General features: G+C 34.2%; 2 protein-coding genes and 2 long non-coding RNA genes across 5 annotated transcripts; 2 read left to right on the top strand and 2 right to left on the bottom strand.

Annotated features, from left to right (window-relative positions):
* The first annotated feature begins 1,471 nt into the window (after positions 1-1,471).
* LOC132753644 (uncharacterized) lies at positions 1,472-7,469 on the top strand. The gene is made up of 2 exons (XM_060744136.1): positions 1,472-1,617; positions 3,664-7,469. Exon 2 carries the CDS (start codon positions 3,672-3,674, stop codon positions 5,445-5,447), a length of 1,776 nt encoding a protein of 591 aa, XP_060600119.1. The 5' UTR covers positions 1,472-1,617; positions 3,664-3,671; the 3' UTR covers positions 5,448-7,469.
* Positions 6,996-12,505, bottom strand: LOC132753645 (uncharacterized). The gene is made up of 4 exons (XR_009628988.1): positions 12,436-12,505; positions 11,367-11,420; positions 10,586-10,628; positions 6,996-7,095 (listed from the first exon to the last, which is right to left on the bottom strand). It is a non-coding gene; the product is annotated as an uncharacterized LOC132753645 (long non-coding RNA).
* A 3,335-nt stretch (positions 12,506-15,840) lies between these two features.
* On the bottom strand, positions 15,841-43,871 carry LOC132753642 (uncharacterized). Of its 2 annotated transcripts, none has more exons than XR_009628987.1 (5): positions 36,293-43,871; positions 31,550-31,645; positions 21,967-22,055; positions 18,156-18,254; positions 15,841-17,248 (listed from the first exon to the last, which is right to left on the bottom strand). It is a non-coding gene; the product is annotated as an uncharacterized LOC132753642 (long non-coding RNA). The 2 variants fall into 2 exon arrangements; XR_009628986.1 differs by having other exon boundaries at positions 31,556-31,645; positions 36,293-43,866.
* Positions 43,872-50,875: 7,004 nt separating this feature from the next.
* On the top strand, positions 50,876-51,463 carry LOC132753641 (E3 ubiquitin-protein ligase TRIM33-like). The gene has a single exon (XM_060744135.1). The coding sequence runs from the start codon at positions 50,876-50,878 to the stop codon at positions 51,461-51,463; it is 588 nt and encodes a 195-aa protein (XP_060600118.1).
* Positions 51,464-71,806: the final 20,343 nt, after the last annotated feature.

Here is a 71,806-nt window from a genome sequence, read left to right as displayed (position 1 = left end):
AAAAAAAAAACACAAATACATTTCAGTATCTTTTTCGTATACAACTCAATATAAGTTCAGTAATTCCCCCGATAAAGATTAATTTACAGCAATAAAACATCATTATTTGAAGTCTCCACCACAAGAGTAAGCCACATAACGTGTGCATTGCAGGTTAATACAAGAAAAAAATTAACACGTTTTCTTTGTCTATATAAACTTAAAAGGTTACTCCCTTTGGAATGCTTTATCAAAATTACATTTCATATTTCTAAAAATAAAGTGAACACATAAAAGTCACAGACTGATATACTGATATATTCTTTTTCCGAAAAAAAGTTACAAAAAGAGGATCGTCTACTGTAAACAACAACAAAATTTAATTCATATCAAGGGAAATTACCCAAAGAACACTAAGGTTGATGGTATACGAGAACTATTCACTTATATGGTAAATGTTTACTGTGTTGAACAGTTTTATCACAGCTTTTAACATACATGCCTTAATGACGCATTTGACAAGGTCTATACAAAACAAGGATGTACAAAACACTTATAAGTCTTTAACCTACATTTTCCTCAAGAAAGAATAAACCAACTTGATAGCCAAACAAACAAAATCAAGATAAATGATCTTTTTAAATGTTATTTAAAATTGTCCCATTAATACTAAACAAAAACATTGTGCATGTTACATACTTCTTTGATTGAAATCTATGATAACTGACCTTAAATCATTTAAATGAAATAGTTTTGTAAAACAAAACAAACCAAAACCTACAAAACAATATTTGAAACTTGTTATATCATTGTGATTTTGTCTAAAAAGACTGTTTTATGTTTAATATTTTCAAATTTGTATTATCTACAAGCACTGTATTTTTTTATTCCTTTCTTAAAATATTCAATTTTTTAATATAACATGAATATAAAAAAGAAGAACTATCAATGGAAACAGACAAATGCCCCAAACGATTATCTTCAGTTTAAAGTGGATACCAACACTTGTCACAAATAAGAAAAGTGAAAATATAACACTTTTCAATTATATCATTTATAGTGTATGTAGGTGTTGATAATGAATGTATCTTTTAAACTGAAAGTAAATCGACAAAGAAATAAGAAAGTTAAAAATACTGCCATCTACCATATTTCAAGTTTCATAAAAATATTTCCAGTACACCAATATTGTTATATTTGCGATAATTATCTTAAACATGTGTATTTGTTTCCTTAGCAACAAAATTTTTCAACATAGGAAGAAAAGTAAAAGTTATGCACAATACACAGACAGCCACCTACACATTTATTAAGTTTCATGAAATATTTTCAGTACTTTTTACATCATCATGGGATTCAGTTTTGTGGACGGACAGAAGACAGACTGATTGACAGACAGAAGGTAAACCGAAAGTCACCTCTGGTTAAACCTCAAACTAACGCATTAAGTGTACTGTATATTGGTTTTCTGATCAGTTGTAATATCATCTGTTGTAATATAATACTACCTGGTAAACCAATCTCTACAAGTTTATACAGGTTAAATACATAGCAGTGGATAGACGGGAAGTGATTTGTCAGATAAGAAACTAAAGAAGTCAATATTTTTAATATTCTAGCCAGCTGTATAAATACCTGGTGAGTCAATTTACTCAATATCTATGTTTAAAAATTAAATGAAATTTATCAAGTATTTTCATTACTTTAAATTGATTTAAATTTGCCCTACATTTTAAATAACCTTGAGAGAAATTTTCTGTACCCCACCCACAACTCTTACTAACTAAAATTCAATGGTTTCAATTTTATTTTGATGGTTTTAATGTGATAATATGATCTGCCTAAAATTTCTTTAAAGGGGAATGACAATAAGGTTACCTATACTTTCAAATGGAATGACCTGAAACACCTCAGACACTAAACTATAACAAAAAACTCATCTTGTACCTAGATTGCTCACCTAAGATATATTGCTAGGAAAGGTCACAATTATTATTTTTAATGTCAAAGTCAGGAATGACTTCATATTTCATCTGTTTTTTGTTTGTTTTTTATTGTTTTTTTTTTTCTCGATTTTTTCCCCTCTCTTTTTTTCCTAAAGCAGCATAATTCTTCAGATATATGTCTGCTATGAAATGCTTAATGACAAATATCTCAGCTTTTGGTCTTGATGATTCACACAAAAAAGTATTTTCCAATATATGTCTGTATAAATTTACAAATTAAAGACCCCCAGCCTGATTTAGTGCTAATTTTGACCCCATGGATAGTGAGCCATGCTACATGCCAAATATCTATGCTGAGTATAAAGAAACACTAATGGTAACTAGACCTATCACTAAAGGTGATAAATACACCAATCAGCAACCTTGACTTTTTGAAAAATAAGTGGCCTGAAGACAAATTTGAACTCAACCTATAATTCACAAAGTATCAACTTTGTAATTCTTAACAAATGTTATCCTCGCGAAACCATTTTTATATGTAAAGTATCAGTTACCCGTGATACTAAGGGTTCAAAAGCAAAGTCAGTCTAGGTCTTTTATAATGGTGATCTTAACCTTGACCTCAGGTGTTCAATTGCAGTACAAACCTAGGTCTTCATATTAGCTTACTAAATACCATGGCTCTTTCCTAACTCTAGTAATGGTCAGGAAACCATTTTCTATTTTAGTAATGGCGTTCTTAACCTAAGGATATCTAAATGCAATACCAACCCAGGTCTTCATATGAGCTCTCTAAATAGGTAGTTTGATTACAATATCTCAATCCTAACTCTTGTTATTGTCCGAAAACGATTTTTTTCTATTTTTTAGTAATGGCAATATTGACCTTGACCACAGGAGGTCCAAAAGGTATAAAATTGCCCTGGTTCTTCATGTAAGCTAACTATATACCAAGTTTAATCACATCACAGTTTCTCATTCTAAACTAGTAATTGTCTGAAACATTTTCTCTTTTTAGTAACAGTGACCTTGAACCCATGGGGGTCTAAATTCAATCCAAAACTGGATCTAAATATAAGCTTCCTTTATACCAAGTTTGATCAAAATATGTCATTCCTAAGTTCCTAACTCTAGGTATTGTCCGGAAACCATTTTTCTTTTTTAAGTAGTGATGACCTTCACCTCAGGGATCTTAATGCAATACTGAGACAAGGGTCTTCATATAAGTTTCCTATATACAGCAAGTTTGATCACAATATCTCATTCCTAACTTAAGGTATTGTCTGGAAACCTTTTTTTAGTTTTTAGTAACAGTGACCTTGATCATAAGGGGTCTTAAAGCAATTTCATTGACGGGGGTTTCCACTTGAAGTTGCTATATGCCATGTTTGATTACAATATCTCTTTCCATACTCTAGTTAGTGTCAGAAAATCATGAAACAGACCCACCAACAAACAACTATACTTCGTTTGTGGTAGTATAGTTAAGTATTAGAATTAAAATCAATGTTTTCGAATTGTCACAAGATATAGGAAAGAGGCACTTATGGTACTTAAGTATTACAATTAAAATCTTTGTTTTTTATTTTCTTAATGAGTAAAATTTATAATATCCAGTATTGAACATTTATTTATGTGTTTGCCATATGTATATTTATGTTTGTATTGTCAAAGGCAGATATCTGCCGAATTGCAAATAAAATGCTGACTAGACTTGATTAATAACTATCTATTCTAGGTTACATTATGGCTGTGCCTGGTAAAAGGTCATCCAAGAAACTATCATCTACACTATCTCGTGGGGGTGCTGAAGATTTTGACATATTCTGTGAACAATGTGACAGAGATGACATCAGACTACCTGCCTTTGGTTACTGTGTGGATTGTGAGGAACATTTATGTCAAACTTGCTTTAACACCCACAGACGACCAAAATCACTACGCCATCACCAACTTCTAGACAAAGATCACATGCCACATAAACAAAACATCCATAAATCAACTAAATCTACTTCAGGCCCACAGCATGGTGATTTATCAAAGCCTTGTACCAAACATACCAAAGAAGTGATCAAGTTCTACTGTCATGACCATAATACACTTATATGTAGTGTTTGTGTGACCCTTGAACACACACGAACATCCTGCCATGTGGACTACATACCTGACATATCAGTACAGACTTTAGACAGCATGGAGTTCAAAGAAACTCTAAAAGATATTAAAAAATTAACAGACAAATGCTGCCAGATCACAAAAGATCTGAAACTAAAAATTGCCAACTCAACAACTTCTGTGAAAGACACTATAGTAGAAATAGACAACTTTAGAAAAGAGATAAACAAAAGATTAGATGAACTAGAAAAGGAAGTTAAAGAGACTGCAACAAAAATCGAACATGAAAATCAAAGAAAGTTGAAAACAACAGAAACAACATGTGATAACATCAACAGATCACTCCAAGCATCAGCTGTTACTTTAAAAAGTCTCAACACCAACAAGAAAGCTGACCGACTGTTTACAGAATTAAAAATAGCTCAGCAATTGATATTACAAAATGAAAATATAACAACACAGCTTCAAACATTCAAAGATGTTAATGAATACACTTTTGAATCAAATCATGCAATTAAAAAACTCCTTCAGAATGAGAAATCATTGGGGACATTGAGAAAAAAGGAGCTGAAGCAACCAGCTGAACCAATAAATAAGGCTGCTGTACCAATGAAAATGTCTACCCCTAGAAACATCAATGTTAAAACATCCTCAGATAAAGATGATTGCTGGATTACTGGTATAACTGTCTCTCCTCAGAACCAATTATTTGTAGCAGATTACAATAATAACTCAATTAAAATGATAGACATAAAAAGTGGAGCAATCAAGCAACTACAGCTTGAATCAGACCCCTGGGATATCACCATGGTGACCAAAGATACACTTGCTCTTACATTACCAGGCATTCACACGATACAGTTCATTTCCTTCTCCTCAAACTCTCTCTCATTGAAAAACAAACTGAAAGTAGATGGATATTGCCGTGGAATAAGCCATCATCAGGGGAAACTTGCAGTTACCTTTGTATCTCCTGCTAAACTCCAAATCATGGACTTGAAAGGTAATATTAAAATTACAGTTGAGAAAGACTCCAATGGCGACAGTATTTTAAATAGACCTTGGTATGTCACCACAAACAGTCATTCAATCTATGTGTCTGATAACGACAAAACAGAAATCATATGGTTTAATTGGCAGGGAGAGATGATAGGAAGAAATGTAGACATTGGAAGCCCAAGGGGTATTTCACTGTTAGATGACGGGTCCTTCTTTGTGAGTGATTACATGACTAATTGTATATATAGAGTAAGTGGTGACTGTAAAGACAGGACAACTATACTGGAGAATGTAGAGTATCATCCTCAAGCTGTATGTTGGTGTGCTGAGACCAGAACACTTTATTTAAGTACATACAGAAAGAACACAGAGAGTAACAATATTATCAAAATATATGAAATGATGTAGAACCAAGCAATGGTAATCAATGCAGACATAATAAAAAATATTTATCATTACTTAAAGTTTTAATAATACACCCATAAGCAGTTCTCATTTTGTACATGTATATGTGCTAAATAGAAAATTGTATTTGTGTAGTTTCATTACTAATTTATCAAACTCCTTCAATGATATAATATTATGCTTGTCAGAGGCTTGTATGATATAAAAATTTCATTCAACTTCATCATTTAACTTACATGTACACTATTTCAATCACCTCTATATATTCTCTATACACATGCCATCTATGCAATATCATAAATTAAATTTTATACTATACATTTCTAATGACTTTATATCCATCTATATATAGTACAATATAAATCAGTAAAATATTATGATAACAAACATATGTTTATTTAATGTAATTTAATTATACCTCTACGGTTTCACCATATCAACAGGATAATGAAAATATAGATATGGAAAAAACGTCAATATATAGTGTGAGCTTATATCAATGTTTGTTTGCCATATAAACATTGTCTTATAGATTGGGTTATATAAGCATTTGAATTTTACTAGGTCATATACTCGGTCACAATATTTAAAACTAATATTGTACACCAAGCTGGGATGAACAACCAAGAAAGATAAGAGAAAGCATGCCACTACTTACCAAATTTGACAAATTCCCATGGAGAAAAATAATTAACTAGAAATGTGTCTATAAGACACGATTGCCCCCACACTCCACCGATTTGTCAATCTTATGTCTCTAGGTCAAATTTTTTTTTTGGCTACATGTGCCCTGAAGTTAAAAACTAAAAGTCTTTTATAAAGTAAAGGGCAAATACTACAAACACTGAAAAAATCCACAAGAAAAACCCACGGTGCATACGTACACATGCTGACCAACATTCTTGTAAACTTTCAAGCCTACAGGTCAAATATTTTTTGAGTTACGTGCAACACAAGTTGAATATTGTAAATTTTAACTAAGTCAAAGGCAGTAACTCTAAAAATACTAATAATATCAACTTGAAAATACCCAGGTGCAAAACTACACATGCTGAGCAACATTCCTGTAAGGTTTCATGACTCTAGGTCATATACTTATTTAGTAACGTGCGACACAAGTTGAAAATGGTAAATTTTTATTAATTCAAGGGTAAAACTCTAAAAATATATCCACACAAAATACCCAGATGAACAACTACACATAATGATCAACATTCCTGTAAGGTTTCATGACTCTAGGTCAAATATTTTTTGAGTAGCATTCGACACAAGTTGAAAATTGCAAATTTTTACTAAGTCAAGGGCAATAACTCTAAAAATACTAGATATATCCACATAAAATACCCAACATTCCTGTACGGTTTCATGACTCTAGGTCAATTACTTTTTAAGCTACATGCGACACAAAAAGAGAACGGACGGATGGACAGACGGATGGATGAACGGACAAGGGTAAATCTAAATGCCCCCCCCCATAGTGGGGCCACAAAAATGAAAAATAATTCTATGATATTCAAAGTCAGAACAATAAACAAATGGTATGAAACTTACAATATGATTTATAGTAGCTCTAATTACGTTGATTTTGTTTCTTTTCTTTTCTAATGTTTGTAAATATCTTCGGAACATACATGGTATAACTTCTGAGGACCTGAAAATGAAAATAGTTTCAAAATGAGATACTATAGGTGTAAAATTGTTTTTAACTTTTGTTGGATATAATGCAAATATGAGATATGGGGGATATTTGTTTATGTTGAATATGCACTAACTCTCACTAAGAAATTCATTTTTTTTAGTTACTGAGAATGACTGAAAAATATATAAAGAAAGAGTAATGGCAAAACCAGGTTTTAAAAAAAGCAGGGTCCAAGTTCTACAACATGAAAAAACTTTCATGTTTGACCATGCCATTAAATGATATTTTTTCAAGTTTTCTCACAGTAATTAATTTATATAAAGGTTTGGTAATAAATGTTGTTTTGTCTATGTATGAATTAAATCAAACTGCAAATAAAAGCAAAGTGTATTTGAGTTTATTAATACTCACCACCGGTTGCCTATATTGGTGAGTCCTCCAGAAGAGTATTAGTCATTTTATATTTTTGAGGATAGTGCAAGATACAGATACAGAGAGATGCCCCAATTCCAGAAGTTTCTCCTGGTTGCTTAGTGTGCCAAGTGTTTAAGCACTCATACAGGGGACCTTGATTTAAAGTCTCATCCGAAAGACTGATTAGTAATTTTAGTTGGCCAGCCCGAGAATCGAATCCACAATATTGAGATTACAAATCTCACGCTCTAACCAATTGAGCTATGCTGGCTGGCTCAAAGTAAAACAAGCAAATTTGTTGAATTTATATCCCCTGCGAGTACTGGTTATTACTTTCACAACAACTGGAGACATAAGGCTTTATTTTTATATTTATCATGGCATGCAAATTTCCGTTTGGTATTGATGGTTCCCATAAAGTCTTGTTGAAATCAATCTAGCAGTTGCAAAGAAAATGCTAAATTGCTCTTTATGTATACTGCACAACTAATCAAGGGCCATAACTCTGTCTTGAAGTTTCTGACCAAAAGAAGGCAACAATATGCGCACTCCCCTCAGTATTGATTGTTTCAAATTGTTTCATTGAATTCCAGCCAGTAGTTGCAGAGAAATATGGCAGAAACAATTATTGCTCTTTCTGCAAACTGAGACCTAATCAAGGGCCATAACTCTGTCTTGAGTAGCCTGACAAGAACAAGGTAGCAATATGCACATCTCCTCTTGGTATTGATGGCTCCCATAAAGTTTCATTGAATTACAGCGAAAAAGCCCAGAAACATTTATTGCTCTATATACACCCTGAATAACTAATAAAGGACCATAACTTTAGAAGGGTCACACCAGATCAAGGCGACAATATGCGTATCTCTTGTTGGTATTAATGGTTCCAAAAAAGTTTTGGCAAGAATTTCAGCCAGTAATTGCAGAGAAATAGCGCTGATGGGCGGAAGGACGGACAACGCCAAAACAGTATCCCCACTGGCAAGGGATAATATCTGGACCTTGGCACTCAAGATATTTTAAGGTCAAGGCAACACTTGAACAGTTAAACATATCAATTATCAATATATCCAAAGTGAAATCAGTATGTACATCAGCTTGCTACACACCAAGTTTGATTACAGTTTCTCATTCTTTAGATAGTGGTTGGCTGTAAACCATTTTTCTATTTCCAGAAACAGTTATGGCCATTTTTCTTTTACCAGAAACAGAGACATTGACACACTGATGCATGCCAAGTGAGGTCTCAACATAAACTTGCTACACCAAGTCTGATTACAATATCTCATTCCAAACTCAAGTAATTGACAGAAAACTGTTTTTTCAATTTTAGTTACAATCACCTTGACCCTAGGAAGCCCAAAAGCAATCACATGCAAGATCTTCACATAAGCTTGCTGTACACCAAGTTTGATTGCAAATATATAATCTGAACCAACTGTTTGACAAACGCCCAAATGCCATGTCATACCCAAATCTAACATTCAAGATTTTAAAATGTACAACAGCAAAATAAAGAGAACATTGACACTACCAAGAGATCTTGACAAGTCTAAATAAATAGTAACTTCAACTACTGTATGAGGGGTGTTGGAAAAGGATATATACGCTTATCTTAATCAAAAATTGAAACTGATACTAGATGTATAATGTTTATAATTCAACAGAAAAAATATACTTGTTGCAATAATGCATTATGGCAACATAGGGTTATGCTTAGCAATGCAAATCTGTAAGTCATAAAATACATCACATGTTAACATGTTAGTTAAAAGTCTGAAAAAAATGTTCCTAATGTCATAAACTGCCCAAATGTATATAAACTTTCTGCACATATTTGTCTTGATGTATGTATCTAAAAGCAACAGCTGAAAAATTCCCCCCCAAAAAAACCCATCAATTCTGTAAACAATTGAAGCTAAGAAACCTTGTTTTGTTGAAACTGTATATATGAGACAAAAACAGTCCCATTAAAGATCCTGTAACTAATTGTCCTATGGTTTTATATCATAAATATAATGCTCAAATAAAGATTAATCAATATTGTAAGTTCCAAAAAGCATTATTTGTAAAGATGTTACCAAATTTACATTTCATGTTAATAAAGGGAGGTAATTAAGAATTTTCTATAAAGTCTAAGTCAAATTTTTCAATAAGAAATGAATGCATATATTTTAATGATGACAATGGTGACATATAATGTAGACAAATATTTGCAGTACATATTTTACATATTCTTAAGTGTTTGAAAATCGTTTTAGAATTATAATTATATAAAACTGCACTTAAGTGTGGTAATAAGTTTAATTACAACATACATGATCTTTAAATAATTAAGTAATGACTGTTTGCCTGGGCAGCGTTTTACTAACATTGCGTAAGTTTTTTGTGAGTATTTTCGTAACTTTACCCTTGCGTTTAAACTTATGCAAATCGTAAGTGTGTTTCACAAAACATTTGTAAGTTTTTTTTTAAACTTCAATAAAAATGTTAAGCCACATTAACCTTTTCTTACATAGACTTTACTTTTCTAGAGCCGCTTTCACCATCTTAATATATTACCAATCACATCAGTCTCTAAAATTTTCGCTTTCCTGCTCTGCCATTATTCATAAATGATGTCAGTCTTACTTACATAAGTTTTAAGTCAACAAATTTTAAGCGTAACTTCAAAAACTAAAGAATAGCTTTCTTTACTTATTCCTAGCTTCATAAACTTAACTTCTGCAATCTGCACTATACATAAGTGCCATAACGTAACTCCAACTTCCTCAACTTTGCTTCTGCTTTATAAACTATAACTACTAATATAGTTAGAAGACTGACAAAACCAACATAGTGTGCTTGCGACCAGCATGGATCCAGACCAGCCTGCGCCTCTGCGCAATCTGATCAGGATCCATGCTGTTCGCTATCACTTTCTCTACTTGTAATAGGGTTTGTAAGCGAACAGCATGGATCCTGATCAGACTGCATGGATGCGCTGGCTTGTCTGGATCCATGCTGGTAGCAAACATACTATGATGGTTTTGTCATGGCGTGGCTCATTTAATTTTAAATCCCGTTCATGCTCAAAAGGTTAGCTTACTTATTATCTTTGAATGTCAGTATATGTCCAACTCTCAGAAACACTGAAACAAAATAACGAGAATCAAAAACACAACATTGTCTGATTGATATTGAAATTGATATTGAAATTAAAAATATATATTTATAAAATACACAGGCATACCATTATAAAAGTCAAGTTTGGGTCCAAACTCTCAAACCATGATATAAACAGGAATCTGACATATAAGGTTCATCAGTAGAGTGCTTAACACATCAGACTAGTAATCTGAGTATAGCCTAGTGCTCTCAGGACTGCTGGCCTTGTGGGTTCACATCCCAACAAGGGCAAGTCGTTGTTTCGATACATAATTGTAGTAATACCAAAGCTTTTTTTATAAAAACATTATGCATTCTGCACAAGTATTCACTTTAAGCACAGACAGGATAAACAAGTTGAACCATTTTCAATATGTGGCTTAAATAAAATTAATACTTGGAATAAAGTTTTAGGAGTGCAGAAATTTTAGAACTGTTTTATGTCAGTAGAAGTAACAATTATTTACTGAATAAGTGGATATTTCCGCGAAAAAGTTAGCAAATTTAAAATTCAAGACATTTTGTGCAAGGATATATAAGGAAAATGTGCAAGTGTAGAGATTATTGTAAGGTCGGTCAACATTTATACTTGAGAAAATTTTAGCGATTTTCTACCATTCGCAAAATTACCCAATATTTCTGTGTTGCTAACTTAACCACTTATACAGTAACGGACAAAACTATAAAGTTAATACTCCGGAAGCTTTATCATTAATGCTTACCAACTCCGCACATATACGCGTCAAAACCTGCTTCATGTGGTAACTCATCAGATTCTGAAGGAAAGCAACAAAATACGATACAAACATAACTACAATAAATAATTTGACAACTGGCATGATGAATGAAAGTCACTGTACATACAATACTAACAATTGCCAAAAGGTGTTATCCGAAACTCGTCAAATGTGGATCCCACTCCCCCATCTGATCATGAAGTACAAACAAACTTTTACATTTATAGCTTCCAAGTGCAGTATCTTTCATACTCAAATGTTGCATTTATATTTTTTTTTATATTTTTTTTATATATTTACAAAGTTGTTACTGTAAAAGTAGGTAAGATGGGAAAAACACACATTGTGTTTCTATTGCCATTCCATATAACAACATGCTAATTTTCAAAAACAAAAATTTCTAAATTTTTCAAAAACTTTTAACATGAGTGTAATTTAAATCATTTATTCAAACTGTCATGATGCATCAGTTTATCGTAACTCCACTCCTATACTAAGGAGAATATTTAAACTACTTGTAAACAAACCTCTGGAAAAAGACCATGTTATGTGAAGAAAGATGGTAAAATGGCAGCTAATTGTCCTGCGCAACCATTTAGACATATCCCCATCTATTTTCCCACATGACCAAAAATCTCTGCATGGATCTGGCCTTGGGGTGACAAGCTATAGAAGTAAAAACTTGAAACACTGGAGATGATTTCAGGAAGTGTTATACATGCAATTGACAACTTTATTTGTTTTCTAGTGTTTTAAGCCGATTTCAACATGTTTTGGCAATATCTCGCCAGTAAAACCTCCTAACCAATTTTTATGTATAACTAATCAGTAATTACCAATTTCTATAAAACTGACTGCTACATAGCCACCAGATTTCTGAGTCAGCAGTGACAGATAAATGACCAATTTAGCCGCAATGTCTATGATCAACTGTCACAGAGAAATTACGCCTCAACTAATGATCGGAGCAGCAATCTATGGATTACTTTTATAATCGAAATTAGCAGACAGACAAATTGTTTGGTTCATAAATAAATATATTTTATATACTCACTATATCTGTCAAATCCCTCGGCATGGTTAACTACAGGTGAATGTAACACTATGGTTTGTCCTTTCTCACTATAAATAACACATTAAAATAAAATAATTATGGCCAAAATCAATACATAGATAACCCTGAATATAGCGCTGTCCATCACTTCAAGATAAATAATAAGATGGGCTTAAGTAATCAATTGTTTAAAAATTGTATAAATTTTGTACCTTAACAAGAATTTTTCAACTAATGCAGGCTAGATGAAACATTATAACATCAATTAAAAGAAAAGATTGTTAAAACATAACCTGCTTTGTTTTTGTACGATTAAATCTGTTATAATGTCATAATGATGTTTTAGTCACAAAGATACTGCTAAGGTTATAAAATTATATGGCCAATTTCCACATCAACTAGTAAAGCAAGCTTTCATTAATGCTCCTCCGTGCATTATTAAAGACACAACCTGGCATCCGGTTGAACCACCGGCCTTCCATTATCAAGCACGATAGATTCTTTACATGAAAACAAGAATTGTTCACTAAAAATGAAACCTATAAAGAAATCAAAGATGATCAATATATTTACCTTTCTTAATCTGTATAAAGTTCACCTTTAGAAGCTTGTTTGTTGCAGCATCCAAGTCTGTGCCACATCATGTAAAATATATTATTCCACAAATCCTTATCCTTACAAAATATAACCAATGATTTTGCAGGGTTTGCAACACATGTTGTTTAAAAAGAAATCATTATTGAATCCAAACTTATCATCTTGCTCATGTTTTCATTTCCAAGTCCATATCAAATGCAGCATTTTCATTTGCAAATTCCAAAATGTCTATATTAAATGAGCATGATACTCCATCTGTTTTGTCGATTTGTTGAAGTTTATTGTGGTAATCTTCATTGATCAGGGTTCATTAGTTGTAATGAGTGTTTTTGTTGTTGCATTACATTTGGTTGTTGAATTATATCTGTGTGGTAAGAAGTATTATAGAATATAGAAGTATCATAGAATGAAACATTTTCCGGATGAGCATGCCCCCGTTCCCCCTAGAACCCACCAAATTGGCTGCAGTAACCACAAAATCGTGAAGACGGCCTGCTTTAATTACAGGCGGATGTTGTATACTATGCCATTTTGATGAAATAAGAGAGAAGATTGAAAAGATTGAGACACTTGATGGACATGTTAACAATGCCGCTTTCTCGGATGAAGCTACGCTTTCCTCTCTTGAAGTTTCAAATAAATATTTTCAGAAAATATTTGCCGCGAATCTTTTCAAGAGTATTAATGCAACTCAAATCGTTGCAAAGAAAATGATAGCAGAATTCAATCGTTAACGTATCCAGCATATTTTCGAATTTGTTGTAAACAGCTCAAATTGCGACTTTTCCATTACAGACCAATATTTCCTTACACATGCTTTTATTTCTCAAATTTATATAAACAGAATCATTGAAATTCTTTAATAGTTATTCTGATGAAACTAAAAATGTCACTTCAAGCTATGAAAAACTTAGTGGAGCCCATGGTATGCTCATCCCAGTGATTCAAACAATTTTATAGATTCATTAAAAAGTAATATTGTAGGGTTGGTACCCCCATATAAATCTCAAAATTGAAAGCATCGGAAAATATAAATGTGAATTTCCGCTGATCCAGATGTGCGTTATAACGATATGTGAAGGCGACGATTTGTGAAGGAGAAAATAAGTCAATCGCAGAGAAAGTTTTCCACTTTAATGTTTGAACATTTATATGAAATTTAAAAGCTTTTTTTAAGTACATGTAAATCCAAATTATATTCTACCCTCCTAACTTTTGTTTAAATATTTACCCATATTTTTTCTGGATTTTTATGCAGTTTATCGTGCGTATGAGGATAATGTCCATAAACGAACTCAAAATACAGTTTTAACAAAAGTTTACCACCAAACAATGATTAACATTCAAACAAACTCTTTTTGAAACATATTTTTACCGACGCTCAATTTGGGATCCATATATGGGGTAATATATTTCCCAATATTATTCTATACATAAGTGACCCTTTGGGTGGGGTCAGTTTTGACCACAGCGCATAACTAGTATAACCACAGAGCTTTATTTAAACAAGAGGGCCATGATGGCCCTGAGGTCGCTCACCTGTATATAGGCCCCCCACCCCCGGGCCAATTTTTACCCAAGGGCTTTTATTTGTTTATTTGAACAGACTTGGTAGACACCCATAAGAAGATGTTTCATGCTAAACATCTAAGTTCTAGCTCATTGGCATTTTTAAAAAAAGATTTTTAAAGTTTTTACTATATACATATAGTTAAAAACAATGTCACCCCTGGGGCAGGGCCAGTTTTGACCCCCGGGCGTTTATTTTAACAAACTTTGTAGATATTAACTTAAAGATGTTTCATGCTTAATATCTAAACTCTAGCTATTTGGGTTTTTCCAAAGAAGATTTTTAAGTTTTTGCTATACACATAAAAGGAAAATCAATGACCCCCCCCCCCGGGCGGGGCCAGTTTTTACCCCAGGGCTTTTATTTGAACATACTTGGTAGACATCCATTAGAACATGTTTCATGCTAAATATCTTAGCTCTAGCTCTTTGAGTTCTTTAAAAGAAGATTTTTTAAGTTTTTACTATATGCATATAGGGAAAATCAATGACCCCCTGGGGCGGGGCCAATTTTGACCCCAGAGCTTTTATTTGAACAAACTTGGTAGACACTCATTAGAAGATGTTTCATGCTAAATATCTTAGCTCTAGCTCTTTGGGTTCTTTAAAAGAAGATTTTTTAAGTTTTTACTATATGCATATAGGGAAAATCTATGACCCCCTGGGGCAGGGTCAATTTTGACCCCAGGGCTTTTATTTGAACAAACTTGGTAGACATTCACTAGAAGATGTTTCATGCCAAATATCTAAGCTCTAGCTCTTATGGTTCTTTAAAAGAAGATTTTTTAAGTTTTTACTATATGCATATAGGGAAAATCAATGACCCCCAGGGCGGGGCCAATTTTGACCCCAGGGCTTTTATTTGAACAAACTTGGTAGACACTCACAAGAAGATGTTTCATGTCAAATATCTAAGCTCTAGCTCTTATGGTTTTTTAAAAGAAGATATTTAAAGTTTTTTTTCTTTTGGTTGCCATGGCAACCAGAGTTCTGCATGGAATTAAATTCCTTGAACAATTTTTAAAGGTGACCACCAAAGGAACATTCCTGTGAAGTTTGGATGAAATTGGCTCAGTGGTTTATGAGGAGATGTCATTTAAAGCAAAAGTTTACGGACGGACGGACGACGGACGCCGGACGAAAAGCGATCACAAAAGCTCACCCTGTCACTTTGTGACAGGTGAGCTAATAAAAAGCTTTGGTATAACATAGGTTATAGGCATTTTGCTGGGTGGAGCTTGCCTCTTTTTAAGGTATATAATGGAAACAGCGGGAGAAACAATTAAAGTATTAAGTTTTGGGAGTACTGTCTTTTTGGAAGATTTTAGTATCATTTTTTTATCTAATTTTACGGTTGTAATTTCAAATCGTTAAAATTTCAACAAATGATGTCAATAAAATAAGGCATTTTAAATCAAACAGGTGTTTACTTGAAATCTTTGATGACCATACAAGGTATCTAAGATGGCAACGCACTTTTTTTAAAGAAAATATCTGACAAAATGCATAAACTTTAATTTTGCACCCCCATTCCCCGAATCTCCTATCCCCTTCCTCTGTGCCCTTTTACTTAGTGGGCCTATTAATCAATTATTTATTTGTTTTTTTTTTATTTTGATTTCCTTTTAGGTTACTATTATTTCTTCTTATGTATCATTTTAGTGATAAGCCTGTCTGTGCTCTGCCTTACAACATGTCCTGTTTCTGTTTTTGTTTGGGTCCTTCTGGGCTACTTGCCGCTGGTTCGTATGGGGGTTGCGTTCATTGGACGCCGCCTTTCCTTGTTGATCTTGTTTATCATATTCTACGCCGTCGATGGCAATTCTCCTCTTAAGTACATTTACCCTGTAACACTTTAAACGATAAACACCATGGAGTGGTGTAAAGAAAGAACATAATGAAAGAGATATTGAATTTTATTCAAAAAAGAAGAAAATAAAATTTCTAAAAACCGGTAACAACAAAAAGTTAAAAACAAATTTCTTTACTTTATGTTCATAAACTATTTCAATGATTTGATCAACATATTTTATTAATCAAAGCCTGCTACCACGGCTTGACACTGCAAAAACATTTATTCATTCTTGTGTGTCATACTAGCTACAATATGTCACTTTCTTAAGCAATCAAACTATTTACTCATTAAAGTATTTCAGTCTTGAGTTTTTCTGAATAAATTTGTTGTACAAATAGGACACAGATGCCTCCACATTCCACTATTTTGTCAGTCTTCTGACGTCGACAAGACAGAAGGACATGGTGACAAAGAAAATTGTGCATGACTTTACTTCCCCTAATCCGAATTGGTTTGGACATTTGATTTACGCCTAATGTTTCCAAAGCTGACATTTTGCTTTTTTTCCAATTGTGAGCTTTAAGAATTTGAACTGTAACTGTATTTTTCATATCCTGTCACGCAAGTTTCCTCAAGTAAAATAAGTTTGTCAGAAAATCTCAAACTTTTCCCCCTCTTTTTTGTAAATTTAGTCTCTTTTATGTTAAATTTAATTCAATCTTTACTGTCAATTCCAAACTTTTATATGAATTCAAGTCTTTTCCTTTAATTAAGTCTCTTTTGGGTCATGTTTTTTTATCACCAGTCAATAAGGCAACAACACAAGCACTTCCTGATAGCAAAACTCCTGTCCTAAAATATAGCAAAAGAAGTATTAGATCTAGTATTTTCCTTTCATGTTTGCTATAGGCTAAAGCATTTGCATTTTCAATACATTTTTTGTCCTTAATATTTCATGAAAATTCAATTTCTTCAAAAAAACAGGAAATAGAAAAACATATATAGCCTGGATAATCGACATACTTATAACTTAAAGTTTCCACTATGTATTCATCGAGTCAAAAATATGAGTTTTGGCAAGTAAATATATTACTATTACCATTGTATTAAATTTTGTGGTGAACCCATTCAAAAATACATGTAAGGAAAGTGGCGGCATGGCCGAGTGGTTCACGCCTCGGACTAGTAATCTTATGATCGCTAGACGCATGGGTTCAAACCCCATCAGGGGGCAAGTCGTTGTTTCCATCAGCAAGAAATTTTACACTCATAGTTCAGTACTGATTGTTTCCAGGAACGGATTGGAAAGTGTGTCTATATGCTTATAGCTTCCTACACAATTGAACTGAAATAAATTCTGTATAAACCAAATACATGTAGTTGATTTACATTGTAATTCGAAACAAGTTGGTAATATGTCTCAATAATACATAGTTGGAGTATTTATATATCAAAGTTTTCATTTAAATGTCTTATTTATGTAAAACAAATAGTTTAAACACTGTTATATACTAAATCAGAAATAGCAATTACAAATGAAAGATTTCTTAATGATCCAAAGTAAAGTAATACGCTATCATTAGAAAATAGAAGTCGATGTAATAACAATAATTTCTATGAAACAATAATTTGTTGAAGTAATACATTTAAAATATGGCTGAAAATGGAGGACATTGGATGGATTTCCAATCCGAACCTCAACATATTGTATGACACAAATCCAGCATTCTAGTTAATACCTTGTGAAAACTAAACTTACCACAAAAGTCCCCTGGCAATTGGTGAGTGTTTCCATACACTATAATATGTCACATAGATTGTGTTGTGCTGTTTAAATGCTCGCAAAATATCTTTGGCACTGTAATAATAATAATAAAATACAAACATATTTAAACTGCATAAAATTTACTATGATATAACATTAATTAAAGAAAAAGAGCTACAGTTACTTTTCAAAAGAAAACCATTTCAGTCACTTTCATTAAGAATTTCACATAAATCCACTTAAGTTAACAACCCTTAGACATTACAGTTTAAATAAGTTATAACCTTAAACATGTGTACCCTGAAATATAATGTTTTACAAACAATAAATAAAACATATGCTTCATGAAACACAAATCAAGTTTTTTAAACAATTGTTATTAGGGGCTTTGAAGCGAATTAGATTTAAGGTCTCGCTTTCAATATTAAGGTAATATGGATAACTATTCAGCTTTTAAAATGCCTAAGAAAGCCCTGAGAAGTCCCTGGTAAGAAGCAAGGAAACCTAGTCAGTGTACTGTATTAAGTATTCAAGAAAGTGAACTCTTCTGCTCTTATATATTGAAACATGCGTACATAAGTTGTCATTCTTTGATACTCTTTAGTTTGGAGATTTGGTTCGTAGATGGTGTTATTTCAGAGTAATACAATAAAATAAATGAATTAAAGTGCTTTGTTATACATTACTTTTGAGATTTTCAGTAATTATCAAAAGTTAATTTTAAATGGGCTTTAAATAGTGTGTTATAGATTGATGTTTCATAATATCTGTTCTTCTGTTTCAATTTCTCAGTCAAACAGTCTACTGTTCTCATATCTAACCAACATTATGTTATGTGTAGACAAAATATAATTTTTTATTATAAATTTACCAATATTTTTATTTTTCGGTGGGTTTTCAATTCCCCACATATAGATTTTGTCACATAATGCACATTTTCATGCTTTAGGAAGCACCTGAAGTTTACTTCAAAATAATTATATTTATTTGAGTGTTATTTTGCATACAGACTTACAGTATATTATTTTTTAACACTAAATATTATAGTTATTCAGATATCAGGATTTTGTAAAGGGCACAAAAAATAAACAAGAGGGCCATGATGGCCCTGAATTCGCTCACCTGTATATAGACCCCTGGGCCAAGGCCAATTTTAAACCAGGGGCTTTTATTTGAACAAACTTGGTAAAAACCCATTAGAAGATGTTTACTACATATACATATAGGGAAAAATTTTGACCCCAGGGCTTTTATTTCAACAAACTTGGTAGACACTCACTAGAAGATATTTCATGCTTAGTATCTAAACTCTAGCTCTTTTTTATTAGAATTTTTTTAAAGTTTTTACTATATACATATAAGAGAAATCAATGACCCCCGAGGCAGGGCCAATTTTTACCCAAGGGCCCTTTTTGGAACAGACTTGGTAGACACTCATTAGAAGATGTTTCATGATAGAGAAAAACCATGACCCCCTGGGGCAGGGCTAATTTTTACCCCAGGGCTTTTATTTGAACAAAATTGGTAGATACCTACTAGAAGATGTTTCATGCTTAATATCTAACTAGCTATTTTGGTTTTTTAAAAAGAAGTTTTTTTTTACATTTTTAATATATACAAATAAGGAAAATGGGTCAAAGACAGAAAAAGCCGGGTTGCATTTGTATACCAAAAATCATGATTCTGTGATGTTAAGAATAAAATTTACCACTGACCATTAATGTCGAAAATTTAACTAAGCCAGTTAACAGAAAAAGGATGAGCAGCAGACCGAAATAAAATCCCAAGGTATGGAACTACATTTCAGTGCTGTATGCCAAATATCAAGAGGCTGTGATAAGTAGTTGCTCAGAAAAGTATTACGAAAATTTCCTACCATTGACCATTAATGTCGAAAATTTAACTAAGTCAGTAAACAGGAAGTGGATAAGCAACAAACATGAAATCCCATATTATGAGACCATGTGCAAATGCTGTATGCAAAATATGAAAAGGCTGTGATAAGTAGTTGCTGAGAAAACTGTTGCGAAAATTACCTACCATTGAATGACCATTCATGTCGAAAATTTAACTAAGTCAGTAGAAGGAAGTGGATTAGCAACAGACCTGACATCGGCTCCCACAGTATGGGGCCACATGTAAATGCTGTATGCCAAATATCAAGAGGCTGTGATAAGTAGTTGCTGAGAAAACTATTACGAAAATTTCCTACCACTGACCATTAATTTAACTAAGTTGATAAACAGGAAGTGGATGAGTGACAGACCTGAAATAAAATCCAACAGTATGGGATCACTTGTCAATGCTGTATGACAAATATCAAGAGGCTGTGATAAATAGTTCCTGAGAAAACTGTTACGAAAATTTCCTACCACTGACCATTATTGTCGAAAATTTAGTAAGTAGATAAATAGGAAGTGGATGAGCGACAGATCTGAAATCGAATCCCACAGCATGGGGCCACTTGTCAATGTTGTATGCCATATATCAAGAGGCTGTGATTAGTAGTTGCTGAGAAAACCGTTACGAAAATTTCCTACCACTGACCATAAATTATCGAAAATTTAAATTTCCTACCACTGACCATAAATGTCGAAAATTTAACTAAGTCGATAAACATGAAGTGGATGAGCGACAGACCTTTAATCGAATCTCACGGTATGAGACCACATGTGAATGCTGTATGCCAAATATCAAGAGGCCATTAATGTCGAAAATTTAACTAAGTCAGTAAACAGGAAGTGGATAAGCAACAAAACTGAAATCCCATATTATGGGACCATGTGCAAATGCTGTATGCCAAATATCAAGAGGCTGTGATAACTGATAAGTAGTTCCTGAGAAAACTGTTGCGAAAATTTCCTACCATTGACCATTAATGTCAAAAATTTAACTAAGTCGATTAACAGGAAGTGGATGAGCGACAGACCTTAAATCTAATCTCACGGTATGAGACCACATGTGAATGCTGTATGCCAAATATCAAGAGGCTGTGATAAGTAGTTCCTGAGAAAACTGTTACGAAAATTTCCTACCATTGACCATTAATGTCAAAAATTTAACTAAGTCGATTAACAGGAAGTGGATGAGCGACAGACCTGAAATCGAATCCCACTGTATGGGATCACCTGTCAATGCTGTATGCCAAATATCAAGAGGCTGTGATAAGTAGTTGCTTAGAAAACTTTTACGAAGTGTTTTTCCCCGCCCATACGCCGCCCACCGCCGGCCTGCCGCCCGACATTCACCATACCATAACCCCGGTTTGCACCAGTGCAACCCAGCCAAATATCAATGACCCCCTATGGCAGGACTAATTTTTACCCCAGGGCTTTTATATGAACAAACTTGGTAGACACCCACTAGAAGATGTTTCATGCTTAATATCTCAGCTCTAGCTATTTTATAAGAAGAATTTTAAAGTTCTTATTATGAACAAATAAGTTAAAGGGCGGGGCCAATTGTACCCCAGGGCATTTATTTGAACAAACTTGGTAGACACTGACTTGATGACGTTGCATGCTACATATTTAAGCTCTAGCTCTTTCGGTTTTCTAAAAGAAGATATTTTAAGTTTTTTCTTTCGGTTGCCATGGCAACCAGAGTTCTGCTTGGAATTAAATTCTTTGAATAGTTTTTAAAGTTGACTACTAAAGGAACATTCCTGTGAAGTTTGGATGAAATTGGCTTAGTGCTTTATGAGGAGGTGTCGTTTAAAGTAAAAGTTTACGTACGGACACCGGATCACAAAAGCTCACCATGTCACTTGTGACCGGTGAGCTAAAAACAGATTAAAATGTCTTACCAGTAGTGATTTGATGTAGCAACCAATGCTTTATTTTGGCCATATGCTTTCACATCCACATTACCATAGGGGGAGAACCACTTTGCTAACTGTAACAATACAATAAGTAACATAAAATTACTCTTTATACAGCTACAATTCTATATTATAAACACGGTCTTCATAATCTCTACATTTTCCCACTTCTGTCCACAAGCTTAGCTTAACATTGAGCACATAGGATTTGTAATCTAGGTGTTGCCTGGTTGATCCTCAGATTAGGCTTAATTTCTCTATGACAACTTAATTGACATTCAGTCTGAACTCTGACATTAAGTCTAATATTTGTGTGCAGCAACTTGATGACAAAGTTACACAAACCTAACCAAATAATATATGAAGAAATTTTATTAATCATGTAGGCCTACTTAACTGACATTCAGTCTGAACTCTGACATTAAGTCTAATAGTCAACTATGTCTTACAGCTGATTAAAGGGACTCCACTGAGGTTTTTTGACATGACGGGACTTGAAATAAATTTTCGAGATCATTTGTTGTGGGTCTAGACAAATAACTCATGTGCAGATCATTTGCTTACTCTGTTTTATCAGAATAAGTATTCTTATTGTATAAACACTTATAATTGAAAAGCGATGCAACGCTTTTCGCCTGAATCGGGCTAACAATAGTATAAGAATACAGTTTGCAATTTATTTCTCAGAATATTTCTGAATTATTTTTAGAATATCATTCTGTTAAAGTGCCCTAGCTGATCTATCAAGAAAACAAATCCTACAAAGAACACATTCTATTCCATAAGTCCCCTACCGGTTAGAACCCCAGCAACATTCTGATGGGCAATTGGCCATTCAATTTTACCAGTGAATGAATGACATGAATGAACTTAAATCTTTTGAGTTCTAAGTTTGTCTATATCACAGTAATGTGTTAAGTTTCCCTGCCTAGTAAGGAAATTATATTTATACAACCTTGTCATATTATTACGATGTGGGATTTTAAAGTAAATCCTTTAAGGAATGAAGAAGTTCCCGAAAAAAATCTAAGTTCAAGGGGGACATAATTCTGGAAATAGTCTTGCTAGAGTATTTAACCTTCTCAAAAATGTTGAGTGATAATAAGAAACATATATATGAAGTTTGAAGTAGATACATTAGGAAATAAAGAAGTTATTTTTAAAAAAGACAACATTTTTTTTTCGTAAAAATTCTAAGTCCAAGGAGGTAATACTGAAAAGTTTTTGGTGCTAGAGTTGTAAACCTTGTCACATATGATGTGGTTGATGACTGTAAACCTTGTCACATATGATGTGGTTGATGACCAGAAACTTATATTTAAAGTTTGAAGTAAACAAAGAACTTATAGTGAAAAAGCTGAAAAATTTAAATCAGAAATCTTGAAATTCAGGCTATTTGTTGCCATAGCAACCAGAATTTTCAACATAGGAAGAAAAGAAAAAGGAGTGCAAATTAATCTTCAGACTGCCATCTACCCATATTTCAAGTTTCATAAAAATATATTCAGTTCTTTTTGAGTTATCACTGGATCCAGTTTATGTGTTAAATTTGCCATATTTTCAGACTATTTGTTGCCATAGCAACCAGAATTTTCAACATAGGAAGAAAAAAAGACGTGCATAATCTCCATACTGCCATCTATCCATATATCAAGTTTCATAAAAATATTTTCAGTGCTTTTTGTGTTATCGAGGAATCCAGTTTTGTGGACGGACTGACAGACTTTTCTCACAGGACAGTTACTATGTGGCTACTCTATTGTTCTCTCTATTGTTCTTTTTAGCCACACAAAAGAAAATAGCCACATAAAAGCATTACGGAATGAATGACTTCAAAGAGAAAGAACAGTTACCAATTTCCCTCTAGCCACATAATTACTTTCCTGTGAGTGCGGACGGACAGACGGACGGAGGGTTAACCTAAAGTCCCCTCCGGTTAAACCGGTAGAGGACTAAAAAGTTCTACAACTTTTTTTACTCATATTGGGCTAAAAATTGAATAAAAATTGATGTTTAATTTCATTCTGAGAATTTTTTATTATTATCCTTGCAGTGTTTTTTTTTTTCATTTTTAGTGCTTTAAATTGCTCTGTATGAGCTCCTTTAAAAGTCACCATCGGCATGTGCATGTACAATAAAATCACATGAAACAGTTTATATTGTAAAATTTCAAGTGTGAATTTACTTGAGCAAATGAATGACTGAGATAACTTTACAGTATGTTACAGTAAAACATTACCTTTAATTGTGACCGGTAGCTATTCTAGCTATTCCCCGACACTTAACTTATTTGAATACATTAACAAGTTAATAAAACTATTTATCGAATTGAAATACTCCAAGTGACCATTGATTGGACACTGTAAGATTGCATGGCAACTATCCAAGAATAATGGTTGAGACAGACCTAATATAATTTCAAGCAAAAAACAGTCACCTAACTTAAGTCACTGACCATTGGAATCACGTTTTTGTTCCACAGGTCACTAATGAAAAAGGAAATCATGCAAAATGCACAATATTCGTTTAAAGGGATTCCACTGAGGTTTTTTTGACATGATGGGAATGAAAATATTTTTTCAGATAAACGTACCATTTGATGTAGGTTTAGACCATTAATCTTTGTGCAAAATTTCAGATCATTCACGCACTTCGTTTTTTCCAGAATGATTATTCAAATTGTAAAAAAATGACCCAAAATGAAAAGCGTTTAAATGCTTTTCACTCAAATTGGGCTAAGAAACGCATATAAATACGATTTTGCAATTTATTTCAAAGTATATTTATTAACTATCTTTGCATATATTTCCGTTTAAAATGCCCCGCTCATTGTCAAGTTTTGGTTTCACTTATGAGATTTTTATCGATATTCTGAGCAGTATTTGTGATTGTAAGTTAAGAATCGCTGTACTCCTGGACTTGCTGCAGTATTGGACTTGCTGCAGTATTGGACTTGCTGCACTATTGGACTTGCTGCAGTATTGGACTTGCTGCACTATTGGACTTGCTGCACTATTGGACTTGCTGCACTATTGGACTAGCTACGCTTCTTAGACTTGCTGCGCTTTTTGGACTTGCTGCACGTTAATACTTGCTGCGCTTCTTGGACTTGCTGCACTCTATTAGACTTGCTGCGCTTCTTAGACTTGCTGCACTTCTTGGACTTGCTTCACTATTAGTCTTGCTGCGCTTCTTGGACTTGCTGCGCTCCTTGGACTTGCTGCGCTTCTTGGACTTGCTGCACTATTTGACTTGCTGCGCTTTTTGGACTTGCTGCGCTTCTTAGACTTGTTGCGTTCCTTGGACTTGCTGCGCTCCTTGGACTTGCTGCGCTTCTTAGACTTGCTGCGCTTCTTAGACTTGCTGCGCTCTTTGGACTTGCTGCGCTTCTTGGACTTGCTGCGCTTCTTGGACTTGCTTCTTTTCTGGGAAGCGGACCGTTCTTAGACTTGCTTCTTTACTGGGAAGCGGACCGTTCTTAGACTTGCTTCTTTACTGGGAAGCGGACCGTTCTTAGAGTTGCTTCTTTACTGGGAAGCGGACCGTTGCTAAGGCTCAACTCTTCACTAGAAAGCCGACCGTTTTCTTGACTTGCTGCTTTATTCGGTTCCCTCACTGGACCTGCTCACCAACAAGGAGACTTGCTGAAAATTAAGCTTTCCGACAATATGTATAAAGCCTCTTTCGAAATCAAATTTTTTTTCTTCTTTTTTATTTCCAATTTCATTTCATATAAATACACAACGCGCGAACCGGATAGAACGCCACAATTGTGACGTCACGTCAAAACAATAAATAATACAAAATGGCGGACATTTGTGTTTCTTTTCATAAATAAAATGGCTATTTTGACAACAGCCCTCTTCAAAAGGAAATATTAAATATTTCCATCAAATGTCAAAATAACATTCTTTTTTATTCATCTGTTTCTTGATACTGTCTGCTTAGGTAGTCTGCAAAGATATTGTCGGATCCTTTGATGGCTTCAATACGGAACTGGTATGATTGAAGAAATAAGGCCCACCTCACTAATCGACCGTTGTCTGGTGTACTTTTCGGATGTACGACAATGAACTGTGGTCCGTTTGTATGATGAACTCTTTCCCATACAAGTATTTTTGGGAACTTCTTTATTCCATATACGATTGCTAGACACTCTCTTTCTCCTACAGAATAGTTCCTTTCACGATCAAGTAGCTTCTTGCTTGCAAAGGCAATAGGAAACAACTCTCCCTCATATCTCTGAAGCAATGCCGAACCTATCCCAGCATTCGAGGCATCACACTGTAAAATGAATTCTTTCGAAAAAATCAGGCAGTCGAAGAATTGGACTCTTGGTTAGTTGCTCCTTTAAAGTATTAAAAGCTCTTTCTTGCTCATCTCCCCATCGTACATTGTTTGGTAAACCCTTCTTCGTTAAGTCTGTGAGAGGTGCCGCAATTCTCAGCAAACGATGGTTATAAATCTCCTGTAATATCCGGCAAGTCCTAAGAATGCTCTAACTTGTCTTTTAGTCTTTGGCACTTCCGCTTCTTTTGATTCTTGTCAGTTTTTTTCCCCTTCCATTTGAACTATGCCATTTCCCACCATATGTCCTGTAAAACCAATGTTGTTATATCCTATATAACACTTCGATGGCTTTATGGTAAGCTCTGCTTCTGCCAACTTTTGGGAGGAGGTCCCCGCAGCATTGTCATTATGTTCTGTCCAGGTTGTTGTATGCCCTATCATATCGTCAACATAATTGTCAACAAAATCACACCCTGCCAATAACTTCCGCATCATTCTGTTGAATGTGGCTCCAGAGTTAACCATACCGAAAGGCATTTTCTTGAATTGATAACTCCCTCTATCCGTTGCAAATGCTGTAAATCTGCGGCAATTTTCAGCAACTGGGATTTGCCAATAACCTTTGCATAAGTCGATCTTGGTAAAATACTTAGCATCTTTCAGCTTTGCCATGATGTCATCTACGCTTGCCATTGGTTCGGTGTCAAATTTTCGTGACGGCATTCAGTCTTCTAAAATCAATACAAAATCGATTACTCCCATCTTCTTCTTGACAATGACTATCGGTGCGTTGTATTCCGACACAGATGGTTCAATCACATCAGCCTTTATCATATCTTGTATTTCATTTTCAACAGCTTGTCTCTTGGCATATGGAATGGGGTACTGTTTCACTCTCACGGGATTCTTGTCTGTAAGTTCAACGTGGTGCTCTATCAGTGGAGTTGTTCCTGGTCGCTCTGAAAAACACTTCGTAAAACTCTTGAAGTATGGCAAGGACTTGCTTCCTCTGTTCAGGAGTAAGTCCCTCACTGATATTGACATCTTGGTATGTCTCTCCACTTGTGTAGTTAGGGAAGTCCAGGAGACTTTCGTCGTCCACCGCTCCATCTGAATTATCATCAACGTCTTCTATGATCGCTACACTTGCTGCCAATCTTATCTTGGCGCTCTTCATATTTCTTCAGCAAATTAATGTGGAACGTCTTCAGCTTGTCTCCAATCTTGATTCTGTAATCAAATTTATTCATTACTTCGACAACTTGAAAAGGTCCTTTCCATTGCAGCATCATCTTATTATTATCCGTGGGAAGAAGCAGTAACACTTTATCTCCTACTCGCAAAACTCTATTTCGGGCTCTCTTGTCGTAGTGATGCTTGTATGTATTCTTTGCTTTCATCAGGCTTTCTCTGGCTATCTTGCATGTCTCCTCTAAGCGCTGCTTCAGGTTGAGCACATACAGGTATGTATTCTGTATCTCTGGATCATCTCTTTGAGTCCACATGTCCCTTAGTATTTTGCATTGGCCCTTTAAAACTGTTCTTCCGTACAGCAACTCAAACGGGGAAAATCCTGTACTCGCCTGTGGTACCTCTCTGTATGCAAATAATACGGCCGGTAGGTATCTATCCCAGTCCTTCGGTCTTTCCTGGCACATTTTCCGCAGCATACTTTTTAAGCACTCCATTCATCCGCTCACACAAGCCGTTGCACTTTGGATTGTAAGGTGTTGTGAAGAGTTGCTTCACAGATATGAGTCGGCATATCTCTTTCATGAGGTCTGCTGTAAATTGACTTCCTCTGTCACTTAGAACTTCTGAAGGAAATCCTACCCTTGAATATATTTCAAGCAGTGCTTCAGCAAATGCTCTCGGTGTCTATTTTTCGCCAATGGCACGGCTTCAGGGTTACGTGTGGCAAAATCCACCACCGTCAAGATATATCTGTTGCCCTTCTCCGACACTGGTATAATCGGTCCTATCAAGTCTATTGCTACTCGCATGAAATGGTTCCTCAATCACCGGCATGTCTCCTAGGGGGACCTTCTTCACTCGCCCTTTTGGGATGGTCTTCTGGCACACGTCACACGATCTGCAAAAAAACGTCCCACATCTCCCGTTATTCCTGGCCAATGGAAAGCTTGTCAGGATTCTGTCCTCTGTCTTTTTAGATGACAAATGTCCACCAACAATGGATTCATGGGCAAGTTCCATCACTCTCTTCCTAAAGTCTGTCGGAAACAACAATCTGCTTGGAGTCATCACCATTTTTCTGAAAGTAGGCTCTAAAAAGCACACCGTTTTTCCACCACGTATTTAAACTTGGGCCCACCTTTTGGTTTGCAAGCTTCTTTGCCTTCTCTGCTAAGTCCCAAACTTTTTTAATGAAGAGTCACCTTTCTGGGATTCCTTCAATTTCTCTATGTCAACTTCAGCTTCGCAGGAAGGTTTTTGAAACAGTCAACGCTCTAGTTGGACGGTTCTGCTCTCTGATGCTGCTGCTCTTGTCATGACTGCTGCAACAGCCGATGGTTCTTCTGTCTCCTTCCATTCAGGATTTTGGCTTATCAAGTACTCCGGCAACGTAACCAATCACTAAATCGCATATTAATGACTTAAGCACCATTGCCTCTAACTCCCCAACATAGTATGGCGTATCTACCCATATTTTTCGCCAAAGGTACTACTTTGGCATCTCCATCAATTGTTATTCATAACAATTTCTTTACCCCGTGAGTTGTTCTTCTTTCACAAACTTCTTCTTTACCGCCGCTAACTCACATCCAGTACTCTCAGCACTCTAACTGCATACTGCTCCAACAAAGCCCTTTTTCAACTCCAGGTTTCCTTCTTCTTCCAATAAAATCAATGGTACAAGCTCCCGCGAGGATCGGCACAGTCTCACCACTGGCTTAACTTCAAACTTTCCATCTTCAGTGTTCTTCTCAAGTGGATTAAGGTCTGCTTTGGCACATACGGCTGCTACCTTGCGGTCACTTCTTTACACCTTCTGGTTTGTCTGCCCTACAATCTTTTTGCAATATGCCCCGTCTTGTTGCAAATAAAGCACACCTTCGGTGCTTGGCTTCTGTTGTTCTGTCGGCGTCTCTGGCTAAATGGCCCGCCTTATTACAAATAAAGCATGTCTTCACTAGCGAATTTCTATTCTCTGTCACTCTGCTTGATGTCCCTGGAATGGATCTCTTGCCCATCTGCCCTTGTTTTGGAACTGGAGTACCTCTGGCAAAAACAGAAGACGCCCCCTTTATGCGCTTCTATGTACTGCTCTGCAAGGCGTGTTAACTCTTCTATTGAGGTCGGCACTCTTTCTTTCAGGAAGACGGCCAAATCTGTGGAACACCCCTCGATGAACTGTTCCTGATTAATAGCTCGCTTATTCCATGAAAGGTCTGCTCTACTCCAGCCATATCTGTCCACCTTGTGAAATATCGTCTCAACCTCTCAATGAACTGAAAAACAGACTCACCAGGTAGTGGTCTGCTCTGCCTGAACTTCACCCTGAAACCCTCTTCAGTCAACTGGTATCGTTTTAAGATAGCCCTCTTCAGGGTGTCATACTCGTTGGCTTCTTCAATAGGCAAAACTTGTAAAAACTTCCAGACCTTGCCCTGATAGTAATGAGCTTAAGCTCATTGCCCAAGTGTCTCTCTCTCCCAGTCTTGGCTAATGGCAAATCTTTCAAATCTCTCCAGAAATGAATCTATATTATCATTTGCTTCATCGAACTTAGGTATTCTTGGTCTGAGGGACTTGCTTCCCTCACTGGTGGTTACTTTGCAGGATTTGATCCGCTCAATCTCGAGATCTTTTTCCTTCATCTGGAGCTCAAAGTTTATTTCCATCTGTCTTCTTTCTTCTTCACGCCTTCGGGCCCTTTCCTCTCTGGCTAGGCATTCTTCTTCCTTCTCTTGAAGAAACAATAATAAATCGCTGCCGGATAACCCTAGCTTTTCTCCTATTCTTAACCATTCGTCGTAATACATATTGCTCATTTTATCAAAATCTCTTTTTAAGTGATCCCGGACGAGCCCCCAATTGTCAAGTTTTGGTTTCACTTATGAGATTTTTATCGATATTCTGAGCGGTATTTGTGATTGTAAGTTAAGAATCGCTGTACTCCTGGACTTGCTGCAGTATTGGACTTGCTGCAGTATTGGACTTGCTGCACTATTGGACTTGCTGCAGCATTGGACTTGCTGCACTATTGGACTTGCTGCCACTATTGGACTTGCTGCACTATTGGACTAGCTACGCTTCTTAGACTTGCTGCGGCTTTTTGGACTTGCTGCACGTTAATACTTGCTGCGATTCTTGGACTTGCTGCACTCTATTAGACTTGCTGCGCTTCTTAGACTTGCTGCACTTCTTGGACTTGCTTCCACTATTAGTTCTTGCTTGCGCTTCTTGGACTTGCTGCGCTCCTTGGACTTGCTGCGCTTCTTGGACTTGCTGCACTATTAGACTTGCTGCGCTTTTTGGACTTGCTGCGCTTCTTAGACTTGTTGCGTTCCTTGGACTTGCTGCGCTTCTTGGAGTTGCTGCGCTTCTTAGACTTGCTGCGCTCCTTGGACTTGCTGCGCTTCTTAGACTTGCTGCGCTTCTTAGACTTGCTGCGCTCTTTGGACTTGCTGCGCTTCTTGGACTTGCTGCGCTTCTTGGACTTGCTTCTTTTCTGGGAAGCGGACCGTTCTTAGACTTGCTTCTTTACTGGGGAAGCGGACCGTTCTTAGACTTGCTTCTTTACTGGGGAAGCGGACCGTTCTTAGACTTGCTTCTTTACTGGGAAGCGGACCGTTGCTAAGGCTCAACTCTTCACTAGAAAGCCGACCGTTTTTCTTGACTTGCTGGCTTATTCGGTTCCCTCACTGGACCTGCTCACCAACAAGGAGACTTGCTGAAAATTAAGCTTTCCGACAATATGTATAAAGCCTCTTTCGAAATTTCAAATTTTTTTTCTTCTTTTTTTATTTCCAATTTCATTTCATATAAATACACAACGCGCGAACCGGATAGAACGCCACAATTGTGACGTCACGTCAAAACAATAAATAATACAAAATGGCGGACATTTGTGTTTCTTTTCATAAATAAAATGGCTATTTTGACACTCATTGATGTAAGAAATTCAAATGCTATGTTTTAGGCTTTAAAACCTCAGTGGAGTCCCTTTAAAGTCAATTTTTTTTAGTTAAAATCATGAAAGAAAACACTTCATTTACTTATAAACATTTATAAAAAGAAGGACTAATTAGCTAACCTTTACCTGATCAATGTTTAATTTTTGTTTAAACATTCTCCCACGTACATACAGCAGCTCTGGTCTTATTGATTTATGGTCGTCACCTTCTAAGTTCTAAAACAGAAACATATTACATGTAGAATCACACAAATCAACAAATATAAGCTTTCTGAGTACAGCACTTTTCACTTTGAACAAACTTGGCAGACACCCATTAGAAGATGTTTCATGGTAAACATCTAAGGTCTAGCTGGTCAAGTTTTTTCTTTACACATATAGTTAAAAACAATGACACACCTGGGGTAGGGCCATTTTGGACCCAAGGGCTTTTATTTAAACAATCTTTGTAGACACTTACTAGAAAATGTTTCATGCTTAATATCTGAACACTAGCTATTCGGATTTTTCTAAGAAGATTTTTAAGTTTTTGCTATACACATATAAAGAAAATCAATGACCCCCGGGGTGGGGCCAATTTTGACCCCAGGGCTTTTATTTGAACAAACTTTGTAGACACTTACTAGAAGATTTTTAATGCTTAATATCTAAACTCTAGCTATTTGGGTTCTTTAAAAGAAGATTTGTTAAGTTTTTACTATACACATATTAGGAAAATCAATGTCCCCTGGGGCGGGGCCAATTTTAACCCCATGGCTTTTATTTGAACAAACTTTGTAGACACTCACTAGAAGATGCTTCGTGTTTAATATCTAAATTCTAGCTATTTGAGTTTTTTCAAAGAAGATTTTTAAATTTTTGCTATACACATATAAGTAAATCAATGACCCCTGGGGCGGTTAAGTTTTTACTATATGCATATAGGGAAAATTAATGACCCCCTGGGCGTGGCCAATTTTGACCCCAGGGCTTTTATTTGAACACTTGGTAGACACCAATTAGAAGATGTTTCATGCTAAATTTCTTAGCTCTAGCTCTTTGGGTTCTTTAAAAGAAGATTTTTTAAGTTTTTACTATATGCATATAGGGAAAATCAATGACCCCCTGGGGCGGGGCCAATTTTGACCCAGGGCTTTTATTTGAGCAAACTTGGTAGACTCTCACTAGAAGATGATTCATTCCAAATATCTAAGCTCTAGCTCTTTGGGTTTTTTAGAAGAAGATATTTAAAGTTTTTTTCTTTTCGTTGCCATGGCAACCAGAGTTCTGCATGGATTTAAATTCTTTGAACAATTTTCAAAGGTGACCACCAAAGGAACATTTCTGTGAAGTTTGGATGAAATTGACTTGGTGGTTTATGAGGAGATGTCATTTAAAGTAAAAGTTTACGGACGACGGATGGGCGCCGGACAAAAAGCGATCACAAAAGCTCACCCTGTCACTTTGTGACAGGTGAGCTAAAAAAGGGGCATAAATCTGCAAAAATGAGTCAAAGACAGAAATGGATAGGTTGCATTTGTATGCCACATATCACGAGTCTGTGATGTTTTGAAAATGTTATACCATTCACCATCAATGTCGAAAATTTAACTCAGTCGGTAAACAGGAAGTAGATCTGTGACAGACCTGAAATTGAATACCACAGTATTTGACCATCTTTTAATGCTGTATACCATATATCAAGAGGCTATGATATGTAGTTGCTGAAAAAATTGTTATGAAAATGTCGTACCACTGACCATTAATGTTGAAGTCGGTAAACAGGAAGTGGATAAAGGGCAAACCTTAAATCGAAACCTACTGTATTGGAATATGTGTTAATGTTGTATACCAAATATCAAGAGGCTGTGATATGAAGGTGCTGAGAAAACTGTTATGAAAATTTCCTACCATTAACCAATAATGTTGATATGAACGACAGACCTGAAATTGAATACCACAGTATGGGACCATGTGTTAATGCTGTATACCAAATATTAAGAGGCTGTGATATGTAGTTGCTGAGGAGACTGTTAAGAAAGTTTTTTTCCCGCCCACCTGCCTGCCTGCCACCCACCCGCCATTCACCATACTACATGTATAACATGTGCAGCCATTAAGCCATAAAAAGTTCTTGGCAGACTTATCTGCCCTTGAGTTCAGACCTGCCTCAAGGATATTAACCGGTAATGGTGAAAAATAATATATATATATATTGTTGGATAGCATTTTAATAAAATTGACTTTTACAGAAAAACAAATGTTTGGCCAATTACAAGAACTTGAACAACAGTCTGATTTCTGTTTCTATGAATGAACAAAAACAAAAAATACAAATACATTTCAGTACTTTTTCTTATAAAACTCATTATCTATTTAGTAATTCCCAAGATAATTTACAGCAATAAAACATCATTGTTTGAAGAGTCTCCACCACAACAGTAAGCATTGCAAGTTAAACTAGAACTGTGTCCAACATATACAGTTTGTATATGGTATATAGTGAAAAAATCAACAAAGGGCCATAATTCTGTTCAATTTGGTCGCAGAGAAAATTCCTTCCTTAACTGCCATCTACACATTAAGGTTGTTCATCCCTGGAAGTTTAAGCAAAATCTGCCATTCGGTTTCAGAGGAGTTGCGTTTATAAAATTTCTACATAGTATTTAGTGAAAAAATCAACAAAGGGCCATAATTCTGTTTAATTTTGGTCGCAGCAAAAATTCCTTCCTTTACAACCATCTACACATTAAGATTGTTCATACCTGGAAGTTTAAGCGAAATCTGCCATCCGGTTTTAAGAGGAGTTTCCTTCACAAAATTTCTACATAGTATATAGTGAAAAAATCAACAAAGGGCCATAATTCTGTTAAATTTGGTCGCAGCAAAAATTCCTTCCTTTAACACCATCTACACATTAAGGTTGTTCATCCCTGGAAGTTTAAGCAAAATCTGCCATCAGGTTTCAGAGGAGTTGCGTTCACAAGATTTCGGGACGGACGGGTGAACAGATAGACGGACAAGTGTAATGCTATATGCTCCCCACTTTGTGGGGGCATAAAAAAGAAAAAAGTTAACACATATTCTTTATCTACATAAACTAGGTACCTCCCACTGAAATGCTTTTCATATATCAAATTATCAAAATTACATACTGTAAAATTCACTGTCGAAAAAAGTTGCAAAAAGACGATCATCCACTCCACACAACGAAATTTAATTGATATCAAGGGCAATAACTCAAAAATGCAAGGTTGGTGGTATATTAGAACTATTCACATATATTTTAAGGATTACAGTGTTGAACAGTTTTGTCACTTCTCTTGACATGCATACCTTAATGAAGCATTTGACAAGGTCTGTTTAGGAGGAACAAAACACTTTTAAAGCGTTGCCCTACATTTTCGTCAAATAAGAATATTCCAACTTTGAAAGTGTAAACCAGTAAAGGTCGAAAACCCCGTGTCACCTTTCCAGTGTTGGTGAGAAGTAAGCCCCCCCCCCCCCCTGCACACACAAAACCAAAATGAAAACATAAATATGTCATATGAATAAACATGACTGTGACCCGAGACGGGTACCAAACAAACAACTAAATCAAGATAAATGATCTTTTTAAATGTTATTTAAAATTGTACCATTAATACTACACAAAAACATTGTGCATGATACTTCCTTTTTGATTGAAATCTATGATAACTGACATGAAATGAAATAGTTTTGTGAAACAAACCAAACCAAAACCTACAAAAAAATATTTGAAACCTGTTATATCATTGGGATTTTGTCTAAAAAGACATGTCTCAAAAGATATGTTTAATATTTTCAAATTTGTATTCTCTACAAGCACTGTATTGTTTTATTCCTTTCTTTAAATAATCAAATTTTTCTATAAAACATGAATATAAAAAAGAAAAACTGTCAATGGAAATAGACTACTGTCCCAAAACGATTATCTTAAGTTTAAAGTTGATACCAACACTTGTCACAAATAAGAAAAGTGAAAATATAACACTTTTCAATTATATCATTTATAGTATATGCAGGTGTTGATAATGAATGTATCTTTTAAACTTGAAGTAAATCAATAAAGAAATAAGAAAGTTAAAAATACTGCCATCTACCATATTTCAAGTTTCATAAAAATATTTCCAGTACACCAATATTGTTACATTTGCCATATCTTAAACATGTGTATTTGTTGCCTTAGCAACCAAATTTTTCAACATAGGAAGAAAAGAAAAAGACATGCACAATCCACAGACAGCCACCTACACATTTATTAAGTTTCATAAAATATTTTCAGTACTTTTTGCATCATCATGGGATTCAGTTTTGTGGACGGACAGAAAACAGACGGATAGACAGACAGAAGGTAAACCGAAAGTCACCTGTGGTTAAACCTCAAACTAACACATTAAGTGTAGTACTGTTTATTGGTTATCTGTTTAGGGTAAAATCATCTGTTGTAACCTGGTTTAAATATTTAACAAATTTATCTCTACAAGTTTATACATGTAGTATACACTGCAGTGCATAGACGGGAAGTGACTTGTTGGATAAGAAACTAAAGACAATATTTTCAATATTCTAGCCAGCTGTATAAATACCTGGTGAGTCAATTTACTTAATATCTACGTTTAAAAAATAAATGAAATTTATCAAGTATTTATATTACTTTAAATTGATTTAAATTTACCCTACATTTTAAATAACCTTGAAAGAAATTTTCCATACCCCACCCACAACTCAAACTAATTTAAAATGGTTTATATCTTATTTTGATTGGTGTAATGTGACAACATGATCTACCTATTCTTTAAAAAGGAATTACCTGAACACTAAACTATAACAAAAAGGTTATCGTGGTCCTGTATTGCTCACCTGAGATATATTGCTAGGAAAGGTCACAATTTTTATTTTCCATGTCAGTCAGGAATGTCTGCCTTGAATATATTTTACCCAAGCTGCATTATTCTTCAGATATTTGTAGATGTCTGCTATTAAATGCTTAATGACAAATATCTTAGCTCTTGGCATTGAAGTTTTATGAAACAAGAGGGCCCTGGATCACTCACCTGAGAAACAGGTCAAAGTGGAGCCCGTTTTCAACACAGAAGCACAATTTGAAAACAAGGGACAGCTTAATCTGAACATTTATGCACACTGTTAACAAGGAAATTTTTGTGTAAAATTATTTCAAAATTAAACCAGTGGTATAGATGTTGTTTGCTAATTTTAGCTCTGGCAGCCATTTTATTAAACAGTTTAGCCTGTCACTTAGTGAGAGGTGAGCTAACAAGAGGGCCATGATGGCCCTGAGGTCCCTCACCTGTATATATGCCCCCCCACCCCCGGGCCAATTTTTACCCAAGGGCTTTTATTTGTTTATTTGAACAGACTTGGTAGACATGAAAAGAAGATTTTTAAAGTTTTTACTATACACATATAGTTAAAAACAATGAAGATTTTTAAGTTTTTGCTATACACATATAAGGAAAATCAATGACCCCCCCCCCCCCCAGGAGGGGCCAGTTTTGACCCCAGGGCTTTTATTTGAACATACTTGGTAGACACCCATTAGAACATGTTTCATGCTAAATATCTTAGCTCTAGCTTATTGAGTTCTTTAAAAGAAGATTTTTTAAGTTTTTACTATATGCATATAGGGAAAATCAATGACCCCCTGGGGCGGGGCCAATTTTGACCCCCGGGCTTTTATTTGAACAAACTTGGTAGACACTCATTAGAAGATGTTTCATGCTAAATATCTTAGCTCTAGCTCTTTGGGTTCTTTAAAAGAAGATTTTTTAAGTTTTTACTATATGCATATAGGGAAAATCTATGACCCCCTGGGGCGGGGTCAATTTTGACCCAAGGGCTTTTATTTGAACAAACTTGGTAGACATTCACTAGAAGATGTTTCATGCCAAATATCTAAGCTCTAGCTCTTATGGTTCTTTAAAAGAAGATTATTTAAGTTTTTACTATATGCATATAGGGAAAATCAATGACCCCCCGGGGCGGGGCTAATTTTGACCCCAGGGCTTTAATTTGAACAAACTTGGTAGACACTCACTAGAAGATGTTTCATGCTTAATATCTTAGCTCTAGGTCTTTGGGTTCTTTAAAAGAAGATTTTTTAAGTTTTTACTATATGCATATAGAGAAAATCAATGACCCCCTGGGGCGGGGCCAATTTTGACCCCAGGGCTTTTATTTGAACAAACTTGGTAGACATTCACTAGAAGATGTTTCATGCTTAATATCTAAGCTCTATCTCTTTGGGTTCTTTAAAAGAAGATTTTTTAAGTTTTTACTATATGCATATAGGGAAAATCAATGACCCCCCGGGGCGGGGCTAATTTTGACCAAAAGGGCTTTTATTTGAACAAACTTGGTAGACACTCACTAAAAGATGTTTCATGCCAAATATCTTAGCTCTAGCTCTTTGGGTTCTTTAAAAGAAGATTTTTTAAGTTTTTACTATATGCATATAGGGAAAATCAATGACCCCCTGGGGTGGGGCCAATTTTGACCCCAGGGCTTTTATTTGAACAAACTTGGTAGACAGTCACTAGAAGATGTTTCATGCCAAATATCTAAGCTCTAGCTCTTAGGGTTGTTTCGGTGTCTTTCGGTTGCCATGGCAACCAGAGTTCTGCAGGGAATTAAATTCTTTGAACAATTTTTAAAGGTGACCACCAAAGGAACATTCCTGTGAAGTTTGGATGAAATTGACTCAGTGGTTTATGAGGAGATGTCATTTAAAGCAAAAGTTTACGTACGGACGCCGGACGGACGCCGGACAAAAAGCGATCACAAAAGCTCACCCTGTCACTTTGTGACAGGTGAGCTAATAAAAAGATGACAGCAAAAGAGAAGGAAAACAAACAAAATTGACCTGGCTGGGAATTGAACTGTCAACCTCGATTCCTTTGAGGCAGGCCAATTTTGACCCTAAGGGGTTTATTTCAACAAATGTAGTAGACATACACTAGAACATGTTTGATGCTAAATATCAGAGCTCTAAATCTTTTGGGTTTTCATAAAAATATTTTTTAAATTTTCATTATAACAAGAACTGTTGGAGGACAGTATTGGCTCGACTATTCAAAAATTTGTCACAAGGGTGTTTTATTGAGTATAATAATGCTAGTTACCTATGAATACATAAAATTGACCGAAAAGGTACAAAGGCTTGTTCTTAAGATGTTTTATCAAGTAAATCACGGCTTTATTATTATGAATGCATAAAATTGTCCCAAAAAGACACAAACTCTTCAGTAGTTATGGAGATAACAGCTTACAAGCAAAACTTTACCATTAATTTCTAAGTTGAAAAAGGGGAGAAAAATCAGCCTAACTGCAAGATAGAATTATGGATCTAGGTCAGTGACCTACAATTAAATTCTAAATGCATAAGTGAAGTTTAAAATAAATATCTTTAATACTTATTGAGATATATGTAAAACTTGCATGTAAACATTAACCTATAGACTAAGTAGAAAAGGGGAGATGAATCAACCTAAATGCGAGTAGAGTTATGGAACTTGGTCAGTGACATACAATTATGACTCTCCAATTATGACCCTAAGTACATGTGTAAAGTTTCAAGTAAATATCTTTGAATACCTTTAACCTTTAACCAAAATTTCTAAGTTTCACAGGGGCAAATAATTCTGCAAATATTGCAGGCATAGTTATGCAATTTTGCAAACTGATGTACATTGTTACTATAAAAAAGCATTGTAAGTTTTAATTGAATATCTCAATTATTGCTTGAGATATTTGAGGTTTCAAAAAACTTTAACCAAAATTTCTAAGTTAAAAAGGGGCATAATTCTGTCAATATTGTAGGCAGAGTTATCCAACTTGTCAATCTGATGTACATTGTTACTATAAATAAGTGTTGTAAGTTTCAATTGAATATCTCAAGCAATAATTGAGATATTTGACTTTACAAAAAAACTTTAACAAAAAAAATTTCTAAGTTAAAAAGGGGCATAATTCTGTCAATATTATAGGCAGAGTTATCTAACTTGTCAATCTGATGTACCTTGTTACTATAAATTAGTATTGTAAGTTTCAATTGAATATCTCAAGCAATAATTGAGATATTTGACTTTACAAAACACTTTAACCAACGCAGACGCCGACGCGGACGCTGACGCCGGGGCGACTACAATAGCTCTCATATTCTTCGAAAAGTCGAGCTAAAAAATTATACAAATAAGAAAAATCAATGATTCCTGGGGCCGGGCCAATTTTGACTCAATGGCTTTCATTTAATCACACATGGTGGACATCCACTAGAAAATGTTTTATGCCAAATATCAAAGCTATAGCTCCTTTTGATTTTCACACGAAGATTTTTTTAAGTTTTAACTACAGTGACAGTGTAACTTCTGAATTCTGGAACTTCTAAAATCCGGAAACTTCTGAAATCCAAACATTTTTCAGAATCCCGAAATTTCTCCTCCTGTTTTCTATGTAATAAATACCTCTGAACTTCTAAATTCTGAATTCCGAACAATTGTCCGATAAAATTTAAGTTATATTCATTCAAATTTACTTCCAAAATCCGGACATTGAAAAAGGCGTGAAGGAATATTATAATTGAAATTGTAAAACCTTCAAAATGTCAGTATGTTCCAATTAGCAGCAAACCATTTATCTTGACACCTTTTACAATCACAACTTGTCAAGCTTGATTAAAGTGTGAAAAATGAAAAATGAGAAGTACATGTATATTCAAATGTGATTAAAAACAAAAAATATAGTTTATTAAGAGATGGTACAACATGAAATTATGCTTTTGAATCAGTTATAGATGAAAATGAAATTGAATATACAATGTATAGGCTGGACAAAATCCCCTTCACTACCCGGACAAAATCCCCTTGTTTCATAGGTTTCTAATGTATTATTATGCTCCATAAAAATTGATGAATAACGTATTACTATACTCCCTAAAAATTGATGAATAATGAACTTTTGTTTTTTATTTATAATTATGTATCAATAGTTAACCTTTATTTAGTTTAGAAGTTTTCATTAAAATTATGGTAAATTATCAACTGCATAACACATATTTGATTAGGCAATTTCTTGAATTGTTTTAAATTGATTAGTATGAAAAACATTTTTATTAGCCAATAATTGTTTCATTGATTGTATAAGTTGATAATTCTAATGATATATACTATCCATTGTTACAATTTCTATTGATGAAAGAATGATATTTTAATCAAACCAAGATCACTGCACTACTTGATTGATTGTTTATATGAATGCTTTAACAAAGCAATTTTAATGTCATTTAAATGTTGCTAATTGAATGTGCATTTCTGCTGAAATATTTTCTACTTATTTATACATTAAGATATTTACTACATGTACACAGCATAATGCAGTATGTCGCTCTCATACCTACTTTATAAAACGAAAATTCCTCTGAGGGAGATTTTGTCCTAGGTAGCAATTTTATGAAGGGGCTTTTGTCCACTTCAAAATTTCACACATGAAGGGGAATGTGTCCACCCATGAAGGGGATTATGTCTGCATATACAACAAGATTGCATTTGAGAAAAATGCTATGCCACCGCATTATAAGCTCTATGCCTTGTACCTTCAGACAAAAATATTTTTTATCTTTTACTATATGTACATAATGAACATCAATGACCCCCGGGCAATAATTTGAACAATCTTGGTAAAGGTTCACTTTGCAAAGTCTCATGCCATATATTTAACCTCTAGTCTTTGTCAATTCAGAGAAGAAGATTTTTCAATTCAGAGAAGAAGATTTTCAAGTTTTTACTTTATCTATAAGGAAAACTATCGCTTCTGGGGGAGTGTAATTTTAACACTAGGGGCATAATTAAAACAACTTTAGTAGAGGACTCATAGATGATATTATATACCAAATATCAAAGCTCTAAGCCTTGTACCTTCAGACAAGAAGATTTTTTAATTTTTTACTACATGTACATAGTGAAAATCAATGACCCCTGGGGGTGGGGCCAATTTTGACCCCAGGGCTATAATTTGTACAATCTTACTAGAGGTTCACTACATAATGTTTCTTGCAAAATATCTTAACTTTAGCCTTTGTAAATTTAGAGAAGATGATTTTGTAAGTTTTTACTATATACATATAAGGAAAACCTATTGCCCCCGGGGCGGGGCTAATTTTGACACTAGAGGCAAAATTTGAACAACTTTGGTAGAGTACCTATAGATGATATTATTTAACAAATATCAAAGCTCTTAGCCTTGTACCTTCAGACAATAAGATTTTTGACTTTTTACTATATGTATATATTGAAAATCAATGACCCCCAGGACGGGGGCAATTTTGATCCCAGGGCTATAATTTGAACAATCTTTCTAGAAGTTCACTTCACAATGTTTCATGCAAAACATCTAACCTCCAGCATTTGTCAATTGCTTGAAGAAATTTTTTTAAAGTTTTTACTATAAGTTTTTACTATATACATTTAAGGAAAACCAATGAACCCCGGGGCGGGCCGATTTTGACCCCAGGGCTATAATTTGAACAATCTTGGTAGAGGTCTACCAGACAATGCCTTATGCAAAATATCTAAGCTCTTGGCCTTTTGGGTCTTTACAAGAAGGTATTTTAAGTTTTTACTATGTGAACATATAGTGAAAATCAATGACCCCCGGGGTGGGGCCGATTTTGACCCCCAGGGCTATAATTTGAACAATCTTGGTAAGGGTCTACCAGACAATGCCTTATGCAAAATATCTAAGCTCTAGGCCTTTTGGGTCTTTACAAGAAGGTATTTTAGGTTTTTACTACATGTACATATAGTGAAAATCAATGACCCCCAGGGCGGGGCCGATTTTGACCCCCAGGGCTATAATTTGAACAGTCTTGGTAGAGGTCTACCAGACAATGCGTTATGCAAAATATCTAAGCTCTAGGCCTTTTGGGTCTTTACAAGAAGATTTTTTTAATTTATTCTTATAATTTCATATGGTTGCCATGGCAACCAGATTTCTGCATGGAATGTAATTCTTTGAACAACTTTGGAAGCCCTTCACCCAAGGATCAATCCTGCCAAGTTTGGTTGAAATTGGACTAGTGGTTTTTCACAAGAAGATTTTTTAAGTTCACTATATAATCTATATAACACACACACACAAACACACACACAAACAAACACACACACAGGTGAATCGCTATATGCCACCGCATCGCAGATGCTGCGGTGGCATAAAAATACATGAAGGGGATTTTGTCCGAAGGGGATTATGTCCGTACACCACAATGTAGTTATAACTTTTTAAAAGTCCTATAGTTTTGCCATTTTATGAATTTGATAAGCTTCCTATATTTTTCATCTTTTCTTAAACAATTGATGTTCAATGTTAACCTAATGTTTCTACTTGTTCAGATACTTCCGAACTTCTGAATTCCGGAAACTTCCAAATTCCGAACTTTTTGGCAAGTCCCACAGGTGTTCGGTTTTCAGAAGTTACACTGTATATACATACATGTATACATAAAGAAAATCAATGACACCTCTGGGGCAGGGCCAATTTTGACCCTAGGGCTTTTATTTGAACAAACTTGGTAGACATTTACTAGAAGATGTTTCATGCCAAATATCTAAGATGTACCTCTTTTGGATTTTCACACTAAGATTTTGTAAGCTTTTACTATATACATATAAGGAAGATTCAACAACCCCTGGGGCCGGACAAATTTTGACCCTAGGGCTTTTATTTGAACAATTTTGGTAGGCATTAACAAGAAAATGTTTCATGCCAAATATCTAACCAATACTGCTTTTGGATTGTCAAAAGAAGTTTTTGAAGTTTTTACTACATACATATAAGGAAAATCAATGACCCCCTGGTGTGGGGTCAATTTTGACCCTAGGGGTTTAATTTGAACAAACGTGGTAGACATACATAAGAAGATGTTTCATGCCAAATATCTTAGCTCTAGCTATTTTGTTTTTTTTACAAGAACATTTTTTAATTTTTTTTGAAAAAAATATCCTTCAGTTGCCATGACAACAAGAGTTCTTTATGGAATATAATTATTTATACAACTTTGGTAGTGATTTAAGGAACATCCCTGCACAGTTTCCACAATTGTGGCCAAGTGGTTTAGGAGGAAAAATTGTTTAAATATATTGTTGACGCACGGACGGATGGACGCTTGATGACGGACAATGGGCCATCACAGTAGCTCACTTTGAAGACATTGTCCTCCGGTGAGCTAAAATACTTAAATGTATTTTCCTATACAAGTCTATATAAATTATGTAACTTGAGGCCGATTTTGTGCTAATTTTGACCAAAATAGGCATGATTTGTGTAAATCTACATACCAAATATCTGAGCTTTGGGCATTGTTATTTGAGGGAAGAAGATTTTTAGGACATTATTGCTATACAAATCTGTGTAAACTAAGTTCACCTTATTGCTGGGCCATATTTTACTCCAGTGGTAGGACTTATACAACTGATGTAGAGCTCCATTGAGCCATGCTACATGCCAAATATCTAAGCTTCTGGTAATCATATTGAAGATTCACAAAAGAAGACTTAAATGTACATTGTATTGACTCCTGGGGAGGGGCCAATTTTCACCCCTGTGTCATGATTTATAGAGAACCACAAGGTGATGCTACCTGACAAATATCTAAGCTCTAGGTATTGTAGATTGTAGTTTTTGAGGAGAAGTTTTTTTAATAATTTTACTGTACAAATCTATTTAAAATAAGTGACCCTTCGAGCAGGACCAATTTTGACCCGAGGGCCATGAATTACATAACTTTTGTAGAGGCCCACTATGCCAAATATCAAACTTTTTGGCATTTCAGTTTCATAAAAGAAGACTTACATGACTGTGTTTCTCTGTAAAAGCATATGTAAACTACGGTGGATCATTTTTGACCCTAGGGCCATGATTGATGTTTTTTAAGTTTGGAACCATAAAACAATGCTACATACCAAAAAATCTAAGCCGTGAGCATTATAGTTTGAAACAAGAAGACATATATGTCTACAACAAGTGGGACATGATGGCCCGGGATACGGACAAAAGCCCCCCCCCCCCCCGGACAAACCCCCCCAATCTAAAAATGACAAGGTGGACAAAAGTCCCCCCCCATGAAATTTACACATAGGACAAAAGCCCCCCCCCCATAAAAAGTAAAGGTAGGACAAAAGCCCCCCCATGGTCAATCAAATTTACATATAATGTATTAAAGTTGTGTTTTTATGTGTTTAAAAGATATTATTGGACATCACATGTAGATGACATAGTGCTAAGGATATTTATTTGATCCCTTTACAAAATGATAAAACATGACTAACTCTTCTAACCCTTGTTGTGTATATAAAAAGCTATGAATTCAGTATCTCATGCATGCATTATTTCACCTGTTATCATTATACTTTGTTATCACTTCAATTTATACATTATGAATAAACATTAAAAAAATTCCTTTCATTTTTATTTAAAAGTTTGTGTGAAATTTGATGAATTTGAGCACCTGTGCGTTTGAAAAAAAGATGGGGGGGGGGCTTTTGTCCTACCTGTATTTTTGAGGGGGGGGGGGGCTTTTGTCCTATGTGTAAATTTCATGGGGGGGGGGCTTTTGTCCACCTTTTCATTTTTAGATGGGGGGGGGGCTTTCGTCCGGGGGGCTGCTTTTGTACTACACTCGGCCCGGCCCTTATATTGCAAACCTGATTATGAAGGCTCAATTCCATATTATTTGGGCTGACCTGTGTGACCTAGTTTTTAACCCCAGATGACTCATATTCAAACTTGACCTAGAAATTATTTAAACAACCTTTCTGAACAATTTACAGAATATTCGGATAAAACAAAAGCCTCTACAGTGTTTACAAGGTGTTTCCATATTTGGGTTATGTGGCGATAGTTTTCGACTCCAGTCGACCAATATTTGAGATTGACCTAGGATTATCACCAATATAACCTGTCTGACCAATTTCCAGAATATTTGAATCAAAACAGTAGTGTCTAAAGTGTAAACAAGGTTTTTTCCAGATATTGTCTGTGTGACCTAGTTTCTGATTACAAGTGACCCATATTATAACTTGACCTAGAAGTAGAAATTATCATAACAACCTTTCTGACCAATTTCAAGGATATTTGGACTCAAACAATATCCCCTGGAGTGTTTACAAGGTTTTCCAATACTTAAGCTGTGTGACCTAGTTTTTGGCCCCAGGTGATCCATATTCTTACTTGGCCTATAAATCACCAAAAGAACTTCAGAGACCAATTTCTAGGATATTTGGTTCAAAACAATAGCCTTTAGTGTATTATCAAGGTTTTTACATTTCTGGGTTGTGTGACCTAGTTTTGGACCTTCGATTACTTATATATTCCAACTTGAGATAGAAATGATAAAAACAACCTTACTGACCAAGGACATCTGGATCAAAATAGCAGCATCTTGAGTGTTAACAAGGCTTTTCCATATTTGGTCTGTGACCAACCTTTTGACCACAGGTCATCCATATTCAAGCTAGACCTAGAAATTATCAGACCAACCTGTCTGACCAATTTTCAGGATATTTGGATCAAAACAGTACCACTAGAGCATAAACAAGACATTTATTATTTTTAGCTCCTGTGATCTACATTTTGACTGGAGATGACCAATATTCGAACTTGACCTGTATTTCGCTAAAAATAATATTCTGATAAAGGTTGATTATGATTATAGCCAAAACTGTGTCTAACAGAATGCTAAACAAGAGGGCCATGATGGCCCTGAAATCGCTCACCTGTATATAGGCCCCCGGGGCGGGGCTAATTTAAACCCAGGGGCTTTTATTTGAACAAACTTGGTAGATCCCCATTTGAAGATGTTTCATGATAAATATCTAAGCTCTAGCTCTAAGAAAATCTTTAAGTTTTTACTAAACACATATAGTGAAAAACAATGACCCACACCCTCTGTGCGGGCCAATTTTGTCCCCAGGGCTTTTATTTGAACAAACTTGGTAAACACTCACTAGAAGATAATTCATGCTTAATATCTAAACTCTATCTCTTTGGGCTTTTTAACAGAACATTTTTTTCAGTTTTTACTATATACATAAAAGGAAAATCAATGATCCCGGGGCCGGGCCAATTTTTTAACCCCAGGGCCCTTAATTTAACAAAAATGGTAGACACCCATTAGAAGATGTTTCATGCTAAATATCTTAGCTCTAGCTTTTAAGATTTTTTAAAAGAAGATTTTTTATGTTTTAACTATATACATAAAAGAAAAAACAATGACCCCCTGGGGCGGGGCCAATTTTGACCCCAGGGCTTTTATTTGAACAAACTTGTTAGACACCCACTAGAAGAGGTTTCATGCTTAATATCTTAGCTCTAGCTCTTTGGGTTCTTTAAGAGAAGATTTTGAAGGCTTTACTATATGCATATAGGAAAAATCAATGACCCCCTGGGGCAGGGCCAATTTTGACCCCAGGGCTTTTATTTGAACAAACTTGGTAGACACAGACTAGAAGATGTTACATGCTTAATAGCTAAGCTCTAGCTCTTTGGGTTTTTTAAAAAGATTTTTTAAGGTTTTACTATATGCATATTGGGAAAATTAATGACCCCCTGGGTGGGGCCAATTTTGACCCCAGGGCTTTTATTTGAACAAACTTGGTAGACACTGACTAGAAGATGTTTCATGCCAAATATCTAAGCTCTAGCTATTACGGTTTTTTAAAAGAAGATTTTTTAAGGTTTTACTATATGCCTATAGGGTAAATCAATGACCCCCTGGGGCGGGGCCAATTTTGACCCCAGGGCTTTTATTTGAACAAACTTGGTAGACACCCATTAGAGGATGTTTCATGCTAAATATCTTAGCTCTAGCTGTTTGGGTTCTTTAAAAGAATATTTTTTAAGGTTTTACTATATGCATATAGGGAAAATCAATGACCCCCTGGGGGCGGGGCCAATTTTGACCCCAGGGCTTTTATTTTAAACAAAACTTGGTAGACACCCATTAGAGGATGTTTCATGCTAAATATCTTAGCTCTAGCTCTTTGGGTTCTTTAAAAGAAGATTTTTTAAGGTTTTACTATATGCATATAGGGAAAATCAATGACCCCTGGGGCGGGGCCAATTTTGACCCCAGGGCTTTTATTTTGAACAAACTTGGTAGACACTGACTAGAAGATGTTTCATGCCAAATATCTAAGCTCTACCTCTTTGGGTTTTTTAAAAGAAGATTTTTTAAGGTTTTACTATATGCCTATAGGGTAAATCAATGACCCCCTGGGGGCAGGGCCCAATTTTGACCCCAGGGCTTTTATTTGAACAAACTTGTAGAACACCCATTAGAGGATGTTTCATGCTAAATATCTTAGCTCTAGCTCTTTGGGTTCTTTAAAAGAGAGATTTTTTTAAGGTTTTACTATATGCATATAGGGAAAATCAATGACCCCCTGGGGCGGGGCCAATTTTGACCCCAGGGCTTTTATTTGAACAAACTTGGTAGACAATGACTAGATGATGTTTCATGCCAAATATCTAAGCTCTAGCTCTTTGGGTTTTTTAAAAGAAGATATTTTAAGTTTTTTGCCATGGCAACCAGAGTTCTGCATGGAATTAAATTCTTTGAACAATTTTTAAAGGTCACCACCAAAGGAACATTCATGTGAAGTTTGGATGAAATTGGCCTAGTAGTTTATGAGGAGATGTCATTTAAAGTAAAAGTTTACGGACGACGGACGGACGGACGGACAGACGGCCGGACGCCGGACGAAAAGCGATCACAAAAGCTCACCCTGTCACTTTGTGACAGGTGAGCTAAAAACTCCTGACAATGCCAGACATAGACCAATTACTGTACCTTACCTCGACGACTTTATTACTTTCATTAATTTGACCTTGACATTTAAGGTCAATTAAAGATCAAGGTCACGTCTAAATTACAAAACATGTTTGTTTGGTTGCTTGTCTTCTTTGTACAAAGTATAAATCATATCCAAACATAAATAAAAACTAGAAATGTGTCATCATGCCACGGATGCCCCCTCATGCAGCCAAAATTTCAGATGTTATAATATTTAGTTCAAATTTGTTTGCACAAATTAATTTTTTCATTTTAAGTTCAAAGCCCTTAAAACTTTTCAATGCTAACACAAACCATTTTTATACAATGCTGAAGGCACTGAAATTATTCAGTCTTAACCTTTTGTAAATTGCATATTGCATATTTGTAGCCAAAATAATGATTACATACATTTCCACAAAAGTATGAGTGCTGAAACTGAAAATTCAAAAATTTTCCAACATTCAGGAAAGATAAGATTATCCAAAATCATTGAACCACGACCAAATTCAAACTTAAACTGCTTATTCCTAAGATGTATCTATATGTTAAATTTGAGTTGAATGTGTACAACCATTGGGGAGATAATGAATGGAAACTTCAAATTTCTGATTTTTTTTCAAAGTTCAAAAGGGATAACTCTGTCAGCTATAATCAAACCATGATCAAATTCGAAATTGATCAATGCATTCTTATGACATATCCATATCTTTAATTTGAGTTGAATATGTACAACTGTTGGGGAGATAATGAATGGGAACTGAAATTTCCTTTTTCCAAATTTTCCAAAGTTAAAGGGGCATAACTCATCAAGTCATGGCCAAATTTGAACTTGATCTAAATTTTCTCATGACATATTTATATTACAAGTTTCAGTTGAATGTGTTTTTCCGTTGGGGAGATAGTGAACGGAAACTGAAAATTTCATATAATTTTCAAAGTAAAAGGGGCATTACTATGCCAAAAATCATCGAACCGTGACCAAATTCGAAATTGACCTGTATTTTCTCATGACATATCCATATATCAAATTTGAGTTGAATGAGTGCAACCGTTACTAAGATAATGAATGTAAACTGATGATGATGGAATGACAGAATGCAGAAGGACGGAATGACGGAACAGGGTAACACTATATGCCTGGCCATTATATGGCGGGGGCATAAATATGACAAGTTAACCAAACTTCTATAATTTAAAGCTGCATGCCTCCAGATGAGCCAAAATATTTCAATAAAATCAACAAATGCACGATTTTAGAAAAAGTTTAATATTAAAGCTTCAAGTATTATTGACATGTTATTTGCATTTAATGGCTTTGCCTTTTTAGTATTTATATCTTTATTTTGTACTGTGTTACTAATGCAGTAAGCGCTATTTTTGCATAATTTGACCTCTTTTTGGTCATAATTGTGCTTTGTAAGTGCCATTGATAATGTGCAGAATGCTTCCACAATATTACTCTTAAAAATTAATTTTCAAATTTTTCATGAAAATCAGCATGAATCTGGAGGAGTGATGCTTTAAGACTCAAATTCAAGGTTAGTTCAACTTTTAGAAAGGTTTTAACCAAAAGGATGTTTTGTCCAAGTATAAAGATAATCAATTTAATAATAACGAAGTTTCAGTCAATTTAAGAAATAATATATCCCAAACTGTGATTTTATTGCACAATAACATCACTGTTTGGAGTTCGGATGTGAGGAATTATATCACGAGGGCGTAGCCCGAGTGATATAATGATGCGCATCCGAACGACAGTGATTTTATCAAGCGAGAAAATCATCGATTTAGATTTATTATTTCAATTCCAACATGACATCAATAAATAATTGCTGAGAAAGCTGATATTAAGCTCAATTGCGCCTGATTTGTTTCCGTTCTTATTTCAGCGCGTCACATTTTTAATGGTTACGTCACGTGTATAATGATTACGTCACACGTCTAAATATAGAACGTCAAACAGTGATTTTATAACATAATAACACACACTTTCGGTTCTTCTATGTTCAATAGGGAAAATTGCGGGTCTTGTTAGAATATAGCATAAATTAGTTAAAATTCAATAATTTAACCATTAAGGTCAAGGTCATAATAGGTCATGGTCAATTCAAGTTAAAGATACATGAAGGTCTTATCATAAAGAATGCTGTGCCTTACTATGAAGTCAGTCCATTCATTAATTGAGTTACAACAAAAAACAGAGAAATTTCAATAATTAAACCTTATAGGTCAATGTCATTTATGAGTAAAGGTCAAGGTGTGTCTGCTTAACTTGAAGGTCTACCCTAACAGATTATCTTCAGTTATCACAAAATTCCAGTTCAAGCAAAGACTAAGCTCTATAGAATTCTGCAAAAGTATACAAATCTACAATAGTTTTCTATCAATGATCATAAAAAAACACTTGAAAACTTTAAATTATGCTTCAAACAAACTAAAAACTTAAAGATAATTTTGTTTTCCTGATTGAATCAAGGGTGTCACAAAATATAGGAAAGAGGCACTAATGGGAATTAAGTATTAGAATTAAAATAAATATTTTTGATTTCCTTAATGAGTAATATACATAATATAAATAACTTTCTATTCTAGGTTACATTATGGCTGTGCCTGGTAAAAAGGAATCTCAGAAACTGTCATCTACACTATCTCAAGGTGGTGCTGAAGATTTTGACATTTTCTGTGAACAATGTGACAGAGATGACATCAGACTACCTGCGTTTGGTTACTGCGTGGATTGTGAGGTACATTTATGTCAAACTTGCTTTAACACTCACAGACGACCAAAACCACTACGCCATCATCAGCTTCTAGACAAAGATCACATGCCAGATAAACAAAACATCCCTAAGTCATTAAAACCTACTTCTGGTGGAAAGACAGCTGATTTGACAAAGTCTTGTCCTAAACATACAAATGAAATTATCAAGTTTTTTTGTCATGACCATAACACACTTATATGTAGTGTTTGTGTAACCCTTCAACACACACCAACATCCTGCCACGTGGACTACATACCTGATTTATCAGGACAGATTTTAGACAGCACTGAGTTCAAAGAAACTCTTAAAGATATTAACAAAATTAACAGACAAATGCTGCCAGATTACAAAAGATTTTTAAAACAAAGAGTTGACAATCAACAATTTCTCTTAAAGATGGCTATAGTAGAAATAGAAAAACTTTAGAAAAAGAGATAAACAAAAAGATTAGATGAACTAGAAAAGGAAGTTAAAGAGACTTGCAACAAAAATCGAACATGAAAATCAAAGAAAGTTAAAAACAACAGAAACAATGTGTGATGACATCAACAAATCACTCCAAGCATCAGCTGATACTCTAAAACATCTCAACACCAACAAGAAAACTGACCAATTATTTACTGAAATGAAAATAGCTCAGCAATTGATATTACACAATGAAAATATAACAAAACAACTACCAACAACTAATGATGTTGATGAATACAATTTTGAATCAAATCATGCAATCAAAAAAACTCCTTCAGAATGAGAAAATCATTGGGGACATTGAGAAAAAAGGAGCTGAAGCAACCGGCTGAACCAATAAATAAGGCTCCAGTACCAATGAAAATATCTACCCCTCGAAACATCAATGTTAAAACATCCTCAGATGAAGATGAAGATGATTGCTGGATTACTGGTATGACTGTCTCTCCCCAGAACCAATTATTTGTAGCAGATTATGAAAATGACTCAATTAAAATGATAGACATAAAAAGTGGAGCAATCAAACAACTACAGCTTGAATCATACCCCTGGGATATCACCGTAGTGACCAAAGATACACTTGCTCTTACATTACCAAACATTTACACAATACAATTCATTTCCTTCTCCTCAAACTCTCTCTCATTGAAAAACAAACTGAAAGTAGACGGAGAGTGCCGTGGAATAAGCCATCATCAGGGGAAACTTGCAGTTACCTTTGTATCTCCTGCTAAACTCCAAATCATGGACTTGAAAGGTAATATTAAAATTACAGTTGAAAAAGACTCCAATGGCGACAGTATTTTAAATAGACCTTGGTATGTCACCACAAACAGTCATTCAATCTATGGTGTCTGATAACGGACAAAACAGAAATCATATGGTTAATTGGCAGGGAGAGATGATAGGAAGAAATGTAGACATTAAAAAAAAAAGGGTATTTCACTGTTAGATGACGGGTCCTTCTTTGTAATTGATGATGGACTAAAATTGTATATATAGAGTAAGTGGTGATTTAAAGACAAAAGACAAATCTATACTGGAGAATGTAGAGGATCCTTATGCTGTATGTTGGTGTGCTGAGACCAGTACACTTTGTTTAAGTACACACAGCAACACAGAGAGTGACAATAATATCAAAATGTATAAAATGATGTAGAACCAAGCAATGGTAATCAATGCAGACATAACAAAACATATTTATCATTACTTAAAGTTGTAATAATACACTCATAAGCATTTCTTATGTAGTATATGTGCTAAATAGAAAAATTATATTTGTGTAGTTTCATTACTAATTTATCAAACTCCTTCAATGAAATAATATTATGCTTGTCAGAGGCTTGTATGATATAAATATTTCATTCAACTTCATTATTTAACTTAAATGTACACTAATTCAATCACCTCTATATATTCTCAATACACATGCCATCTATGCAATATCATAAATTAAATTTTATACTAAACATTTCTAAAGACTTTAAATCCATCTATATATAATACAATATAAATCAGTAAAGATTATAATAACAAACATTTGTTTAATTACACCTCTCCGGCAGACCTGGGGTAATCATTAATTGTAATCCATTGATTTTTAATTGATTACATGATTACACTGTAAATCATCATGTGTAATTTTTTATTAACCTTTGCCACAAAAAACTTGATTAATTTAATTGTAGCAATAATCAAATTTACAAGCTAAAATTCAGTCAGTTTAATTATGATTACAATTTGATTGGTACATTGATTACTTTTTCAGGATTTAACAGCGAAACTATTTCAATTCAAAGGATGCCTTTATTTCTACATGACTGATATACAGTTTAAACTTTTGATTTAACATTTATAAAGTAAAAGTCCTTAATTAAAAACCATCATCTGGGCTGGACCCCAAATGTGGTCTTAATTGTGGGTTGGTCTTAATTGCAAAAATATTCTTTCCATTGCTTACATTCTTTATGACCATTGGTCTGCTTTAGTTATTTAAATCACCTATGAAATAAAAATTATATTCTTCACAAAATGAATTTTGCTGAAAACTCTAAATTTTACCTTCTCACCTTATTTCATACAATAACCCAATAATAACAGTTTTTCACACCTTGTAGAAATTAAGTTGTCATGCAAAGCATTCAAGCAGATCATAAACAAACAAATTTAAAGAATCTAGATAAGTAGTATGACTTTAATGTTACAATTTCTCAACATGACAAATTAGTGTGGTCATAATTAGTAAAATAATGTAAAATAATAATCAACTGAAATCAGGAGTGGTTCTTAAGAGTGAATAAGCGGTTTTGTTCTTTAATTCAGTCTCAATGTAATCATTGACATGAAGAAACCTGTAAACAAAAAGTACCTTATTAAAAAGGGGTGGTTCTTAATAGGAGATTCTCCTTTACTAGTAGAAATGTAAATCAATTATCGAATCAACTTACCCTCTCTAAAATTATTGTTAAAATTCAATTGATACAGTAATTGGGCAAGTCTGAGTAATAATTAATAATCAATTCAAGTAGAAATCTGAAAGTAAAGTTGTAAATAAATCAATATACCTGATCAACATGTAATCCCCCCAGTCTGCGACTCCGTTTCCACAAAATCCATGCATGGATAATACCAAATTATATTCAATTTACTAAAGACGACGATCCAATTTTATATAGTGTAACTACATACTATCAATGTAAGCTTATTATCGAAGGTTGTTTTGCCATATCAAAACCCTTGTCTTAATAGGAATTGGGTCTTGTATACGCATTTGGAGAAATTTCACTGGTTGCTCAGATATACCAGTCACAATATTTAAACTATATGTACACCAACCTTGAAGCGAATAACACAACCAGGACAGATGAGAGAAAGCATGTCACTGCCTACAAAAAAATGGCAATTTAGCAAAAAGAGTAAAACATTAAAAGAATGCATTGCTAATATTCTATGACTATCAAAGCTGGCCCACAACAAACATACTTCATAAAATGGTGTGTGAAAGCTTACAATATGATTATGTACTCAATTACGTTATTTTGTTTCTTTTCTTTCCATGTTGTTAAAATATCCTCGGAAAACGATGTTTAACTTCTGAACTCTGCAATAAAGAATGATTCACAAAATGACTTTATACTATAGTGCTTTAAAAACATGTTTTTTAAATCTGTTGTTGGATTACTAATGTCTAAATATAAATTATGGTATATTATGTATATGTTATGAATATGCAACTAACTCTTCCAACTAAGATAATTCATTTTTTATTTACTTGAGAATGACTTGAAAATATATAAAGAAAGATAATGGCAAAAACCAGGTTTTCAAAAAAGCAGGGGTCCAAAACGCTACAACAGTGAAAATTACATTTTGCTGTATTTAACAGATGTCGTAATGACAAAGTTCTCTTACTGTAATTATATTATACATAATATGTTTAGAGTGATAAATAGTTTTTGTCTATGTGGAATAAATTAGAACTGCAAAATGATTAAGCATAAGTAAAACGGTGAGTGTTATTTCTTAGTTATATGATATTCTCGCCACACAGTGCCCAAGTATTGGCAGTACGTCCAGAAGAGTACTTAGTCAATTATATTTTGGAGGATAGTGCAAAGATAACAGAAAAATGGGTAGGGTCATACCCCTCAATTTTTTATTTCTCCTAAAAGAATAATTAGCCTATTTCTTTCTTCTGGGAGGGAATTTTCTTAACTTTCCATACGAGTTCAAGCACATACTTCCGGGACCTCGATTTAAAAGTCTCACAAAGCACTGGATAGTATAAATTTTAGTTGGCCAGGCACTGGGAATACGAACCCACATGTTGAGACTTACAAAGTCTCGTCGGCTACTAACCGAATTGAAGGCTCTATGGATATATATCGGAAATATTTAAATGCGTTTATCTTTTAAATCAAAAATTGAAACTGAATACTAGATGTTAAATGTTTATATCTCAATAGTAAAATAAATTATACTTGTTGCAATATAATGCAGTTATATTGGCAAACATAGGAATTATGTTCAATGCAAAATCTGTAATCATAAAATACATCACATTTAAACATGTTAGTTAAAAGTCTGAAAAAAATTCCCTGAATGTCCATAACCTGCGCCAAATATATATAAAGTTTCTGCATCCCTTATTTGTATTGATGTAGTATCTAAAAGCACAGCTTGATTAAACTCCCCCCAAAAACCCATAATTTTGTAAACATGAAGCTAAAACCCCTGTTTTGCTGGGAACTGTATAATAGACAAGAACTGTGATCCCATTAAAGATCCTGTAAACCTAATTTTCTACGGATTTAATAATCCATAATAATTTTGTCCATGCAAATAAAGCATTTAATTACCCCCAATATGTAAGTTTCTCAAAAAAGTCCATTTTTGTAAAGAGGTTTACCAATTTTACATATCTCATGCTATAACACAAAGGGAGTGTAAATAAGAATAATCTACTGCTTTCTAGCAATATAACGTCCTAAGTCCAAATTTTTCCCAATAAGTAAACTGAATGCAATATTTTAAATAATGTTCACAGTGAATCCCCATAAGCTGATTAGTGGTGTTGGGGAGAGTCCATCTACGGATACTCGAGGAATGTTCCCTGGGCAATCATTTATAGTACAAATGTGCCAAACACAAGGGTTTCTCTCAATTTTTAATATGCATGCACTTTTAAGCAAGAGTTGAGAAGGAAAAACCAAAAAAATTATGAGTTCTCAATGGAAGCATCATCCAACAAGGTTTTTTGTTTGTTTTGAGACAGCTGAAAAAACTGTAATGCCCGTAATCTTGGATTTTTTTCTTCATTTTATTAATGAAATATTACCTTTATCATGTAACCCACATTGTTAATATTTTTATTCATATTATTTGTTCTTTATTTTATACTCGTTATCTAGTTATAATAGCCATCAAGTAAAGAAAACCCCTGAATTTTAAACGATTATTACACTAAAACTTGCAATAAAGCGTAAAAAAAGATGACACAAAAGGCCAAATGCAAATCAAAAATGGTAGGATACTAAAAGATATTAGTCATCAATGCTTTTTTTATGGTGTTTTTGTGAAGAATGTTATCTGTATTATATTGCCATGAAAAAATTTATCAACAGATAATTTAATGTAACATATTGAAAAATCCAATACCAATTTAATGAACAATTAAAAGTTCATATCACTTCATTATTATATCCTTCTTCTTCTATTACGTCTTTTCATTACTTGATTACAGTATTCAACAAATGAAATTTACTGAGTTTCCAGTTTAATATTATTATCGTCAAATCTGGTATAAAGTTCTCAATTACAATCCAGCATTCAAAATTCGTGTTGAATGAGAAATATAATATTAAAATCACTCAAAAAAACATGACTTACTTTTCTCATTTATAAAGCTGATAGGACGACTTTCCATATTCGTATATTTTTTTATAACTAAGCAATTTTAGTGTCTGTAGAATTAAAAATCGTTAAGCCACATTAACACTTTCCTTACTTAGACTTTTACTGTGTCTAGAGCGGTGTTCACCAGTCTAAATCCAATATAATTTACCAGATAAACACTCCGCTTCTCTAAAAAATTTCGCTTTTCCTGCAATGCTTGCCATAGCCGATGTAATTCTATATAATTGATGTCATTCTTATACGTATATTTTAAGTCAACATAATTTTAAGAGCAACTTGACGATAAAAAACAAATGCCAATATTTACTTACCACTTACGCACAATTTTAAGTAAAACGCTTTATGTCTAACAAAACATCAGGACGAGTAGTTACTAGACTTAAGCACACTCTTAAGGCGTGTTAAGTATGGTGTTAAACAACGCCACCCTTCGTACTTATTCAAAACACCCTATGGCTTCGCTCTTTACTGCAGGCAAAAAGAAAAACCTTTATAGTTCCAACAAGATTTTCATTATAGCTTCTTATATTTATCTACTTACATCTTGAAGCAGCGATAAACGGTTTTCATCAACTTTAGTTTAAACACTTCAGGCAACATGTACTTTCCAAAACATTAACATTCTCCAAACCATGAACCTTTTTAGCTTCAAATAACGTAAACAAAGCGTTCCTTTACTTACTCTAGCTTCAATAACTTAACTTCTGCACAATCTGCACTATTGACATTAGGCCAAACCTAACTCAACTTCCCATCAACTTTCTGTTCTGACCCTTAATTAATAATATAAACTACTATTAATAAAATGTATCCCCAGCCATGCAAAACATATCAGCAGTAAATCAATGATGTTAAAAATTCATTCAAACAGAAATACTTTCATATCAAAGACACATAATGACTGTAATTGCATCCAGTTTAATCTCTATTTAGATCACGATGCAACACAAATGTGGTAAGTACAATAAGTAGGACAACAACTCGCAATACTATAAAAGATACGTATCTATATCCATTTTCGCATCATAAAAAATGCAACAATTTATAAACCCGTTTCCCGCCATACACAACCACCACGGACACAACGTAATGACGGTCTACGTACACATATGTTATTATCAACCACCTAAGAACGTTCACATCCGCGACCTCAGAACTGAGAAGAACATCTTATATCAATATTAAAAACACGACAACAATCCCGACTTCAACTTGAATACAGTATAATGGCACATCCCAAATAAATTTACAGAAACTAACATATCACAGCTACACAACGAACACTTCAGCCGAAATTATCAAAAATATCTTACATCAATTGTAACTGCCGACAAATTCTGAAAGATCTAAAAGCAACTTCAACCGACACTTTAAATTCACCAAGACACGAAATTACGATTTATATGCTACATCTGCAACAACTCTTAAGCCGACGCTGAAACCCTCCAGAAAAAACAGCAATACGTACACAAACACCACTAACGATACCTCACCCAAATTAGAGGAAAAAACACGACAACATGAAATAAACCGATCAAGACCCTGAGAAAAAACACTAGTGCAAGCAACCACTCCATTACACAAGAAAATTCCCCGTATGATACCCGCGTGAAAAATCTGCGCTACCAGAATAACAGTCCTCCAACTCTTCAAAATCCAACAACGAGACGAAATTTAAAAAGAAATGATAATAGATCGGAATTATCCCCACTTTCAACTGTGCACCCTTTAGACAGTGTTAACAAATCGTCGCATGCAGCACGCCACTACAAGTACATTCAATCCAATATGTCTCAGGTGAAAGAAGGAATAACACCCTGAATGACGTTATGACAAAACCAATTTATTATCAATTTACCCGTATTTTTCTTAAAAAGTATAGTACCAATATATATAACGAGTCTAAAGAAGCGCTCTAAAATCATAGATCTAAATATATAAATACACTATTTACCTAGAAGATCAAATCCGACGTGATTTCGCCGAAAGAGAACTAACGCGCGCATGTATTTCTTGTCGGGTCGAGCGCGTTGACCATTTACTAGATTGTTGTGAGTAATGGCATTATCTGAATATTTTTATAACCCTGATGAAGACTGTGATGAGTCCCCGAAAACGTCCGCTTATCATTCCATAAAATAAAACTAAAACTTTATCCCTGTGTTGAATTGTTTGTTCCACTTTATTGTTTTCTTGTATTCTACTATATATAGTTAAAGAAAAGCAACCTATTAACCCCGTTTAAAGAACTTCACTCCAAGAACTATGCTTTTTTGCTCAACCGATCACAGAAAAGAGCATAGTGAGTCACCGAATGCGATCTCTATGACCGGCCTAACACAACAAGTTCCGTAGAATCCGATTATGAAAATCTGCGAACGTGATTACAATTATGACTCACTCCCGCTAAAATCGTTATCGTATTTCGACGACTATCGTAAACAGGAATCGTTTAGCTGATAGCAGAAAACAGTCATTCGGTACCGACCAGTCGAATGGAACTAGTCGGCGGGCCGCCTCGGTGTCTCTTTATGTTATAATTGACCTGGTCGCATATAGACCTATCAGCGGTTTGCATCAGTGCGCGATGTCTCATTTCTTAATTTATATTTAATTTCCGTCTATGCTCTTCAAAAAGGAAAAAAGGAAAAGTAAATCTTACTATATATTATTCTGTTGAAATGTCATGTAAAAGTGTTACCAACTCTCGAGAAATCTATGAAACTTACAAATAACAGATGAATACGAGATACAACACTCAACTTGTCTGATTTGATTGATTGTAAAATTTTAATGTTATCTAATTAACTAACATTATCTATTTGGAATTTAAAAATAACAAGCATAAGAAATAAAATACATTATATATTTCATAAAAACACCAATGCAGTACCGAATTATAAATAAGAGTCGCAAAGTTCGCGTCCAAATCTACATTCAAACCATGAAATTATAACAGAGAAAATCGACAGTTAGTTAAGCAGTTACTATTCGAGAGTCAGAGTGCTTAATACATCAGACCTAGAGGGCAGGCTCAAAAGTTATAGCCTGCAAGTACTCGGCAAAGAGAGACTGCTGGCGCTAGTGGGCCGCTCTATCCAGGATACCACAATTGCGCAGACCATGAGCATAAGTCCCTGGAGTTACCCACGCACTGTGCATCCATAAGTATAGTATATACTAAGCCGACAAAGGCTTTTGAGTGTATTTGATACAAACAACATTTATATGCAATCCAATGGTCGTGATTAATCCTGTGCTTTTCCGAATAATCGACATATTGTTACAAATTTTTTCAATTACAGTTTATAGATAAGACACCTAACATATCTGCATTCGCATGTTACATATTGACTCCGTATACGAATTTCTTTTATAAATGTCGCCACCAATAAATCCCAAGTGCTAAAAAAAGAGCCCCAGGTTTATAATAGGCCATATTGGTGCAGTTGAAAGAAAATGTACCTGTCTTATTAAAGAAGACTGCAAAAAATTGAACAAAAAATTACGAAATATGTTGAACGTAGATTGTAAAATTATGCTATAAAAAGTGGTGAAATGATGAGTGAGAAGTAAGATATTTCTTCTTCTAATATAAATTCTTTACAGATTATATAAGTGTAGATTTAATTCTATAACTTCAGTTTAGGCTATGTAAGTTCTTACACAAGTCTAATCTTTGTACATATAGATCCTAAAGGTTTAATAAAGCTGAGATCATATATAACCGACTAAAAAAAATTAAGTTAGCAAATTAAAATTCAAGACAGGTTATCCAATCGATGTGCAAAAAAGTCTATTTACCAAAAAGATTATACGTCTGCATTATTGAAAAAGAAAAAAGTGTAGAATCCTATAATTATGTGATTTAATTACATACATGTAGAGAGAAGTTATATTTTAGCCATAACGTACTAAATTTATTTAACTCACAGAAAAAATAAATAACATTATATTTAACACCTGGAAATATCATTTACAACACATTTCACAAATTAAAGGTGTACAGTCCATCATATTCTACTTTCTGTGTGTGCTGTGAACTACTAAGATATTGATCCTCAACAAGCGCAATAACAAAATAGTATCGAGTTGAATAACCCCACTAGCATTGAGACCTTCATGAAATAAATTAATATTTGAAAGTGTCTAACTTGTCCACCAGAGTACTATTATCACAATGGTAGTTCAAAAATCGTGACTTAACCCAACTCCGCATCAATATATCCACAGTCCATAAAAAACTAACCTGTTGTTTACCTAGCTAAGGTTATGAGTTTAAGCTCCAACTAACACATGTTGATTATATTCGATCTTTAAAACCCCGAAGAAACAAGACAAAAGCAATCAAAGTACACGAAGCATTTCGTATCCATCAAACGAGTGTTACTCATGCAGACTAGATATATATTGTATATATTTATTACCCAAGTGCCATAACGTATTCCAACACCAATGAAAATAGTATTTGTTCTTGCGTTTTATAGCTTGGTACAGAATGATATAGGGTAAACTGACTAATAATATACCTAATCTCATAAATACCTCAGAGATAGCGGTGAGGCGTAGCTAGTTAGCTGTCACCTCTGAATACTCAGGCCTTCAGAACTTTTGGCACTTTCACATTATTATCCTCAATATCTGCTGATTCAAATGACATTATTTCAACAAGGTAAACAAATTCCCCATAATGCCCTTTATATGTCCCCGTTTAAAGTACCACTGCCTCCCTACCTTGTTGACCATAGGAAGCCCAAAGTCCTACAAACAATAAGACTGATTATGTATCTATTTTCATAATAAACATGAAATGTATATATAAATCTACAAGATTTTTGATTATAACTTATTAAACATTATGTTCAAGATAATCTATTGTTAAGAGATTTCAACTCCATATTAATAATTTAGAAAAGTTTGATGTTTAGGAAAAAATTAATTAGAGCATGTGTATCATTATTATTAGTCTATATGATCTCGAATTCAAAATGTAATTAGTTTAAAGCGTAAACACAAAAAATCTATAATCCTTATTTCAAACATTTTACACAGCATAAACATTAATAGTACATTTAATATGTCTAAGTGGCATAATAAAAGATGATCACTACATCTATACAATGCTGAAAAAAAGTATCAGAATCTTCAAAGAAGTAACTAACTGTCTTATCCGATGGCATGCGTACTATTCTCTAAACATCATTATATTCTATTCCACTGCTAAATATGGCATTGTATAAGTGAATAGTGAAATCTAAACAATGAATAGTATCTAACAATCTCAATGTTTAATATTCTCATCTTATCAAGAGGTACTAATATTCTTCTATTAAAATAACAACTTTGTAAATATTTAAAGAATAAATGCAATGGACTGCACTTTAAAGCTATATAAAAGTAGAGGTTTTGTTTTACTTCATGATCAGATGGGAAAAAATCCACATTTGACGAGTTTCCGGAATAACATCTATTGGGTATTGTTAGTATTATACCAGTAACCTAAATCATGACAATAGTAAAAGAGAACAAATTATTTTATTGTAGTTATATTTTACAATGCTTTTCTTGCTAATGTTTAGGCTTGTTTTGATGCTTTTCTTCAGAATCTGATGAGTTACCCACATGAAGCAGGTTTTGACGCGTATATGTGCGGAGTTGGTAAGCATTACTCTTAAATGATAAAGCTTCCGGAGTATTAACATTATAGTTTTGTCCATTACTGTATATGTGGTTTAAGTTAGCAACACAAAAATATTGGGTAATTTTGCGAATGGTAGAAAATCGCTAAAATTTTCTCTAGTATAAATGTCGACCAACCTTACAATAATTTCTACACTTGCACATTTTCCTTATACATTTTGTATCCTTGCACAAAATGTCTTGAATTTTAAATTTGCTAACGTTTTTTGCGGAAACATCCACTTATTCAGTAAATAATTGTTACTTCTACTGACATGAAACAGTTCTACAATTTCTGAAATTTATGCACTCCTTAAACTTTATTCTAAGTATTAATTTTCTTTAAGCGACATATCAATAATGGTTTAACTTGTTTATCCTGTCTGTGCTTAAAGTGAATACTATGCAGAATGCATAATGTTTGTTTACAAAAGCTTTGGTATTATTACAATTATGTATCGAAACAAGGACTTAGCCTTGTTGCATAATGTTTGTATACAAAAGCTTTGGTATTATTACAATTATGTATCGAAACAACGACTTAGCCCATGTTGGGATGTGAACCTGTGAACCCACAAGGCCAGCAGTCCTGAGAGTACTCGGCTATACTTAGCTTGCTAGTCTGATGTATTTAAGCACTCGACTGATGAACCTTATATGTCAGATTCCTGTTTATATCATGGTTTGAGAGTTTGGACCGAAAACTCGACCTTTATAATGGTATGCATGTGTATTTTATAAATATATATATTTTATGTGTATTTTATAAATACAAATGTATATATATATTTTTAATTTCAATATCAATCAGACAGTGGTGTGTATTTTATTCACGTTATTTTGTTTCAGTATTTCTGAGAGTTGGACATATACTGACATTCAAAGATAATAAGTAAGTTAACCTTTTGAGCATGAACGGAATTTAAATTTAAATGAGCCACGCCATGACAAAACCATCATAGTATGTTTGCGACCAGCATAAATCCAGACCAGCCAGCCTCCACGCAGTCTGATCAGGATCCATGCTGTTCGCTTACAAACCTATTACAAGTAGAGAAAATGATAGCGAACAGCATGGATCCTGATCAGACTGTGTGGGGGCTGGTCTGGATCCATGCTGGTCGCAAACACTCTATGTTGGTTTTGTCAGTCTTCTAACTATAATAGTAGAATACAAGAAAAACAATAAAAGTGGAACAAACAATCAACACAGGATAAGTTTTAAGGTTTATTTAATGATGATAACCGACGTTTCGACTCTCACGAGTCTTCATCAGGGTTATAAAATATCAGAATAATATAAAAATCATTGTCTAACGTACAAAAATCGGGTATACTTTACGTCACGTGATTTGTTCTAAAAATAGTTTAAATTATGTCATTTTGGGTTTACCCCATAATGTATATTTAGCTGTATACTTTTAAGAAAAAAATACCGTAAATGGAATAAATGTTTATGTTAACGTCATTCAGTGTTTCTTTTTCATCCTGGCAATTGGTTGATGTACTTGTGTGGCTGCTGCACGGCGACGGATTGTTACTTCTAAAGGGTGACAGTTGAAGTGGGGATAATTCCGGATCTATTATCATTTCTTTTAAAATTTCGTCCGTTGTTGGTTTTGGTGTATTCTGTAGCCATGATTTAACGCCAGGTATTATACGGAATTTTGGTATGGTGGTTGCTTCAAAAGGTTTTTTCCAAGGTTTGATAGTTTTATTTCAATGTTGTCGTGTTTTTTCTCTAATTTGGTGAGGTATCGTTTTAGTGGTTGTTTGTGTATCGTATTGCTGTGTTTCTGGAGGTGTTCACGTCGGCTAAAAGAGTTGTTGCAGATGTAGCATATAAATCGTAATTTCGTGTCTTGGTGTGAATTTTAAAGTGTCGGTTGAAGTTGCTTTTAGATCCTTTCAGAAATTTGTTGCAGGTTTTACATTGACGTAGTTTTTTGGATATTTCGGTGAAGTGTTCGTTGTTAGCTGTTAACTGTTGTTTCTGTAAATTATTTTGGATGTCCATTATTACTGTATTAAGTTGAGTCCGGATGGTGATCGTGTTTTAAATATTGATATAAGTGTTTCTTCAGTTCTGAGGCGGATGTTGACGTTCTTAGGTGTTGATAATAACATAGTTACGTCGACGTCATTAACGTTGTGTCCGTGTGTTGTGTAATGGCGGGAAACGGGTTTATAATTGTTGGCATTTTTTATGTCTGCGAAATGGCCATATAGACGTTCTTTTATAGTATTGCCGGTTTGTCCTACATATTGTATTCCACATTTGTTGCATGTTATTAAATAGATTAAACTGGATGAATTACAGTCATATGTGCCTTTGATATGAAAGTATTTTCCTGTTGAATGAATTTTAACATATGATTTACTGCTGATATGTTTGCATGCGATACAATTTATAATAGTAGTTTTAGTTTATAAAGCAGAAGCAAAGTTGAGGAAGTTGAGTTAGGTTATGGCACTAATGTATAGTGCAGATTGTGCAGAAGTTAAGTTTATGAAGCTAGAGTAAAGTAAAGGAAGCTATTGTTTAGTTTTTGAAGCTAAAGTTATGTTTGGAGAAGTTAAGTTTTGAAAGTAATGTTGCTGAAGGTTAAATAAAGTTGATGAAGTTAAGCTGCTCAAGATTAAGTAGTAAATAAAGAAGCTAAAGGAAATATTGTGGAACTATAAAGGTTTTCTTTTTGCAGTAAGGAACAAGGGGTGTTTGATAAGTACCAGGGTAGCGTTTTACTAACATACTTACGCCTAAGATTTGCTTAAGTTATAACTTGCGTCTGATTTTTTACATAAAAGCGTTTTACTAAAAAAGTGCGTAAGTAAGAATTTTGGTTTGTTTTTACGTAAAGTTGCGCTTAAAATTTGTTGACTTAAAACTTACGTAAATAAGACTGACATCATTTATGAATTACATGTATGGCACAGCAGGAAAAGCGAAAATTTTAGAGACGGATGTTATTGGTAATATATTTAGATGGTGAAAGCCGCTCTAGAAAAGTAAAGTCTAAGTAAGGAAAGGTTAATGTGGCTTAACGTTTTTATTAAAAATAAAATTTAGTAAAAAAAAAATATACGAATATGGAAGTCGTCCTATCAGCTTAAAAACGAAAGTCAAATCAGTTATTTAGTGTTTTATATTATTTTACTTTCACGAGCTTTTGATGCTGATTAATTGAGAACTTTATAAATGACATATAATATTAACTGAAACTCAGTAAATTTCATTTGTTGTATACTGTATCAAGTAAATGAAGACGTAATAGAAGAGTATCTCAAAATGATGATGAACTTTATATGTTCATTAAATTGTATGATTTGCAAATGTACATAACATTATCTGTTGCACTAATTTTTTATGGCAAATATTCAGATAACATTACTTCACAAAAAAACCACCAAAAAAACAGCATTGATGACTAAAATCTTTAGTATCTTTTGTTTGCATTTGGCCTTTTGTGTCATCTTTTTTACGCATGTTTTTTGCAAGTTTTAGTGTAAAATCGTTAAAATTCAAGGGTTTTCTTTACTTGATAGGTATAAACTAGATACGAGTAATAAAATAAAGACAAATAAATAGAATAAAAATATTTAAAAAATGTGGGTTACATGATAAGCTAAATATTTCATATAAAAATGAGAAAAAAATCCAAATTACGGACATTACAGTTTTTTCACTTCTCAAAACAAACAAAAACCCTTTGAATATCTTCCTTGATGAATCATATTTTATAGGGTTTTCCTTTCAACTCTGTAAATGCATTCATTTAAAATTGAGAGAAACCCCTGTGTTGGCACATATGTACTAAAAATGAATTGCCCAGCAACATTCCTGAGTATCCGTAGATGACTCTACCAAACACCACTAACAGCATGGATCCTGATCATTAAAATATATGCATTCATTTCTTATTGAAAAATTTGACTTAGACTTTATAGAAAATAAATTTCTTATTACCTCCCTTTGTTAACATGAAATGTAAATTTGGTTTACACTTTACAAAATTAATGCTTTTTGGAAACTACAATATTTGATAAACTTAATTTTGAGATTTATATAATGATATAAAACCATAGGAAAATTAGTTACAGGACTTTAATGGGACTCACAGTTCTTGTACTATATATACATCCCACAAAACAAGGGTTGTTAAGCTTCCATTTTTACAGAAATTTCTGGTTTTTTTTGGGGGGGAATTTTTCAGCTGTTGCTTTAAAACACATACATCAAGACAAATAGGCCCCAGAAACTTTTATATACATTTAGGGGCAGTTTATGACATTAGGAACATTGTTTTTCAGACTAACATAACATTCTTACATGTGATGTATTTTATGATTAACAGCATTTGCATTGCTAAACATGTTAATCTAGTTGCATTATGCATTATGCAACAAGTTATATTTTTTCTATTGAATTATAAAACATTATACATCTAGTATAGTTTCAATTTGATTAAGATAAACATAAATATCCTTTTCCAAGCTCAATCGTTTAGGAGCGCGAGACTTGGAATCTCAACATTGTGGGTTCGATTCCCAGCGGCCAAAACTAAAATTACTAAATTCATCTTTGGAATGAGAGCTTTAAATCGAGGTCCCGTGTATGAGGCTTGAAACACTTTGAACGTTAAGGAACCAGCAGAAGGCTTCATGGAATTGGGCTCTTCGATCTTGCCACTATCCTCCAAAATATAAAATGACTAATTACTCTTCTGACGACCTGCCAATATGGGCAACTGGTGGCGAGTATCAATAAACTAAAAATACACACACCGTTTTACTTTGCTTTATTGCATTCTTTATTTAATCCATACAAGACCAAAACAACATTAGCACCAAAACATTTAGTTAATTAATTACAGTAAAGAGAACTTTGTCATTACCGCATGATCAAACATTTAAAAAATTTATTTCATGTTGTAGTTTTGACCCTGCTTTTTTTGAACCACCTGGCCGTTTTGCCATACTCCTTTCTTTATAGATTTTTCTGCATCTTCTCTACCAACTAAAAAAATATACCATTTCTTAGCTCTGAACAGTGCCACCCTAAGTTCAAGCATACAACAAATCTCTATCCACCGTCCATTATCTATATTTGCATTACTATCCCAACAAAACGTTAAAGAACATGAACACCTATAGTATATTTCATTCTTGCGACACATATTCTCTGTGTCACCCTTCTATATATTCGTATACCCATGTATGTTCAACGAAAGATATATGCAAATCATTAGAAAAGAAGAGAGAACACAATAATCAAACGTCCATAGAACCTAATTCTAGTAAATCATATGTGTAAGTACACACCTATATCTAGTATTTGTTTGTTGTGCCAGCTTTGAAGTCATTAGGAATAGCTGCATTTTTAATTTTTTAACCTTTGCATAAATTGCCATTTTTGTACAAGCAGCTGACATGCTTTCTCTCATCGTCTTGGTTGTTCTTCCAGGTTGGATTGCCTTACTTGAAATATCAGTTCCTAAATATTTGTGACTGTTATATGACAACTAGTATAATTCAAATGCTTAATAAAACCCAATCTATTAGACAAGGTTTATATGGCAAACAAACATTGATATAAGCTTACATTGATATAAGCTTACACTATATATTGACGTCGTTTCTATATTTATATTGTATTATCCTGATGATTTTGTGAAACCGGAGAGCAGACCTGGGGATGATTACATTATCAGTAATTGATGTAATCTACAATTACTTTCAGATTTTATTGTAATTGATATAATTGGATTACTCAGACTTGCCTCTGATCAATGAATTACAATTACTTAAGAGAGTAATGAGTTGATAATTGATACATTCCAATGTAAAGGAGAATCCCACTTAAGACCACCCCCCTTTAATAAGGACTATTTTGACAAGGTTCTCATGTCAATGGTTAACATCATTCCAGAATTAAGAACAACCGCGTTTATTCATCGTTTTAAGACCACCCTGATTCAGTAAATTATTTACTTTATTTCTAAAATTACCCCACTATGTCATGTGATAACCACTTACATTAACAGTCAACAACCTATCTAGATCTAAATTTTGATGATCTGCGTATCTCTTTCATGACACAATTCTACAAGCCTGATATCCTCCTGGCCTGTGAAAAACTGTTATTATTTGCGTTTTGATTGTAGAACGTAAAATAATTGAAGGTTGCCCTCTGGAGGATCGGGATTCTAATAAACGAGGATCATAGTATGAGTTCCTCGAGCGAAGAGTGTACTATTCCGTTTGATCATGGAATGTGTCGTGAAAAGAATTATATTATTTCAAGTAGATTAAAATAACTTGAAAGACAGACAAGAGCATAAAGAATTGTAAGCAATGGTGAATATGCAATATTGCAATTAAGACCACCCCACAATAAGAACCACCCTCTTCCACCCCAATGATTGTTGTTTAATTCACAGGCCACGTTTACCCTTACAATTAGTTATATAGTAAAATCAAAAGTTTAAGACAAGCTGATCATCAGTTCTATTGTAAGAGAATACCAGGCATATCCCTGCTTGGAATTGAAATAGTTTTCCTGTTAAACGTATAAGGTAATCAATGTCAATACATTGTAATCAATAAACTGATCTATATTTTAAGCTCCTAATTGGATAATACAGATTAAATTAATCAATATATTACTGGCAAGGTAACCTCCAATGAACATGATGATTACAGCCTAATTCATGTAATCAAATTAAAAACACGCCACTCACACTGAATTACAATTAATGATTACCCCAGGTCCCGGAGAGTGCTAACCTAGAACAATTGTTTTCTATCAATTAACTGGTATTGTATATTGTATTATATATAGATGGATTTTAAAGTCCTTTAGAAATGTTTAAGTATAATAATTAATTTATGATATTGCCATAGATGGCATGGTATTGAGAATAATAGAGGTGATTAATAGTGTACATTCTAAGTTACAAAAGAAGTTGAATGAAATATTATATTCATACAAGCCTCTGGACAAAGCATAATATTATTTCATGAAGGGAGTTGATAAATTAGTAATTGAAACTACACAAATATTAATTTTTCTATTTACAACACTATACTACATAAGAAATGCTTATGACGTGTAAGTTTTCATCCTACAATTTAAGAATAATTGTATAAATAAATGTTGTGATTCTGCATTGCATCTCACCATCTTGCTTACTTATTTGTGGTTTTCGTCTCTTACATCACTTTAATATACATTCGTACTATATTGTCACTCTAAGCATTCCTGTGTTGCTCGTTGATACTTTAAACCCAAACTTACAGGGTCTCCAGCACCTGATCCAGACTACAGACGATTCATCCGCCCTACATCCTTCCACGGTATAGTGGCCCTTTGTCTTACCAATCACCACTTACTCCATTATCCGGTGATTATATATACAATGTAGTGTCGCGAGTGCATCTAATGTGAGCATAAGAAGCGACCCTCCGTCAGCGTAACATGTGACAATACCCCTTGGTGGTTTCTCTAATGTCTACATTCCGTCCTCATCATCTCATCCCTGCCAATCACAACCATATGATTTGCATTTTTGTTCCGTTATCAAGCCCACATCTAGATTCCGAATTGACACTGAACTTGTGGTGACATAAACCAGGTCTATTTAAAAACTCCCGCCAGTTGGAGTCTTCCAACTGTAATTAATATACAATATGTCAAGCTACCCCATGATTTGCGAATAAGCCAGCGATTACGGATACAAAAATCGCGTCCACCCTGCAAGACCTAATACCATAAAGATCGATGGCTTATTTCCACGCACTCCCGCTACTTTCAGTTAAGTTTTTCAATCCGAGTAAAGAGAAGTTTGAGTGAGAAGTGAAATAGAACCTCTATTTTCTGTAAAATGTTTGGCCCTAAATGTCCCACCAAGCTGTATCTTCCCACTATCGTGATATCCCGAAAAGGCCACCACCCCTGTATTGTTTGTTTGTGATTGCCCACTTTTCTTATGTCTATCATTTTACAAAGTAACAAATTTTTCATAATCTGCTACATTAATAATTGGTTCTGGAGAAGACATCATGAGCGCGAGAGTGCCAGCAATACACATCATCTTCATTCTGTATGTATGCGTCCCTTGTCCCTGAGTGTGTGTTTCCAGCCCGTTAAACATTGGTTACTGGCAGCCTATATATTGGTTCAGCGGCCGGTTAACTGTGCGAGCTTCCTTTTCCTCTACCAATGTCCCTCGATAATTTCTCTATAATATGAAGGATTATTTGCCCTGATTTTATTTTATAAATTGTATTATCAAATATTTGGTTTTGGGAGTTTTTTTTATATTTTCAGGTAATATCAATTGCTGAGCTATTTTTCATTTTATAAATAAATTGGGCATTTTTGGTGTTAGATGTTAGAGTATCACTGTGCTTGGATTATTTTTATGTCATAACATTGTTTCTTTGTTTTTAACTTTCTTTGATTTTCATGTTATTTTGTTGCTTTCTTTAACTTCCTTTTCTAGTTTATCTAATCTTTGTTATCTCTCTAAAGTTTTCCATTTTTCTATGCATTTAAAAGAAATGTTGATTTGCAAACCTTTTTTTTAAATCTTTTTAATGCAGCTTTTTTCTTTTAATTGTTAATATCTTTAAAAGTTTTCTTTAACTTCTGTCTAAACTCCCCCGAAAATCAGGTATGTAGGGTCCCTGCAGGGTGTTGTGTGTTTAAGGGGGACCAAAACACACATATAAGTGTTTATGTCATGACAAAAAACTTATAATTCTTTGTATGTTTTTAACAAAAACTTTTTAAATTTACTGCTTTACCGAAGTGTTTTTTTTGATTAGGGGTGTTTTGTTTATCTGGATTTTTTTCTAAAGTTGGATGGCTTAGTTTTTTTGGTCGCCTGGAGTGTTTAAAACAATTTTACATAAATGACCTCACAATCCCGCCAGTAACCAAAGCAGGTAGTCTGATTTTTATCTCTGTCACATTGTTTACAAAAATGTCAAAAATTTCAGCACCACTTGAGATAGTGTAGATGAAGTTTTGAGTCTTTTTTTCCGGGACACCAAAGTAACCTAGAATAGAAATTTTTAAAAGTTCAATACTGGAAATTTTGTATATTTCTCATTAAGGAAATCAAAAATATTTATTTTTAAATTTAATACTTAATTCCCCTTAGTCCTCTTTTCCATATTTTTGACACCTTGTTTCCAAAAAAA

Source organism: Ruditapes philippinarum, unplaced genomic scaffold (genome assembly GCF_026571515.1).
Source record: "Ruditapes philippinarum isolate M1 unplaced genomic scaffold, ASM2657151v2 ctg9176_1_1_1_1, whole genome shotgun sequence".
Taxonomy (NCBI): Eukaryota; Metazoa; Mollusca; class Bivalvia; order Venerida; family Veneridae; genus Ruditapes; species Ruditapes philippinarum.
Note: the sequence above shows the minus strand (reverse complement) of the source record. Positions and strands in the feature narration are given on the sequence as shown.

Excerpts from the sequence above, each read along its gene's own strand:
- LOC132753641 (XM_060744135.1), top strand. The coding sequence starts at position 50,876 with ATGGCTGTGCCTGGTAAAAAGGAATCTCAGAAACTGTCATCTACACTA.
- LOC132753644 (XM_060744136.1), top strand. The coding sequence starts at position 3,672 with ATGGCTGTGCCTGGTAAAAGGTCATCCAAGAAACTATCATCTACACTA.